Source organism: Bos mutus, chromosome 25 (genome assembly GCF_027580195.1).
Source record: "Bos mutus isolate GX-2022 chromosome 25, NWIPB_WYAK_1.1, whole genome shotgun sequence".
NCBI classification, from domain to species: domain Eukaryota; kingdom Metazoa; phylum Chordata; class Mammalia; order Artiodactyla; family Bovidae; genus Bos; species Bos mutus.
Window position 1 is genome coordinate 371,010 of NC_091641.1, and position 69,354 is coordinate 440,363.

The 69,354-nt window shown below is 46.5% G+C and overlaps 4 protein-coding genes and 1 non-coding gene across 5 annotated transcripts; 2 read left to right on the forward strand and 3 right to left on the reverse strand.

Annotated features, from left to right (window-relative positions):
• The first annotated feature begins 5,387 nt into the window (after positions 1-5,387).
• On the forward strand, positions 5,388-6,679 carry PPP1R35 (protein phosphatase 1 regulatory subunit 35). The gene is made up of 4 exons (XM_070362138.1): positions 5,388-5,758; positions 5,838-6,090; positions 6,171-6,307; positions 6,420-6,679. The coding sequence occupies exons 1-4, from the start codon at positions 5,522-5,524 to the stop codon at positions 6,591-6,593; spliced, it is 801 nt and encodes a 266-aa protein (XP_070218239.1). The 5' UTR covers positions 5,388-5,521; the 3' UTR covers positions 6,594-6,679.
• A 590-nt stretch (positions 6,680-7,269) lies between these two features.
• On the reverse strand, positions 7,270-12,507 carry MEPCE (methylphosphate capping enzyme). The gene is made up of 4 exons (XM_005893148.3): positions 9,697-12,507; positions 8,284-8,502; positions 7,984-8,110; positions 7,270-7,865 (listed from the first exon to the last, which is right to left on the reverse strand). Exons 1-4 carry the CDS (start codon positions 11,359-11,361, stop codon positions 7,813-7,815), a joined length of 2,064 nt encoding a protein of 687 aa, XP_005893210.1. The 5' UTR covers positions 11,362-12,507; the 3' UTR covers positions 7,270-7,812.
• Positions 12,508-13,216: 709 nt separating this feature from the next.
• On the forward strand, positions 13,217-36,974 carry ZCWPW1 (zinc finger CW-type and PWWP domain containing 1). Its single transcript, XM_070362463.1, has 17 exons — positions 13,217-13,359; positions 21,137-21,198; positions 21,950-22,203; positions 22,676-22,754; positions 23,594-23,684; positions 23,979-24,136; positions 24,335-24,457; positions 29,805-29,921; positions 30,629-30,749; positions 31,584-31,659; positions 32,066-32,170; positions 33,363-33,446; positions 34,039-34,105; positions 34,517-34,617; positions 35,430-35,490; positions 35,937-36,095; positions 36,663-36,974. Exons 2-17 carry the CDS (start codon positions 21,171-21,173, stop codon positions 36,965-36,967), a joined length of 1,929 nt encoding a protein of 642 aa, XP_070218564.1. The 5' UTR covers positions 13,217-13,359; positions 21,137-21,170; the 3' UTR covers positions 36,968-36,974.
• On the reverse strand, positions 29,296-29,402 carry LOC138985658 (U6 spliceosomal RNA). Its single transcript, XR_011462703.1, has one exon. It is a non-coding gene; the product is annotated as a U6 spliceosomal RNA (small nuclear RNA).
• Positions 36,918-52,372, reverse strand: PILRA (paired immunoglobin like type 2 receptor alpha). Its single transcript, XM_070362464.1, has 7 exons — positions 52,169-52,372; positions 51,470-51,859; positions 42,260-42,457; positions 39,495-39,525; positions 38,476-38,525; positions 38,217-38,248; positions 36,918-38,046 (listed from the first exon to the last, which is right to left on the reverse strand). Exons 1-7 carry the CDS (start codon positions 52,227-52,229, stop codon positions 37,903-37,905), a joined length of 906 nt encoding a protein of 301 aa, XP_070218565.1. The 5' UTR covers positions 52,230-52,372; the 3' UTR covers positions 36,918-37,902.
• Between the last annotated feature and the right edge of the window lie 16,982 nt (positions 52,373-69,354).

The window sequence follows — 69,354 nt, forward strand, 5'->3', positions numbered from 1 at the left end:
CTATCTATGTGACCTCGAGCAACTGAGTTAACTTGTCTGAGTCTCACTTTCCTTATCCTGAGAATATGGTAAATATTTATTTCACACAGCTGCATGAATGTGAGTGCCTTGCACAAGGGCTTGGTACCCAGTGAATCAACAACAGGTGGAAACTCTTCTCCAGAATGTATTATTAAAGAAGTGGTACTCGAGTGTGGTCCTAGACCAGCAACCTCAGCATCCCCAGGGAAAGGTAGAAATGCAAACTCTCAGACCCTACACTCCAGACCTCTGGAAATCAGAAACCCTGAGGGTGGAGCCCAGCAACCTGTTTTAACAAGCCTGCTGAAGTTTGAGAACTCCTGCCATTTGAATGGGAATGTCAACATTCAGATTCTGAAGCCTAGGAGACATCAGAACCACCTGGAAGCTTGTTAAAAGTTCACATTCCTGGCCTCAAAGCCAAGGGTTAAGGTGGGACCTGGGAATCTATATTTTAACCTGAGATGAGTTTGATGGGGGACCTTGCACCAGAGGCTGCCCTGAGGGAAGATCACGGAAAGCGGTTCGGGACATAGCCGGCTCCAGCCTGCGGAGCTGAGGGCTCCCCACGGGTAGAGAAGGGGGATTTCTAGCTGGAGAAGGGAGGAATCTGGACTTTACCCTGAAGTCACTGTGGAATGGGGAGGAGGAGTGTCCAATGAGGGAAGGTCGTGCCCTACGTGAACACCTGCCCAACTCTTACGTCACCCTAAGAGAGGGCGACGCTCCGTCCGAAAGGGGCGTGGCTCAGGAAGGCGGGGTCTCTCCCACCTCCGCCCGGGGTCTGGTCGGACAGGCGTTCTAGTTCGGTGGGTGTGGGTGGGAAGAGGCCTGGCCAGAGGGAACCAAGCGCTGGGTGGGGTCTTGCGGGGGTGAGGGGAGAAGGGGGCGACAGAGGGGCGGCGGTGGAGCCGGAGCGCACTGGACTGCCGGCCACCCCGCGGTCCTGAGCTCCAGGAGGCGCTGCGGTGCGCAGACGCCGTTATCCCCGCGGCGCCGCCGTCGCCCTCTGGCCGCGCCTTCCTGGGCCTCTGGATTGAGTTCCCTGCCTTCTGGCAGGGATGGCGGCGGGGGTGGGGTTTCATGGCGGTGTCCGCGAACAGGAAGGCCTACCTTCGTGAACCCCTGAGCCTGGACCGAGGGCCTGTCTGCCCCCCAACCCCAACCGCCAACCCCGACGGCCTTAGCCGATGGAGGATTATGGAGGAGCTTCTACCCCGTACCCTTAAATACTCAGGCTCAGCCATGGTGACACGGGCCACTGGCGACACAGGTTTTACAGGACAGTTAATTTCTACTTAAAACAGCTCCTCAACAAGCTAGTGAAACCATGTCCGTGGATCCAGGAACAGTCGGCCTCTCTCTACTTCTTGTCAGCTCTCCGTGTCCGGTTACTATTGCCAGGTTCACCACCATTGAGGCACTTGTCAAGCGAGCTTTGCGTCGCTTTATTTAATCCTAAGGGAACGTCAAGTCGCCCTAGAAGCATCCTCCCCATTTTCCAAATCAGTAAGTGGTGGCTTAGAGGGGTTCAGTACCTCCTGCATGTTTCCAGTTAGTGACACTGGAGGGAAAGCAGGTCTGCCAGGCAAGTGCCCTTATCACAGACCACTGCTTTCACCACCTCTCTGAGCTTCCTCCTCCATCCCTCACGGTCACCCCTTGCCACTGTGCAGGTTGTATGCTGCACAACTCCACAGTCCACCAATATGTAGAACCTTTAGAGCAGTAAAGAACTTTGAGGAAGGGACAGGGTTTTCTCATTTGCACAAAGCAGGCTTCGGGGCTGGCCTGCTGTCCCTGCAGCCATCTCCCCACGTTTCTTCCTCTCCCTGGCACAGAACTTGTTGCTGGCGGAGGATCTGACCTCTTCCACTTCTTAAGCTCTCATTGCACCCAATTTATGCTGCTAGGGCTTTCATTCCTGCCAAGGAGCAGCTGATCTTCAACATCCAGCATGCCCCAAGACCTGCCACTTCTGAGCTGTATCAGGACACCTGCTGCTTCCTGCTGTGTCTGGTAGACCTGGCTGGTGTGGGCATGCGCTCTCTACCCGGTTAGCCTGAGCTGCTGCTGCTGGGAGTGAGGTTGGAGGGGGCTGGATGGGGAGGCCACCTTGGGGGAAGAGGGTGGATGCTGGAGTCCTGGGGAGAGTAGGAATCCTGGGTAGGAGAGAGGAAGGGGCTGGCTGCAAGAGAGGCCAAGGAGAGGGGACTAGCCCCAGGGTGGTGGCAAAGGACTGAAATAAGGGGTGTGTGTATGATATTGGGGGATATTGTCTGAAACAGAAGCTGCTCAGAGATAAACTAGTATAGTCTTCACCATCCCCCCAACCCCCCATTTTACAGATGAGACTTAAGCCCAAAGAGGAGAAAGGGAGTGTTGCTGGGCTAGGGGGTGGTGGGATTCTCTGACCTCTGGCCCCTGGCCCAGTCCTTTATGGGATGTGAGTCCTTCCTACTCCTCTCCCTGTCCCCCAGGAGCAGACTTTGGACCTGGGACTGTGGAGGTGGTCTGAGTGCTGTAGTCACAGCACACTGGTCACTGGCGTCAAAGGCCTCTTTCTTCCCCAAGTTCACTTCCTGCTGGACTACCCAGTCCCTGCCTGCAGCCCCCTCTATGCCTTCAGCCAGGAACCAACCCAGCCTCAACCCTTTGTTGCCAAAGTAAACAGTGTTTCTTCAGTCTGGGGTGCCAGCAGGAAATGTACTGGGCGTTGAGGGGTTTTCTCAGGTTGCAGGACTGGCACTGTGTGTGTGTGGGGGGAATAACCTTTGGGGAGGGGGCTGGGTCCTGATTCCTAGGGCTCTCTAGCAGCTTAGGTTTTAGGAAACCTAAATGCTAAGGCCTCTGTTTCTTGAGTACCCTTCTGGGTTGCATGACAACGTGACACTTGTTGAGTATGATTGGTGACCAGCTAGGTGGTCATACTCAAAACGTTAAGATCTTGGGGGCCTCTGGATGGGCATGGCTAGACATAACCTTCCCTGTCAGCCTCTGCACACAGCACGCCTCCCCATGGCCACCTCTCCATCTGGACTGTCATGGCTCCTGCTTCCTTCTCCCCACAGAGGCACCCACAGTTATTCCTCTGTGATCCCAGTACCAGGCTTCCCTCCCCAGTGCCTCCAACACTCCTCTTGTCTCCCACCACCTAGGCTTTCTCCTCTTGCCTTGGGCCTGGTTTTCCTTGGCAGTGCTCTGGGGCCTGGAGAAGCCCTCAAAGGAAGGATGATCCTTCATGGCCAAATCTTTCCCACCATAGAGCCTCCAATCCTAGCCCCCTAGGAATGGAGATGCTCTAAGGTGTGGATGAGATCCTGGGGGATGGTGGTCTGAGCCTGAGGTGCAGCCCAGACCTTTTCTTCAGTTGTATTAGTTTTCCGGGGCTGCAGTAACAAATTGCCACCGACTTGGTGACCTGCAACAACAGAAATTCATCCTGTCAGTGTTCTGAGCACATTTAAGGTAGGCTAGGCTAAGCTATGATGGTCAGTAGCTTAGGTGTAATATATGCATTTTCGACATATTTATCTCAACATAACCCCCTCATAAGTGGAGGAAGATCTTCAGTAGAGGGAATGGGCATAATTTCTTATTCCTGACTTTAGCTGGAAATCCTTTTAGTTTCCCTATTGAGATCCTTGAAAACTTTTGTAAAATATGGGTAACTATCCATTCTATCTGATCTTCCACAGCATTTCTTGGGAAGACAATGAATGGGAAAACAAATTTAAAAATGGTACACAAACATTTCTGTTGACTGTTAACCCATTTTGGGAGAGCCTCAAAAGTCTTGAACGCAAACTACTTTTACCCAAGAAGAAATAGAGGCTCAGAGAACTGAAAGGGTCTGCCTCAAAGAACATGAGGGAAGGAGGTGAGAGCTCCCATCTTCTGCCCCGCAGTCCAGAGGTCCAGGGTAAATCCCCCAAGCCTTTTTTTAAAAAATGGTACTCAACATAGATCTTTATTTTTTATATAGATGAATATTTTTAAAAAATATTTATTTTAATTGGAGGCTAATTACTTTACAATATTGTAGTGGTTTTTGCCATACATTGACATGAATCATGAGTGTACATGTATTCCCCATCCTGAACCCTCCTCCCACCTCCCTCCCCATCCCATCCCTCAGGGTCATCTCAGTGCACCAGCCCTAAGCCCCTGTCTCATGCACCGAACCTGAACTGACAATCTATTTCATATATGGTAATATACATGTTTCAATGCTATTCTCTCAAATCATCCCACCCTCGCCTTCTCCCACAGAGTCCAAAAGTCCGTTCTTTATCTCTGTCTCTTTCGCTTTCTCGCATATAGGGTCATCGTTATCATCTGTCTAAATTCCATGCTGCTAAGTTGCTTCAGTCGTGTCCAACTCTGTGCGACCCCATCGACGGAAGCCCACTAGGCTCCCCCGCGCCTGGAATTCTCCAGGCAAGAACACTGGAGTGGGTTGCCATTTCCTTCTCCAATGCATGAAAGTGAAAAGTGAAAAGTCGCTCAGTCATGTCCAACTCTTAGCGACCCCATGGACTACAGCCTACCAGGCTCCTCCATCCATGGGATTTTCCAGGCAAGAGTACTGGAGTGGGGTGCCATTGCCTTCTCCGCTAAATTCCATATATATGTGTTAATATACTGTACTGGTGTTTTTCTTTCTGACTTACTTCGCTCTGTATGATAAGCTCGTTTCATCCACTTCATTAGAACTGATTCAAATGCATTCTTTTTAATAGCTGAGTAATATTCCATTGTGTTTATGTACCACAGCTTGCTTATCCATTCGTCTGCTGATGGACATCTAGGTTGCTTCCATGTCCTGGCTATTGTAAACAGTGCTGTGATGAACATTGGGGTATACGTGTCTCTTTCAATTTATAGATGAATATTTTAGCGGGCTTTCGAAAAGGAAAAAGTCACAAAGGGCCATTCACCCAGGCCACCACCTAGGAAGGACCCTGGCTGGAGTCAGCGAGCCACGCCCTCACTCACACTGGGTCTGGTCAGAGTAGGGAGGCGATGGAACACCCAGAGATGCCGTGGAGGCACGGAGTAGGGAGGTCCAGTGCAAGGGCGCTGGGCCGTTAATTAAAGATGTCCCAGTTAGTGCCCTGGCAGGGAGGACTGACACAGTCCGGATTCGAGCAGAAGCCCGGTGGTGACGACTGGACAGGGCGAGGAGGCTGTAGCTCGTTTCAAAATGGAAATGGTCCTAAAGTGGACCCGTAGGGCTTCCGCGGGTTTGCGCTCTAAAACCCTGGCCTGGGGGGCGGGGCGAGGTGGTGCAGGCGGAAGCCCTTCGAGAGGCGAGGGAGGAGACAACGGAAATGACGCTTAGGCGCACCAATAGGGCGGGCTAGGAGTTGGTCTTCCCGCCCCCTTGGGTAGGGGCTGACGGTTTCCGGTAGCGGCGTCTGAGAGGGCGGGGGAGAAGAGGTGGCGGTTCCGTGACCCTTAGCCCCCAGCAACCCCGCACCCCTACAGACGCCGGAAGATGATGGTCTATAACGGGTCACAGCTGGAATCGGTGGAAGAGGGAGAGGCCGTGGCGGTCCCAGGGCCACCCCCAGAACCCCGCGCTCCGGAGCCCGGAGCCCCGGTGCCGGAGCCCGGCCTGGACCTGAGCCTGAGCCCACGGTCCGAGAGTCCCGGACGCGGACGGCGCAACTGCAGCCCGGGACGGCGGAAGGGGCGGGCGGACCGGCGGGGCGGGGCCCGCAAGGGGCGGCAGGTGAGCTGGGGAAAGCTTGGCCGCCAGCTCGCTGACGACCCCCGGCTCACCCCTTCACCGCCCGGTTCTCTGCTCCCAGGTCCGCTTCCTCCTGGCGCCGCCTTCCCCGGTCCGGTCCGAGCCGCCGCCGGCCGCCGCCTCATCGAGCGAGAAGCCCGAGGCGCCTCAGGACTTGGGGGCGCCGGTGCAGCAGAGTAGCCTGGCCCTGAGCCTCGAGCTGCAGGCCGCGAGGGCCGCAGCCGGGGGCCAGTTCGATGCCGCGAAGGCCGTGGAAGAACAGCTGAGAAAGTCATTTCAGACCCGCTGCGGCCTGGAGGAGAGCGTGACCGAGGGTGAGGGGGGCAGGCGGCCGGCCGGGCGCGGGAGCGGGGGTGCGCGGCGCCGCTCACCTCCGCCCCTCATGCGGTCTCAGGGCTGAACGTGCCGCGCTCCAAGCGGCTCTTCCGAGATCTGGTGAGTCTGCAGGTGCCGGAGGAACAGGTTCTGAACGCCGCGCTGAGGGAGAAACTGGCGCTCCTGCCGCCGCAGGCCCGCGCCCCACCTCCAAAGGTGAGGCACCTGGGCTGTCTCCCCTACCACCCCCCCCCACTCCACTCCCCGCCCCCAAAGGCCAGGGATTCAGTTCCCCTTCCCGAGTACAACCTTGTTTGTGCTCCAACAGGAGCCACCTGGCCCAGGGCCAGACATGACCATATTGTGTGATCCGGAAACATTATTTTATGAATCTCCACACCTGACCCTGGAAGGTCTGCCCCCGCTCCGGCTTCAACTCCGGCCCCGTCCTTCAGAAGATACCTTCCTTATGCATCGGACACTGAGGCGATGGGAGGCGTAGACCGGGGGTCTCCCTGGATTGCTAGTTCGTATTTTTTGGTGTTGAAACTATTTATCAGAATAAAGTGGTTTTGCTAATAAATGGGACTCTTTTTGGGAGCCTTAACATGGGGTCAAGACTCAGGTTGGAAGCGGTCAGAAAGTCGTTTTGGCCCCCTTTTAAAGAAACTTGGTAGTGATGAGAAGCAGAGCAGGCAGGTTCTTGCTAAGTCGTGTCCAACTCTGGTCCTAAAAGTGCCTTCCCCTGGTGGTTCCACTTCAACTCCATGGTTAACTCTTCCAAAGTCAGCCTGTGCCCAAAGCTTCCACAAAACAAATTTTGTCAGTGGGTTTTTTGGGGGAAGGTAGATGGCTTCTTCAAAATTCACATTATATTCCCTTTTCCTGGCTTAGGGTTTTCTCTATACTCATGTGTAAATAGCAACCCACTCCAGTCGCCTTGCCTGAAAAATCTCAAGGACAGAGGAGCCTGGTGGGCTAGTCCGTAGGGTAGCAAAGAGTGGGACACAACTGAACACATGTAGAGAGGGCTCACTGGCATTCAACAATCTTCCCAACCACTGAAAAAAACACCTGTTCTCTTCTTTAAGACTGTAGTTTGGGCAGAGAGGAAGCACAGGTTCTGCCAGGAGCCACCATCTTTGCCCCCTCAAACTACAGTGTGCCAAACACAGGTGTGGGGGCCGCTGCCCTAAACATCAAGTTTATTGTGCTGTTCTCACATTCTGAACCCAACCACCTCTCCCAGTGGGGGACAGCAGAGGGAAGGATTTTCACAGTACCTGCACGCCTCCCCACCAACATCCCCCTCTTAATCCTCAGCCCATGTATTGGTGGTCTGTTGAAACGCAGCTCAGGACAAGGGCCGAGGAGAAATGAGTCTCTCTCCTTGGGAGAACAGGAGGAAGAGGCCAGAGAACTTGATACCCGCCACCTCCCATGCCCTAGGAGAACAGAGGGCAGCAAACAGTCCATGCCATCCAGCCCAGTGGGCTGAGGGAGAGGAAGATGATGGTTCCAGCACAGCTGGGCTTGCTGCTTAGGTGCCAGAGGTGTAGGGAAGAGGCTGGGGCTGCAACACAGGAAAAGCTTTCTCTGCAGATCCAGGAGAGGAAACTGTTTTTGGAGCCAGAAAGGAAAGACCTTGAGATACTTTCCTCTCCCCCTAGGTCCTTTGGAGCAGCAGGCAGCTTCTTCACACTTTCTGTTCAGGGGGCCACTTAGTGGCTGGGGGACTGGGCCTTGTGGAACAGGTACACAGGACGCTGGAAACCTGAGGGAAGAGTGTGCACTCAGTAGGGGCTGGCAGGGCCTCCAGACCCCAACACTGGTCTGCACCCTGCACCGGCACCGGCCTCCTTTCCTCCCTGGTCAAAAGAAGCCAGCCTTACCTCTGGAGGTGTTGTTGGGTGTGGCCACGAGCTCATAGCTGGAGAAGCCCACCTCTGGGGATGTCAGGTAGGAACTGAACTGCTCTGGCTTCAGCTGAATTCGAAAGTAGTTCTTGTAGATTCTTTCCTAGGGAGAAAGGTAAGGGATCACTTCAGCTTATTGCCTTCTTGGCTGGTGAAGGCAGGCCCACCCGGCGGGGCCTTTTCACCTTCTTCAAAAAGTCTCTCTGCTTCTTTGAGGTCTTCTTTGCCTCAACTAAAGGAAGGACTACCCCAGTTTCCACAGAAACCCCCACTCACTGTGAGAGTCTTTCTCCGGCCGTAGGAAGACCAAGGCTGGGGCTCTAGGACTAGGATGCCCCCAGGACGTAGGTGCCGATAAATCCGGCGAAACATGCGCTTCAGCCCCTCGTCTCCCCAGTTGAGATGCACCCACTTGGTGAGGCTGAGGCAGAGCACCACATCATACTCGGGTTTCTGGGCCTCCACCAGTTCGTCTCGATCCAGCACATAGTTACCCTGAGGGCGAGAATCGGGGGTGAGGACAACAGAGGTGAAAAAGAACCACCGCCCCTTCTCAACCCACTGCGCAGCCTCACTTGAGTCCTTGGCCAGGCTTCTCCGACACTCCTCAAAACAACTCCCAAATGGTGCCTGCCCTCTTTGAGTCTCATTTTCTTGCTCTGTATTGGTGTTAAGCCAATCAAACATAGAGCTTGAGTAATTTTAAATTGAGCAAATTATCCACAAGGCAATCAAAGCTAAGTTCAAATTGCAGAGAAAGAATGCTGGGGTTCTCCGAGGATCCTGTCCAGTACTTATTCCCCACAGGCATTTAAGGTGAGAGATTCAGTGTTCTGCAAAGGGGCCCAACTCATGTTGAAAGGGAGACCTGTGGGTTCCTTCCCTAGGTGGGACTATCAAAGTTTCAGGCCTATTCCTTTTTTCCAGAGAAATGAAGACCTCCATCTCTCAGGAGACCTAGATGATTAGCTCACTACCACCCCTCTGCAAAGTCCATTCTTCTGGGTGTAACTGAACATACTGCCAACTATTCCTGTAGGTGGACTAACTGAAGTATTGGGGACTGATGTGCAGTCAGGGCACAGATACTTAAGACTTGGTACTCTCCTGCACAGTTCCCCATCCCACCATCTAGGGTCAGTGTGGTGGTGATCTAAGACCAAGTCGCTTGGGTTCCTGGCCACTGACAATCAACTGTGTGTGTAACGCAAATGAGGTCCCTATCAAAGGGCAGGACATAATTAGCCAGCCACTAGCCTAATCCTCCTCCCCATCCCAAGACATTGAATGTCTGACACCCATCCCTTCAGGCACCTACAGAAGCCTGGAAGACAAGTTTTCATCTGGACCACATCCCCCAGTGAGTATGAGCAGCAGCCTCCAAAGGAAAGTGGATGGGTCTAGATTACAATACTGTCCAGGAGCAGAGCAAAAGGAAGCTGCCTCTATCCTGGGGCTTGTCATGAGCAAGGACTCCAGGTACAGCCCCTGCCTTTCCAGGTTATAGAAGGGCAGATACAACCAAAACGGAATCAATGGCAGATTCAGACCACTCTCTTGAGGACCTGGCTTCTCCAGGGAGGGGTGCATGCATAGGAACCCTCTGGGTCATAACCCTCCTGGCCATGTTCTCATTCTCTCTCATCTTCATGCCTGACCCCTATCCCAGGAGCCTGGGGACCCTCTTACCGTGACGAAGACAACGTTGTTGGGGAAGACCGCTGTGTCAGCTCCATCCAACGGCACTTGGGGTGCAGCAATGGGACCACGGCTAGCTGTCAGCGAGGCTGGGAAGTAGCTCCTTTTTCGGATGGCTGTGGTCCCCTCCTCACTCTCTGCTCCTGGGCTCCCCTCAGAAGTCTGGGGTGGCAGACGCAGCTCTTCAGATAGGTAGTGTCGGATGTTCTGGCGGGCTGAGTGGATGAGCTGGGCATCGATATCCAGGCCCACCATGCGGGATGGGCCCCACTTACAGGCAATGCTCAGGGTCAGGTGGCCCACATTGCAGCCCAGATCGAGGACGTCCCGACCCCGAAACCACTCAGGCTTCAATACCCGAAGGCGCCCATCCTCACAGGAAGGATTGCGGTACCCATAGTACTTGCAGTAATTCCCATACTGGAACTTGCACTGTTGCTTTTTGAAGGTTGCAGCAGGTAGTGGCTGGAGGTGGTGACGGCCCCCCCCACTCCCTCGGCCTTTTTCCTTGGAACCCTGGCCTCCACCCCGAGCCCCTGCCTCTGACTTGCTGGAAGTCCTGCGTCGTTTGCGATGTCGTGAGGAGGAAGACGGGGGTGCAGAGGTAACTGAGGCAGCTGGAGGGGCTGAAAGGGAGCCTGAGGGACCCTGGAGGGCAGATGGAAGGGGAGACACGACCTCATCCCTGCAGTTGATGGCTGTGTTGAGTTCATAGGGTTGGGGGGCGTCCCGGTTCTGGCCCCCATGCTGCTGCGTGGTGCCCTCCCCGTGGAGTGAGGAAGTGAGGGGGGTTGTGGGCAGCGCGGAGTGGCTATCATTCCCTCCCGCTGCCTGCTGCTGCTGGTGGTGGTGCTGTCCCCGGTGTCTATGCCGCTTCCGACCAGTCTTGAGTGGCGAAGCAAGGACAACTTGGGCCTCATCAGTGCACGTATTGAGACTGAGAGGGTCTGTAATATCTTTGGGGATGAGGATCTCCACTGGATCTCGCCCCTTGGCCGGAAGCGGGGATGACTTAGGGGTCTCCGCATTGAGTGCACGGCTCACTTCCTCATCCAGGAGACTATTCAGGTTCAGGGGATCAAAGATATTGCCCCCCAGGAGGAAGTTGGAGGGTAAGACAGAGTCACAGTCCGAATTAACCCGCCTGCGTCTCTTGAAGGCCGGATGTTTGAAGCCTCCACCACCTCCCCCTACATGACAGCTATTTCTCCTCTTGCCCCCACCTCCCCCTGGGGGCCGGTGGGGCTGATAGCCATTCCGGGGTCGAGGAGGAGCAGGGGGGCCCAGTTCTGTTCCGCCTCCTCCCCGTCGCTCCTCCCCCACGTCCGGGGGAGCGGCTCGCCCGTGCGGATCCGACAAGCAGGCCTCCCCGTGTGACTGCGCCTGGGGGCCGCCCCCTCGTTGCTGCTGCTGCGACTGACCGCCTCGAGGGGTGGATGCAGCCCCGGGGCTCTCCTTGCCGGCCCCAGAGGCCGGGGATCCCGCCGAGTGAGCGCGCGGGCCCGGCGCACGCTGCGTCCCGCCGCGGAGCTCCCCGGAGGCGGCCTCTCGGTGCGGTTGCACCGTGGGGCCGCCCCCTCCGCCCGACTCATCTTTGAGCGGCGGCGGTGGGGCCGGCACCAGAAACGGCTCTTTCTCCGCCGCCATCTCGATCATTTCCTCCCCTTATTCCGTTCCAGTCGAGGGCAACCAGGGGGGCACCGGGGGCTTAACCCCCCTTCCTAGACCACGCTCCCTTCCCCCCCTCCTTCCCCGAGTGCGCGCGCAGTGCTGCTCGTCTCCCCTGGTCTCGTGCCCAAGCGCCTCCCCGGAAAGCTCGCCCCACTCGCCCGCGAGACCAAAACAAGATGCCCGCGAGACCCGAACAACTCGAGGACTCAACCGCGCGTGCGCCGACCCCTTTCTCCTCCACCACTACCGCTCCGGCGCGAGCGCGCACGGCTGGGGCGCGTTCCTCTCTCCCGGGAATTACGCATGCGCACTCTGCCACCACCCTGATTGCGCGCGCATCGGAGTACGAACCAACTTAACGGCTCCGGGAGTTTAAATATAGCCCTTCTCAGCCCGCCCCCCACCCCCAGAAGCCCACCACCCCAAACTGACACCCTACTTCCCTTCGCAGCTATGTCCGTCCCTACTGATATCCTTTTGTCTCTGCCGCGCGATCCCACCCACCGTAGGCGGGGGACGGGGAGCTGGTGTGAAAAGGTCTCCTTGACACCCGACCCTTGTTCCTGAGGAATGAGTCTCAGCGGTCTCCGCCCGGCTCTAAACCCAGCAACCTCCCCACCCCGCCTCCTTCCTCCCCCCTAGCGAGCAGCGCCTGCGCACACCCTTTTGGGCTTGCGCGGGTAGATGCCGCACGTGCTGGAGATGACGCCCCGCCCTCCGTGCTAGGGGCGGGGACTGTTACGTTACTTCCTCGGGTTTGGAACACGCAACGTGCGTCAGCACGATTCGGAGGGGCGTGGCTAATGGGCGGGGCGGTCCTTATAAATTATTCATTACCCGGTTGTCCCCCCGGGGCCCACCCATTTAGAAAGGCTTCCGAGGGAGCGTAGGGGTGCACCTAAAAAGGAGCGGAGGGGAAGGAGCGGAGCATACTGACCGTCTTCCTACGAACTGTTCTCAGTATAACACGATAGATCATTTTAACTCATCCCCCCCTGGAAAATAGTCTCTGCTGAACTGGAAAAAGAAAAAAGAAGCACTGAAACAGGCGATGTTGTCTTAACTTCCTCTTCCCCCTAAACGGCCGCGTCGTTCTCTCGCTCCTCTGCCGTCCCCCCGATCGCGATCACCTGGGGACACCACGCCCTCCTCTCCGCCTCCACACCCACCTCCCTAACACCAACGCCTCCGCCCACCACCCGACGCCTGCGCACGAGCCCCCCCAGCCCGCGGACAGCTATCCGACGCCCACTACAGCTGCCAATAGCAGTACACCCAGCACCGCCGCCCCCACCCCCTCCCCCCACTCCGCACACAGGCTTTCCCGAGCACACGCTGAGGCTCCGGGCCTCCTTATATAAAAACGAATGTGGGCGGGGAAGAGATTTCGGTCCGCTTTGGGGGCTCCCTGCCTTAGCCTATGGGGAGGAAGCTACTGGACGGCCTTTCCACTGGGTGTTTGGTGGCTTGATCTCCTTGCCAACAGCGCTTGGGGTGTGGGTCCTGTGGCTGAGAAAAGGGTGGAAGAGGCGAGAATGGGGTTAAGGATAGATCTCAAATAAAATATCAAAATAAGGGGATGAAGGATACTAAGAAGAATGCGAATGAGAGCACGAAAAGATGGAAAAGGCAGTCTGGGGCAGAGAGAGAAGTCAGTAAAAGGAAGATGTGCATCTTGAAACATCAGGCGCTACGGCTGCCACCTAAAAAAAAAGCGGGGCCAACGGGGATTATGGGATTTGTAGTTTTACAGGGTACTCGGTTGGAAGATGGCGGCAATAACTGCTGCGCAAACGCAGAAACTACCTCCAACTGCGCATGCGCGTTAGCCCTGCGAGCACGCCGCCGGAGGAGGTGGGGCTTGTGAGTGGCCTCGCGCCTATCCTTGGTGGCGGGAAAACTGGTTGGAGGTTCGCGCGGCTGGTGGAATCGCTGCAATAACTCTGTCTGCTCCTCACCCTTAGATCCTCTACGCACCAGAAGGTAGTTGGTGTTTTTCCGCTTGCACCTGAAGGTTCTAGGCTTGGCCAGTCTTGGCACCTGTCGCCTGAGGAAAAGTTTTCTCCTCAGGGTGATGGCTAGCTCTTATCCTTCTCCTCCGAATCTCTAACCGCAGACTTGCTCCTAAGAGAAAACCAAAAGTAACTCAGTATTATGGTGCGCAGTGTCGAGCTGAGCGAGAATGAGGATCCTGGTGTCTCCGTGGGTTAGGGGTGGGAATGGGGAGGGCGAGCTGAGGGGAAATTGTCTCATGGTGGGTTTGTTGACGGTGAGGAGAGGTTAGAGAGCCACTGTTCTACCCTTAGAGGAGTCATGGACTTCTGGCTCTGTGGTACCTCCGGTCTGAATTGCTGTGCTTTTAAGAGAAAATTGGTGAGGAAAGAGGAAAAATGTGGGTGTCTCCAAGTTCTTCCCTCTGGTTTTAAAAGTGAGAAAAGTGAGATTAGGCCTTTTATTGTTCCAAACCTTGGCAGTCTGTGAGGGGAAATGGTGCAGTGGTCTGGGAGTTCATGGGCATGGCCCCTTGGAAAGAACACAAAATGGCTAGTTTGAGGTTGGCATTATTCCGGGCACCTGTGGAAGCTTTTCAGCGGTTAGATAGAAAGGGTCTGAACCAGGATCAGGGTACTAAAGAGTCTGTCTTGGTGATAATTGGCCATGTCTCTCTGCTTCCTTGCACTCCCTGAACTTTAAGCTTTAGTCACCATTAATTTGAAGATTCCGTAAAAGGTTTTACTTGAAGTAGTTATGACAGTAAATGTCTTGTTTCATTGATAAGTCGTGTCAGACTCTTTTGCAACCCCATGAACTGTAGGCTGCCAGGCTCCTCTGCCCATGGGATTTCCCCGGCAAGGATATTGGAGTGGGTTGCCATTGCCATTTCCAGGGGATCTTCCCGACCCAGGGATCAACTCACCTCACCTGCATTGGCAGGTGGGTTCTTTACCACTGAGCCACCGGGGAAGCCCCAAATGTCTTGTTAGGCAGCCTAGTATGGGTAATAAGGGTAGCTGGGATCAGTTATTTCCTTCTGTCTTGTTAAAAGTTTAGAATCATGCTTGCTGAGCGCACATGAGAGAAGGAAGGAAGAAAGAACAAATTTACTGATGGAGGCATGAAAATGAGCAGGAATGTACATACCATTAGACATTAAGACAAGAAGAAACCAAACTCTAGCTTAAAGGAGAGTTAAAATATAGTCTTTATCTTATTATCTAGTTTTTTGAGAGTTATATTTTATTTGGTGGACATACTGAGGAACTCAAGCCTGGGAGATAGCATCTCAAGTAACTCTGAGAAAAGTGCTTCCTCTGAAAATATAATCTTTATTTATTTTACAATATATATATTTACTTGTTTTGATCATTGTCTAACTACTCCCATTAGAATGTCAGCTCAGTGAGAATAGAAACTTGATCTTTCTTTTTCTCTGCTCAAAATATAGTTTTTTAAATACAATTTTTTGAGGCTCACAGAGTCTGTGTTAGAGGGCAATTCTAAAGTTTTTATTTTTGTTCTCTTAGACCAAGGATTCCAGGGACAATATAAAGAGGGAGTAATTGGATACTTGGGAGAAATTTGTGAACACATTCCGAGTGAGAGGAGGAGGATTAAGGCTTTTTGAAAAATATTGACAAGACTGAATTAAGTTATTTAGCTAAGTCAGTTCTAAAATATTTTGGTCTCAGAATCCCTTTATTTTTAAATTAAATTTACTTATTTATTTTTGTCTGTTCTGGATCTTCATTGCTGCACAGGCTTTTCCCTAGTAGTGGTGAGCAGGGTCTACTCTCTAGTTTCGGGGTGTGGGCTTCTCACCGCAATGGCTTCTCTTGTGGAGCACCGGCTCTAGAGCAGAGGCTCAATAGTTGTGGCACAAATGCTTAGTTGCTCTTCAGCATTTGGGAACTTCCAGGATCAAGGATTGAACCCAAGTCTCCTGCATTGGCAGGCAGATTCTTTACCACTGAGCCACCAGGAAAGCCCTGGAATCTTTTGTAAAATTTATTTTTAAGTTATTTTTTAAAAGGTTTTTTTGGTTGTTGTTTGCCTGCACGGGGTCTTTGTTTCTGCATGTGGGCTTTCTCTAGTTGGGGCAGCAGGAGCTACTCTCCAGTTGCGGTGCATGTGCTTCTCTTTGCTTCTTGTGTTGCAGAACGTGGGCTCTAGGGCACATGGGCTTCAGTAGTTGTGGCTTTTGGACTCTAGAGCATGTGCTCAGTAGCTGTGGATATACAACTAAGCTGTGGGCTTAGTTGTCCCACGGCATGTGGGATCTTCCCTGACCGGGGATCAATCCTGTGTTCACTACATTGGCAGGCAGATTCTTAACCACTGGACCTCTAGGGAAGTCCTCTGAGAATCCTTTTATACTCTTAAAAATTTTGAAGAACTCCAAAGATTGGTTTATATCTCTTTACCTGTGCATTGATACTTAAGTATTAGAAATTAAACTGAGAAAAATTAATCTATTTATTAATTTTAAAATGATGATAATAAACCATTTACATAATGTTAATGTAGATAACACTTAAATGAAAATATAGTTTCCTAAGTGAAAGAAAATTTAATATGAAGAATGGTGTTATTTTACATTTCTGCAAATCTCTCTCATGTCTGGCTTAATAGAAAACAGCTGGATTTTCATCTGTTTCTGAATTCAATGTGTTGTGATATCTTGTTTTGTTTGAAGAATATGAGAAAACTTAACACAGATAAGCAGTTAGAGATCTGCTGAGCTAGGTGATTTCATCTTCTAATCAGTATGATGATTTTTGGTGTTCCAAATGAAAGAAAACTATCTTTTGGAACACCTCATTCACCTTCCCTTGGGTCCCTTTATTACTTCTGAGTTATTTCCCTCTTCTTATTTGCCTTTCTTTCTTATGTCAGTTGAGGAGTTAGGATCTGGTTATGGAAGTTCTTTTACTTTGACATTTAAAGCTTTATTGGATTTTTTCCCCAATATTTTTCATCTAAGATAAAAGAGAAACTAAAATCTCAAATGTTATTCCTGGGTTTAGAGCCCCCAGTCATTTCGTAGCTGACCAGGTAAAAGTTGGTGGTATCTTGTATATTTATTAACTATCTTTAAAATTGTCTTTCTCTCTCTGAAGTGCATTTCAGTATTCGTTATTGTGGAAACAAATACTTAATCTGAAACAGAGGAGCAGAGATTTATCAGACAGTGACTTCCAAACTTTGCCTTCTCTATTTATCAGGATAGAGATTTTCTTTAAAAGTAATGTTCTTCATCACAACCTCACTCTGCATGCATGCTCAGTCGTGTCTGACTCTTTGGGACCCTATGGACTGTAGCCTGGCAGGCTTCTCAGTCTATGGAATTATCTGGGCAAGAACACTAGAGTGGGTTGCCATTTTCTTCTCCAGGGCATCTTCCTGATCCAGGGATCGAACCCACATCTCCTTTATCTCCTGCATTGCAGGCAGATTCTTTACTGTTTGAGCCATAAGGGAAGCTTATACATTTACTATATCTTATTAACTTAACAATGATCCACAATTTTATTTAGTTGGTTGGGGCTTCAGTAACACACTTTGGCCTAGAGAGGTCAGTATAGGCTTAGATAATGATTTAAACTTAACTTGGAAAAATTTTGCCTCTCTAGGTTGATCAAAATACTCTTTTTTAAATTTTATTTTAAAAATAGAATTTAAAAATCACTTTGAAATGGCAGTCTATGTATAAAATACTAGAGTTACACAAGAGGCTACAGTAGAGAGCTCATTTCCACTCTCAGCTACCTGTTTCCACTCAACTGAGACATTTTTGTCAATTTCTTGTGTATTCCTCCAGAGATGGTTAAAGGATACTCAAACATATTGTATAGATGAAAATTTAAAAAAATCAAATTTTGTCATCTCAAGTACACTAATTTCATTTTGCTTTCCTCGTTCAGTATAGTTTTGTAATTCTGATTATCTTCATAGGGACTTCTCATGGTCATTTTTGGAATTTTAGAGTCTGGGAGAAGATATGTTTGTCATTTATTATTATTATTCCCTTTGTGGCCTAATTTTATACAGTTTGTAGCTTCTATTTACGGTTATCGTAAAGAAGGAGACCAGTTTGCTGTAGTGATTCTCCCCCAATTTCCTACTTGCTTTTTCTTTGATTGTCAAATAAGTTTGGGAGTTGGTGAAACGTTAAGATGGAAACCATGATAAAATGTGCTCCTTAAATTGGGCTTTGCTGGTGGCTCAAATGGTAAAGAATCTGCCTGCAATGCGGAGACCCGGGTTCGATCCCTGTATTGGGAAGATTCCCCTGGAGAAGGGCATAGCAACCCACCCCAGGGTTCTTGCCTGGAGAATTTCATGGACAGAGGAGACTGATGGGCTATGGTCCATGGGGTCACAAAGAGTCAGACACAACTGAGCAACTAACACACACTAGACAAGTATAAACGAAGAGGAATTACTGCAAACCAGCACATAGCAATTATTTGCATTTATAGAATTAAGAAAAGGAACAGAAACATACCAAAAAAATTTAAAAAGACTTTATATTCAGCCATGCTGTGGCCACACTAGGTCAAGTCCCCAGTAACTTTTGAATTCATCTTGGAATCTGGAGAGTGGAATTCTACACCCTGAACAACTGAGTGTTTAAGTTGGCCATTTGAGGGTCATAAAATTTTCAGCCCCTTTAGAGAGAAAAATATACGAACCCAAAGATCCATTTTATGCAACTTTTGGATCTCTCTCTTTTTTATTATTACTTATTCATTTTCTTTGTTTCTTTGTCTTTGTTGTTGCTCGGACTTTTCTTTGGTTGCAATGAGCGGGAGCTACTCTCCAGTTGTGGTGCACAGGCTTCTCACTGTAGTGGCTTCTCTTGTTGCAGCACAGGCTCAAGGTGCGGGGGCTTCAGTCGTTGCAGCACGTGGGCTCAGCAGTGGCAGCTCCCGTGCTCTGGAGCACAGGCGCAGTAGTCCTGGCACTTGGGCTTAATCGCTGCATGGCATGTGGGATCTTCCCAGATAAGGGGTTAAACTGATTTCTCCTGCATTGGCAGGCAGATTCTTTACCACTGGCCACCTTGGAAACCTCTTGGATCTCTTTATAGTGGGAGATAGCAGAGTTAAAGGATTGAGTTTCAGGTCGAAGGCCGTCAAAGTACTCAAAACCAACAGCCAGAAATCATATCACTGAGAAGAATAGACATGTTATTAGAATTTAGAAGTCAAAGACCTGGATTCATCTTACTCTACCATGTGTTAACACTGAGGTTTTGGTAGACCACAGCTGTGTAGAAATAATATCAGTAGTGGAAAGTGAAGACTGGAAAATGTATAAGTTCTTGGAACATCATAAGATGAGTCTTGGCACCGTGCCGGGTCACAAATGACATACAGCTAGAGATAGTAACCTCTTCAGCCTTTGGTGTGGCTGGAGGCCTCCTTCTCCCATCCCTCAGTTGTCTATGGCTGTGAGCAGCCTGGTCCTTTTACCCTAAAGTACCTAGAAATATTTTCTGTCTGTTTCAGTGTTTACTTTTAGTGTATGCTTTACATGTGTGCTGTGATGTTAAAACGGGTGTGAAGCACTGAACTACTGAACTAGACTACTGGGATGTAGTGTAGCACAGTTCATGACGCAAACCAGACAGATTCTAATCCTGATTTTACCATTTATCAGCTACTTAATATCTCTGACTCCCTTTCAGTGTCAATTTCCCCAAGTGTAAAATGGCATCAATCTCATAGATTTATTGGGAGAATTAAATGAGATGACATATTCAAAGATTATAGTCAGTGCCCAATAAGTGTATTTATTATTAGTCACAGTTTTGGTAGCAGTAATGAAACATACTGATGTTGTATAGAACATATCTGAGTAGATAGCTACAGATAAACTATGGATATGGAATGAATATGCTAGATTCTTATTACTAGCTTCTCTGGAGACCTCTGTGTTCAGTCACTAAGTTGTGTTTGACTTTTTGTGACCCCATGGACTGCAGCATGCCAGGCCTCCCTGTCCTTCACTATCTCCCGGAGTTTGGTCAAATTCATGTCCGTTGAGTTGGTGATGCTATCCAAATATCTCATCCTCTGCCACCTCTTCTCCTTTTGCCTTCAACTTTCCCAGCATCAGTCTTTTCCAGTGAGTTGGCTCTTCACATCAAGTGGCCAAAGTATTGGAGCTTCAGCATCAGTCCTTCCAATGAATATTCAGGGTGGATTTCCTTTGGGATTGACTGGTTTGATCTCCTTGCTGTCCAAGGGACTCTCAAGAGTCTTCTCCAACACCACGGTTCAAAAACATCTGCTGGTTACTAAATATTTCTGAGCCATGAATAAAAATTATTAATATAAGAATCTAGCACATTGGGAAATTTATTGGACTAGAAGATCTATGTAAAAGGAAGATAATACATTATAGTGATGTTAAAAGGGGGTTCTCTATAAATAGGGATGTCTGAAATAGATAAGTGAATCTACAGTGTATTTGTTTTGAGTATTTAGAAGAACCTTGTGAAAGGTTATTGCTCTGAAGAAAAATCTCACTGTTTAACTCCAGGAAGGTCTATACCCTAATGCCGCTACTCTACTACTACTTTTACTTTTGGCTGTTAAAAACACATCTTGTTTCAATAAGGGTCACCAAATGGGGTTGCTTATGCTAAGCCCCCTATCACTAAACCAAGACAATTTAATTACAGTTTTGGTTCTCTCAGAAATGGAATCTTAAACTAGTCAGGAATTGCCTGATCAGCACTAGTTGGGTAAATCTGCCTGATAGACCCTTAAAGGAAAGTAACCTTGTATAACCAGTTTGCCTTTTTCTTTTTCTTTCTTTCTTTTTTTGCCTAGTATTACACCTGTGTTCCTTATGTCTTCTCCCTGTAAAAGTGTTTAATTTTGTATAGTTCCTTGGAGCTCCTATCCATCTGATAGATTCGATGCTGCCCAATTCATGAGTTGTTGAATAAAGCCAAAAAGATCCTTAAAATTTACTCAGTTGAATTTTGTGTGTGTGTGTTTTTTAACAAATCACTACCACTATCATTTCCACCTACTTATAAGTGCCTACCTCATGTTGGACATAGTTCTAAACACTTAAAACACTAAAGATTGTTGCTAATCTTTAAAACAACCTTCATTATCCTCCAGCATTTAATTGGCACTGCCCAAGAGTAGGATTGTAGTCAATAAGGCAGAAAATGTAGGTTAGGCATCCCAGGCAAAGGATGGGATTGCTTATGCTAAGCCTCCTATCACTAAACCAAGACAATTTAATTACAGTTTTGGCTCTCTCAGAAATGGAATCTTAAACCAGTCAGGAATTGCGTGATCAATACTAGTTGGGTAAATCTGCCTGCTGCTTCTGCTGCTAAGTCACTTCAGTCGTGTCCAACTCTGTGCGACCCCATAGACGGCAGCCCACCAGGCTCCCCACGTCCCTGGGATTCTCCAGGCAAGAACACTGGAGTGGGTTGCCATTTCCTTCTCCAGTGCAGGAAAGTGAAAAGTGAAAGTGAAGTCGCTCAGCCCTGTCTGACTCTAAATCTGCCTGATAGACCCTTAAAGAGTTTATCACCCTGAACCCAAGAAGGCAAGAGGAGAAAGTTTAAAATCATGTTCAATCAGTACTGTATACATATATATATATATATATATATATATATAACTGAATCACTTTGCTGTGTAGCAGAAATTAACATTATAAATCAACTATGCTTCAATAAAATAAATTTTGTTCATCAGAGCATAACTGTTCATTTCTTTTTCAGCAGAGGCATAAAGAAAGTGTAGCTTCTGAGCTGAATGATGCCAACCTTGGAGAGTAAAGAAAGTGAGTCAAGAGTTATTTTCCTCTTCTTTCTCAGTCTTAGGTCATCTGGACACCTTTCCTACCAAAGGGAAGCTCAGTTCATATGTATTTCATGTTCACTTTGTTAAAGTTACTGCTTTTCTAGGCACTTTGAGTAAATATATTTGACTTAGAACAGTCTTACTCAAGAAATGTATGAACTTGTAGGGAGAGAAGAGCCATTTAAATACTTATAAATAACTTTGAATATGGTAAATGCCACAGGATAGATACAAAATATTATGGAAGCTCCAAATAAAGGTACATTTCTTATGCCTGGGAGGATCAGTACAGTTTTCATTGCATCCTTTGTAGATTTTTACTAGTTTTTAAAAATTTTCCTCTAATTTCCCATAACACTTTGTGCAAAATTTTTAAAAAGCAAATTTTAAAAATTTCATATTTGAATATTTCTGTTTTCCTCATACTTGTATTTATCACTTTTGAATTACTCAATGGCTCCTAAACCTGGAAGTGCATCTGAGTTAGCTGGATAGCCTTATAAAATTACAGATTCTTGGGTCTCACTTCAGACTACTTCGTCACAATCTTAGGGCAGGGGTGAGAAGGTGGGGGCCTGGGGAAGTTTGGTAAGGAGAGGCCTAGGAATCTGAATTTGTTAAAAGGTCTCTCCAGATAATTCTGATACTGTCAGTCAGTGGGCAGTGTTTGGCAATTTCTGTGTTAGATTCCATGTTTCACAAATTACATTTGATGACAAAATTTCTTTCAGAATGTGGGAAGGGACCAAAAAATACCTTTGCCCCGCCTGCACAAAAATTGCATAGCCTGATGTCCTATAACCTTAACTCATCAAAGGAGGAGATCCTGGAGATCAGTTCCCCACAGGCAGAGGTCAGGCCAAGCCTGCTAAAGGCTGGGTTAGAGAAGAAGAAGAAGAAGAAAACAACCACAGAGAATGGTCCAGGCAATGGCCAGGAGATACAAGGAAAGGCTCAAGACAGCAAGAACGCAAAGAAAGAAAAGGTAAAAATCAAAAGGATGGCTGTAGTGGGATAGCTTCTTGTCATCCAGCCTGGGCAAACAGGATCTTTCCATTTCAGAAGACATTTAAATATTTATAACATAAATTTGAATATAGGAAATATCACAGGGGAGATTCATCCTGTAGTTTCAGTTTTTTTTTTCTTGTGTGGGGGTGTCTATTCTCAAAGAGGTAAAAAATGTTTTAATGAAAGCATTTAGCAGGGAATACTGGGCAGGTAGGGGCTGAGATGGGATGTAGGTGAGAGTAGAAGTAGAGACTTTATCAGTGTTTTCCTTTTCTTTGACTTCTTACTCCCAGGCGATCTGTGATAGAATTTATGGCATCTTTAGGTTGACTTCATGCTCTTAGTTTTGTGAACTTGCTGCCTCATCCAAAGGAGGTTTCCTCCTTCCTACAGAGGAGGAATGGGGAAAGATGAGCAGTTTTTCTCCCCTACCTGTCTCTCTGCAGGAAAAATCAACTCTTACCAATGCAGAATTTGAGGAGATTGTCCAGATTGTGCTACAGAAGTCCTTCCAGGAGTGCTTGGGTATGGCTTTTAGTGAAAGATAGAGTTTCAGTTAGGCAAAGAAATTATCTGAAGGGTGGAGTAAGTTAATATCATCTCTCCTTCTCTCCATCTTTCTACATAAGGAAATATTAGATGAGACTTCGAAATAGTTTTAAATACTCATCTTGTATCAACAGGACTATAGCTAAACCATCTTAGAAGGTATAGATTTTTAGAAAATTAGATTACCTTGACTTCAGAATATAAATATAGCTTCATCTAGATTTTTAAATGTAATTTAAATTTATTTTTATATGTTTACAATTTTCATAGAAAAGATAAATTATTTTTCCCAGATTTGAAGACCTTAGTTTCCATTTCTTATATATTTCTATTTGCAATACTGTTTTAACATTTGCTCAGGAATTTGATTTTTAGAATAAGAAACTCTGTAGTATAGGCCCTGAAGCCTTACTCCATAAGGTCTTGAGGCTAAGGACAGTGGTTTGATACTTTAAGCTTTTCTTAGGTATACTTCCACTTCTAGAGAAAGCTTGAGGGACAAATGATATAAAAGATATACCTAAAATTTCTGTTATGTACACAAAATTAACATTACCTGACTATCCTAGAATAGGCGAATCCATCTGGAAAAGCTTTCAGAAAGATACAGATTTGTGGTTTTTCCTGAGAATTAAAAAACTTGAAAGTTCTATGGTATGGCAAAAGTCTAAAGGTAAGTTCATTCAGGCAACTGATGGGAGATATGTTAATGAAAGGTTACAGTTTGCAAATAATGGAGTAGTTATTTTCTTTGGTTGCTTCTCTACTTATAGTATTTTCTTTTGGGAGGATGGAATCTAGCCTTGATTTTTCAGAGACTTCCTGTACCCAGCCTACAAGATGTACCCAATTAGACAAGGAACCAGGAATTGCTTCTTCTAATACTTCTGATAATAATGCTGATAGGTAAGTTTATCCCAGTGTAGTGAGTTGATCACAGGGTAGACTTAATACTGATAAATGATTATCCATCTATCTGTCTTTCTATCTAGATGTTTTTCATATCTTGGTAGATTTCTCTCATCTCAGGAAAGATACTTGAACTGGGAAAATAGGCCAGTAAATGGATAAAATGACCCCAGGAGGCCATGGAGAACTTGCAAGTCTTCTGTCCTCCTAACTTTTACCCTTGGGTTTTTTCAAAAGAGGGGTACTACAAATTGCCCTTTTCTGTCTTTTAATTAAAAATCTTATTTGCAGAGACAGAGTAGTGGTACCTCCTATTCTAGAGATTTCAGCCTCTCAGGAAGATGGAATAATCCCTGAGATAAAGATATCTAAGCCAGGCCAGCCAGATTCTGCATCCTCTGAGAAGAAATTCAATAAACTCTCCTTAAGCAAAAGAAAGAAGGAAGCTCGTAAGTATAATCCGATATACTTTGACATCTGGCTCAAGTACTTATTCCATGAAATTAGGGAATGGGACAGTGGGCATACTGAGAATTTTCAGCCCAAGACTTAAAACTAATGAACTGTGATTCTTCTTCCTTCTTTTACTATCTACAAATATTCTCTTCATCCCTTAACCCTATGATGTTTTTCTTTTATCTTCTCAGAAGATGAGAAAATGGAGAAAGACCAAAGTGGACATGAGCACAGACAGGATGACCAACATAAGAAAACTATTCAGGATCATTCCCAGAACAGGGACCAACAAAAAGGAGAAGGAAGTGGTTTTGGTAAGTTCAACCATGGTTTGACAAACCTACTTGGAACTTGAAAATTGGAGGTGGAGGAGAAGGGTAACGACCAGTTAGGATGTTAGAGCAAATTCTCCAAAGACTATAGTTTATCTCACACAGCTACTTGTTAAGAGGATATAGTGCTGAGGAAGAGAGAGAGCTATTTCATTCATTCAGTTATTCAGTCATATAATCCATAGTTGTTGGAGGAAGTTTATTTTTTCGCAGTGCTTGTGGGTTGAATTGTGATTATAGTGAAATGTGTAGGCTTCTTACTATCAGTGAACCACTCTTCCTGTTTTTTTTACAGTTGCCAAGGAGAGATGGGTACTCCTGGAGTAGGTAGTAGAAAGGGAGTATCCAGTAAATAAAATTTGCTTAAAGTTCTGTGAAGGGAAGGAAGACAATGTCCTGAGAGGAAATGGTGGAGATCTAATTAAGATAGGATCAGTCAGAGAATGCATTTGGAAGGAAATAACATTTACGCTGAAAACTGTAGCAAGAGTAGGAGAAGTTAGCCAACTAAAGTGTGTGGGAGAAAGTTTTAGATAAGGTGAAGTTTGGCTTACTCTGGATACCAAAAGAAACCTGGTATAACTGGGATTCAGAGAGCAAGGGAAGCAAGGCTGCAGAGTGGCTGTAGATAAATGGAACTGTTACAGCCACACATTCCGGAAAACAGACTCAGAAGGACAGGGCAGATAATGGAGTGAAATTTATTACACGGGCGGGTGCAAGACAGAGTCTCCTCTTAGCCAAGGACCCCGACCAGCTTTTGTGAAAACCTTATATACCCTAAGTATACCTGCCCAAACCCACCTCCCTAAATTCCCTGGAACTGGTCTGAACAAAGGAAAAGAGAATACAAAGTTAACCCTGATTCATATGCCTTAGGCCTAGGTAGTTAACACTGGACAATTATCAATAGGCCTGTGGTCATACCCCAGTACACATAGTAGAATGTATGATTCTATTCAGTTCCACAGTTAATTAGGGTATTCTTTCAGGCGAGGGAGAGTCTAGGTATGAGCCCTGGGGCTCTTCCTTCCAGGGGCCTGGTTTTCCAATTGGTATGTTGTTTCCATAGATACTGGGCATAGAGCTCAAAAGTCCACAGTCCGGCCCAAGATGGAGTCCCGTTTCGAGATGGAGCCTGTTCTGTCTGTTTCCTCCTTCATAAAGAGGTAGCAGTGGCTAGCTCAAAGACCATGTTACAAAGTGAGAATTTCATCTTAAGTATAGTGGGAAGCCCCTGGTGGGTTTTAACCAGGGAAGTGGCATCCTCAAATTGATGTTTTAAACAGATCCTTTTGGTGATTAATTGGAGAATGGAGTATGAGAAGCCAAGAGTAGACCAGTTAAGAAGTTAGTGCTAGGATTAAATATTTTGGTGGCTTGGATTAGGATGATGAAGGAGACGAAAAGCAAATGGTTTTACGATATGTTTTGGAGATAGGGTTGTCAGAACTTGGTGATGAATTGAATATTGGAAAGTGAGAGAGAAGAGGGTTTGAGCAGTTGTGTGAAAGGAGCAGGTGAACAGCAGTTCTGTAGGATGAGATCAAGAATCTGGGTTTGGACTCATTGGGTTTGAGATTGTTGTGAGACCTCCAAATAGAAATGTCAAAGAGCAAGGTGGCTATAGGAACTGGGAGCTCAGAACAGAGGCCACTGGCATACATCTCTGTGTTGTCAGGTATGAAAATGGGTTTCAAATAGAGGATATGGGTAAGCTGACCTCAGGAGAAAGTGCAGATGGGAGTGAAGACCCATGATTAGGCTTTGGGACTCCAATTTAGAGATTAGACAGAGAATGAGGTGAACCCAATTAAGTTACCAGAAAAATGGAAGGGGAGAGGGGAAAAGGGAGAATGAGGGATCACAGAACCCAAGGAAGCTGGTGTTTCACAAATTAGCATTAACTGAAATGCTCTTTACCTGTGTGTCTATGACATTAGCCTTCATTAACACAGAGCCACATCTGAACTTCAGTTTTCTAACACATCTTTGCTTTCTAAGTTGTTGGAAAGGAAACTCTAAGGAACTGTATGTCTTTAAAACTGTCATAGAAATATGATCCTAAACCATGAATATCTAGTTTTATAGCATTAGGATGATTTTTTACCCATTCATTTCCTCATGAATATTTATATTTTTACAACTACCATTTATTTTCTTGATCTCTGTTCTCTTTTATGGTCCCTGGCCCTTTCTCCCACTCTCTTTTCTAGCCTTGCCAGGTTACCTCTGTAAACATCTACAACTGTCAGTGGCAACTGTCATTTCAAACTAATACATCATTCCCAACCAGTACTTAATTATTCAAAATAACTGAGAAAGTGATCCATAATATGAGATATTTTGGAAGGACCCAAATGTAAGTCATCTACTTTGCTGAGGGATGATTTTGGTGGGATGGAGGGCATCCCTTACGTTTCAGCATTTAAGGTAAACTGACAAGTGAGAGAGTGAACTTACTAGAGAAACATATTGGTTGGTGTTGTTAACTGAATATATGGTGTACCTGGTCAGTGATTTTCTCTAGCAAAGCTCAGTTGAATGAGTGTAGGCACAGAAAAAGAGTGGGTTCATTCAGAATTGTGTTTGCCAGCTGAGTCGGGGGAAGGACAGAGGGAAAGGGAGTTGATGATGTCTGCAAGAGAATCTAAGGAAATCAAATGTGCGTAACTACAGAGTGAAGAAAAGAGGTTGCTACTAGTTGAGAGGAAGGTGGGGCCAGTGGATTGGAGATCTAGATAAAGGGAAAGTTGCCATGAGTTCTTGGAGCAAGGTGGAAGGATGGGGCATTTTTATCAGAGAAGAGTTTAGATAAGTGATTCAGGGGAGTGTACAGTCCCTGCAGATGACTCGGGGGGCCATGCAGGATGGGAGTGGGTTCCTGAGGTGAAGGGGTTACTGAGGTGGCATGGAGGAGAAGGTATGTGGTGCTTGTACATTACCCTTGTGGATATATGGTAATCTATGAGGGCAGGAGGCAGAGAGAAGGAAAAGACTGAACCAGATAGCAGCATTGTCATTGCAAGGGAGATAAGAAGGCAGTGTATCTCATGGCCTGGACCTTAAGGGAGGGAGTGTTTTTATAGAATGGAGGATAGTAATGGTCTGCAAGTGTCAATGGGCGGAAAGGGTGATACTGGCCCCACTTTCTGGCCTGGGGGATGTGAGAAGAACAGCTTCTGCTTAGAGGGCTGCATGGGTCAGGTGGGGTTGGGTTGGGGCAGCATCACCAGATTTCTGCATCACCAGATTTCAAAAAGGAGGCAGAGGTTCAGAGAACAGGTTGAAGATATGTGGATTTTAGTTACTCTTGCCTGGAATTCCAAAGAATATTAATTTCATTTTCATTTCCAAATAATACAGTGGAAGAGTTTGGGAGGGAGAAAGGGGTGTGTGGAGCTTTGGGTCAACCTAGAAGATGTGGGGTAGAGAAAGGTGGGGATGAGAGTTTGGAATGTAATGGATAAAAGAATGTTTGGCCTTTGAGCAGGGCCTGAAGTAAATAGTTGACTGAGAAACGATAGGCTTAAACCTGTCTTTTGGTGAGGGGTGAACTCAGAGCTCTTGGTCCCAAAGGCTGCAACTTGGTGATTTGGTGACAGGTTAATTCAAATAGGACAGGTTAGTTCAAAGAGGAACTCTGGATGCTGTGCACAAAAGAAATGCTGGTTAGTCCTTCAGAAGAACTTTTTTTGTTCTTTAATTATTTTTTTATTGAAAGATAATTGTTTTACAGAATTTTGCTGTTTCCTGTCAAACCTCAACATCAATCATCCATCAGATCAGATCAGATCAGTTGCTCAGTTGTGTCCGACTCTTTGCGACCCCATGAATAGCAGCACGTCAGGCCTCCCTGTCCATCACCAACTCCCGGAGTTCACTCAGACTCACGTCCATTGAGTCAATGGTGCCATCCAGCCATCTCATCCTCTGTCATCCCCTTCTCCTCCTGCCCCCAATCCCTCCCAGCATCAGAGTCTTTTCCAGTGAGTCAACTCTTTGCATGAGGTGGTCAAAGTACTGGAGTTTCAGCTTTAGCATCATTCCTTCCAAAGAAATCCCAGGGCTGATCTCCTTCAGAATGATCTGGTTGGTTCTCCTTGCAGTCCAAGGGACTCTCAAGAGTCTTCTCCAACACTGCGGTTCAAAAGCATCAATTCTTCGGCACTCAGCCTTCTTCACGGTCCAACTCTCACATCCATACATGACCACAGGAAAAACCATAGCCTTGACTAGACGAACCTTTGTTGGCAAAGTAATGTCTCTGCTTTTGAATATGCTATCTAGGTTGGTCATAACTTTCCTTCCAAGGAGTGAGCGTCTTTTAATTTCATGGCTGCAGTCACCATCTGCAGTGATTTTGGAGCCCAGAAAAATAAAGTCTGACACTGTTTCCACTGTTTCCCCATCTATTTCCCATGAAGTGGTGGGACCGGATGCCATGATCTTCATTTTCTGAATGTTGAGCTTTAAGCCAACTTTTTCACTCTCCTCTTTCACTTTCATCAAGAGGCTTTTGAGTTCCTCTTCACTTTCTGCCATAAGGTATACATATATCCCCACCCTTTTAAAACTCCCTCCAATCTCCCTCTCCATCCCTCCCATCTAGGTTGATACAGAGCCCCTGTTTGAGTTTCCTGAGCCATACAGCAAATTCCCATTGACTATCTATTTTATATATGGTAATGTAAGTTTCCATGTTACTCTTTCCATACATCTCACCCTCTCCTCCCCTCACCCCATGTCCATAAATCTATTCTCTATGTCTGTTTCTCCATTGTTGCCCTGTAAATAAATTCTTCAGTACCATTTTTCTAAAAAATATGGAACGCTTCACGAATTTGCGTGTCATCCTTGCACAGGGGCCATGCTAATCTTCTCTGTATTGCTCCAATTTTAGTCTATATGCTGCCAAAGCGAGCACAGTCCTTCAGGAGAACTTTTTAGTAGTGACATGCAGCCAGGAAATGAGGCAGTAGCCAAAAAGATGCCAGGCAGCCTTTTAAAGAAAATGGAAATACAGGAAACACTGCTTTCTGCCCCAGGGGAGAAGAGGTGATAGATGGTTCAGCAGAGAGACTGAGGTGTGAGACCTGGGTTCCAAGTTCAGCTTTGCCCCCAATTTAGACTGACCTTTAGCAGTCAGTTATCTCTTCCGAGCTTTTGGTTTTACTGTTTATAAGTCAGGGCTTGAACAAGTTGATCTCTAGGGCTGTGTGATTCTTGCAGAGGTGGTGGTGGCAGGGAGTATATTAATTTTAATTAAATTGAAGAAGGAAGAACGTATTTTTGAGTCTTCTTATTTCAGGTTTCTTTGCTGTGACAGGTCAATGTCTAGTCTGGGTCCAGTGTTCCTCCCCAAACTGTGAGAAATGGAGGCGGCTACGTGGGAACATTGACCCCTCAGTCCTCCCAGATAATTGGTCCTGTGACCAGAACACAGGTAAAATGGAAATTTCTTTTCAGTTTTTATGTTCCTTTCTTTGTTTCCCTGCTTTCATCCTTTAGATTAAATATGACAAAAATATAGTTATAACTCCAGGGGTCCCTGTAGTTAGCATTTGGGGAGAGGCGGGGATCTTGATGTCTTTTCAAAATGAATTTGGCATAAAGGGATAGAGGAAGACACTCTGAAGAGTAGGGGGGTCCTGGAATCTAAACGATTGTTCTGAGTAAATTCCATCTTCTTCTGCATTGGTTTGACCCTGTTAGTCTGACTAGACTTTTGGTATTGGGTTGGTATGGGATATATGAGGAAAAGCCAGTGAGAAAGATTCAGTGGCTTAGAATTCTAGAATGTTTGACTACTTAAAAAAGATTATGAAGATCTAGTCCTGCCCAGCTATTTTACAGATGAGAAAACAGAATATTGGAGAAATTATCTTCATGATGTTACACAGGTGGAAGCAGGGTCAGACATGTGTAGGTGGAAGTTTGGGATCTCTTTCTACAGAACATAACTCCTGCTTCTCCTAGCTCTAGCTGCATTTCCTTCATGAGCCTTTATTCATCCTTCAGGCCTGTCTTCCAAGTGTCCTTTTGGTCTTACCTGCTGCATATAACAATTTCTTCTTGACCTTTCCTCTGCCCTCATCCAGATTTTCACCTCATGAGGCCCTTTCTTTCCCTGCACTCCTCCTCTCTTGGCAGACTTGCAGTATAATCGCTGTGATATCCCTGAGGAGACCTGGACTGGTCATGAAAGTGATGTGGCCTATGCCTCCTACATCCCAGGATCCATCATCTGGGCCAAGCAATACGGCTACCCCTGGTAGGGTGCCATGGTAGAGTCAGAGCATCCTTCATAAACTTGAGAGTGGTAGCTTCAGGCAGAGAGGGAAGAAAATGAAAGGGATTTATAATGGAAATGTTACCTGCCTTATAAAGAGCATGGGTGAGGGAGAATATAAAGGAATAATCTTGGAGGCTTTGAAAGAGTGATTTCTAGAGATTTCATGGTGGATGTGGTATGTCCCTGGTGAAAAGGGTCAGCCAGTTCTACCCTGAATGGGTAGAAAGAGATGAGTGGCTCTAAGACTTTTTTTTAGACATTAGGAAAGGAGAGATATACAAAGTAAAGAGGAAAGGGAAGGGTGGAAGAGTTTCTTCTTTGGAGATGTCCCAAGTCAGAAGATTTTTGTTCTCAGGGTTGCCAGGAGGCCTAGAAGATAAGATATTTTGTAGTAGGAAGATTCTGAGCTTCTTTGTACATTGATGGAAGTTACCTCAGTCATTTGGTAGTGACCACTGTGGAGGGATGACAGAGGGGTCTATTTGGGGAATCCTTTATTTGCAAAACGTACTGCCCTTTTGTGTGCTAAGTCACTTCAGTTGTGTCCCGACTCTTTGCAACCCTATGGACTGTAGCCCTCTGTCCATGGGATTCTCCAAGCAAAAATACTGGAGTAGGTTGCCATGCCCTCCTCCAGGGGATCTTCCCAACCCAGGGATCGAACCCAGGTCTCCTGCACTGCTGGTGGATTCTTCACCATCTAAGACACAAGGGAAGCCCAGTGCCCTTTCATGTACATGTATATTGATGAGTTTGTGTTCTGCTCATATAACCCCTTCTCTTCCATCCCCTACACCCATCTGTCTTCTCCAGGTGGCCAGGCATGGTAGAACCTGATCCTGACCTGGGGGAATATTTTCTTTTTGCTTCTCATCTTGATTCCCTGCCGGTGAGTTTTCCTGGTTCAGGGTGGGTAGGTGCTCAGGGCAAAGTAATGAACAAATCCATCCTAATAGATGCACAGAGATAGAAATATAGACATAGCCAGCAGACACAAACAGAAACAAATTCTTAGCTAGAGTGACAAATGGATATAGAAACAAATATCTAATTAAATATTTATTAATTACTAGGACATTTGTGATTTTGACAAATAGGCTTTGGTTGGGATATCTGAGGTCAGGATGGAAGAACAATGGAATGAGGTGGGATAGGTGGGTCAGGCTTAAAGGAACAGACAAGGCCCAGCACTTCCTTTCTTGTGAATTCTCAGCTCTTCTCCTGCCTTTTCCTGGTTAGCAGGTCAGAGCAAGAAGAAGGACAAGAGGCTATAACAAAGCTATCTTTTATTACAGTCCAAGTACCATGTGACATTTTTTGGAGAAACAGTCTCTCGTGCTTGGATCCCAGTCAACATGCTAAAGAACTTCCAGGAGCTGACCCTGGAGCTAAGTGGAGTGGTGAGTAACCTTCAGGGGTCAGTTGTGATATAGGGAACTTGAGAAACAAAATCTTCCCTTTATTAAATGTGACTTTTCCTGGAGGAAGCTGTGCCAGGAGGAAATTGCATGTCTGACCAAGTATGCCAGGGTGAGGCTATTCATGAGGAAGACCTTCTACCACGATTGCAGCAGGAAAATGATTTTTCTTAGTTTCATTCCCTGTCTGCAGATAGAGGGCCTTCATGAAGACCATGGTTTTCTGCAGGTTAGCCAAAGCAAGTGTGATAGAAATGAAGGCACAGATTAACTCAGGGTTTCTCAGTCTCAACACTATTGACATTTTGGGTCAGATAATTTTCTATTATGAGGGGCTGTCCTAGGCATTATAGGATATTTAGCAGCATCCATGGGCTCTAATGGCATCTAGCCAGTAGTAGCCCTCACCCTAGTTGTGACAACCAAAAAATTGTCTCTAGACATTGTCAAATATCTTCTGGGAGAAAAATAAAGTCTCCCCTGGTTGAGAACCACTGAAATAACTAAGTGATATTTCCTCCTGGAATTCTCCAGGCAAGAATACTGGAGTGGGTACCCATTCCCTTCTCCAGGGGATCTTCCCAGCCCAGGAATATAATCCAGGCCTCCTGCATTGCAGGCAGATTCTTTACAATCTGAGCCACCAGGGAAGCCCAAGAATACTGGAGTGAGTGTGTTGCCTATCCCTTCTCCAAGGGGTCTTTCTGACTCAGGAATTGAACCAGTGTCTCCTGCTTTGAGGCAGATTCTTTACCAGCTGAGCTACCGGGGAAGCCCATAATCATTTTGGGCCTTACCAGTGAGGCCTAGGAGCTCAGGGACCTTGGATAATCAGGCCGTGAGTATTAAATCAAGTAGCTGGATATAAAGAAACTTGTGAGAAGCTTAAAAGTGCAGTCATCTGAACTCCTTTAATTTTGCCTCTACAAATTTCCATGGGCTTTACTTTGGAGAGGATGCCAAAATGTTGGTTGAAAATATTGCTAGAAATTGATGAAAGGTTTGTTTGGGTACAAGGGAGGACTGTGTTTCTGAGCTCAAAAGATTAAGAATAGGAGTATCATATCAATACCAGGAAGTAGAGATAAATGTAAAGATAATGTCTGGTGAGTAACAGTATGTTGGAGTCACTTCCCTAATGTTTATCACTGACTCTAATCTTCTTTCATTTCAGAGAAAGTGCAAAAATAAGGACTGCAGCCAGAAACTGTTGGTAGCCCTGATGATGGCTCAAAAGGCAGAGCAGATCAGTATTCAGGTGGGAAAGTTTAGATCACACACCTCCTTCTCTTTGGGACTTGGGACGCAAAACAAGTCATACAGTCCCTCCTGTAGAAAATTGGCTCTCCTTCCCTCTTACACAGTCTTAGTTCTAGAACTAGTCTTTTCTTCCCAGGCCAAGTTCCTTTGACTCTTTAAACTATCCATTCTTTTCCCTACCCTTGGACAAATGGAATTTTTTCTCTGTCCAAACAGAGACAGTTTGTGGTAGAGGGAATCCCACCACCCTGTTTAACTTCAAGTCTCAGGTGTATGTACCTTATTCTGTGGAGTTAGTTTTACCCTCAAATCCTGCCTTTGGGTAGGGGGTGGAGAATAACAAACAGTTAATTTCCTCTTCCCAGTTATTAACTGAATTATAAACAAACTGGAAAAAGAAGTTACAATAATATTGTATAATGTTATAGTAGTTAAGTTCTCCAAAAATTTAGATAAACCTAATGTGAAGTTTCAAGTGAAAACGATGTGGAATATGAATACAAACTCTATAACTAGAAACCTTGAAGACAGGGGCAAAACTAGCCCCTGGGAGACCAGTGGATGATGCTTTTGTTTCTTGGCTCCCTCAGGAGCGGGTTAACTTGTTTGGTTTCTGGAGCCGATACAGTGGACCTGACAATGATGGGGAAGAAAAAGGTAGGATAAGTAGGAGGCTAAGGACCAGAGAGGGAGGGAAGGGATTCTTTCATGAGGGCAGCTGCTGAAGCTTTTATTTTATATCCAGTGCCGTCAACCTAGTTCTGGATTCTATAATATGAGGCTTTACATAAATGCCGTTGAGCAAATGTCTGGGATGGATGGATGGACACATGGGTAGAGAGAGGAATGGAGAAAAAAGGGAGTAGGGAGGGAGGGTGCATGTTGACTAGTGATAGGACTTGGAAGAGGGTAGAACCATGATAATCTGACAGCAGATTTTACGGAGAAAATACGACTTGGATATGAAAGACAGAGTTGGAAGATTGATTTTCTGGGATCAGCTCCACTAACTCATCACCTGTTTTGTTGGATAAATTATTTAGCCTTTCCTTCCTATTCCTGTTTTAGACTTAGCGCTCTCTGGGACTAGCAGCTTAGATTCCTGCTTGGAGAAAGAAGAGAAAGAGCCAGAGTTGGAGGAGGATGGAGAGGAGGAACGAGATAAAGCAGTAAGATTGATCTTGGGGATTCCTTTGAGGAGATAGCTGTAGGGCATCTGGTTAGCATGGATTTGTATTTTCTAAGGCACTGTCCTGTCCCTACATCAGGGTAGCCCTGACGGGCTAGTTTTCTCTCTTAGGACTCTTCAGGGAAGAAGAGCCTCCTCTGTCCTCAGTTATTCTAATACCTCATATCTCTAGGAACTTATTTTTTGATGATAATCTCATTTCCTACTGTAGTTCTTTGGTTCTTACTGGAGCAATTTTACAGAATAGCAGGTTGCCTCTCTTTACTTTCTTCCCTGTGTGGACACTTAGGATATTCATTATTTTATTTCCTTAGTCTCTTTTCAGGCATATGAAATGTGGATATTTTTCATCTTTAAAGACTTTTTAAGAGCAGTCTTCGGTTTACAGGAGAATTGAGAGGAATGTACAGAGAGTTTCTATGTGCCTCCTTCCCCCACACATGTATAGCCTCCCCTGTTAGCAACAGCGTCCACCAGAGCAGTGCATTTGTTTGCAGTTGATGAACCTATTCAGTACATTGACACATCATAATCACGCAAGTCCATCGTTTACATTAGGATTTCCTCCTGGTAGTGTATATTCTATGGACTTGGACACGTATCCATCATGATGGTATCATATACTGGTACACAATAACTTGCTGGGATTTTGACTGAAGTTAGATCGATTCTGTAGATCAAACTGGGAAGAATTAGCATCTGGAACTTCCTTAAGTACACCCATCATTTCTGTAGCATCCTACTCTATTAAATCACAATTATATGACTTCATTTATATTTTATTTTTCTCAGGATCCAACTTTGCTTAATCCCAAGCCAGCCAAAATTCAAACAAAAAAACCCAAGACAAGAGGTAAGCAGGATAATTGGAAATGAGACATGTGTTCCTGTTAAGGCAGGGCAGAAGCAGAAAGTGCAAGGAGTCTGCAGGTAGCTGGGCCTTACTGACCTCTCGGCTCCAGAACCTGAGAAAATGGGTAAGACTCATGCTAATGTGGTCAGGGAATCTGTAGCTTCTCACTTCTGTGAGTTGAATTACAAAATCTTAGGTTAAAGGTGGAATGAATATTTTAAATTTTTAGCCAAGAAGGATGACTTCATGGGGAAGGCAGGTTTTGAGGTGAACTATAAAGAGAAGACGACCCAGGGAGAAAGAAAAGAAATATTTGGGGGAAAAGAAAGGAACCAGAAGGACTCACTAGATTGAAAATGAGCAGAAGACCCAGGGCAGAGACTAAATGTTTGGAGTTTGTGGACCCTAACCACACTGTCACTCAGAAATAAACCAATGTCCTTCAGGATTGGGGGTTGGGAGTGATGCCGGTGGAGCAGATGAACGAGATGGGACCCTGAAAAGGAGAACAACAAAGAGATCTCTGTTAAACGAACCTGCACCTCCACCTGTGCCTATAATGGGAAGGACAAAAGGGCATGGAAATTCAGGATCTGAGCAGCCGGGTAAGACCCAGACTTGGGGACTGTGGGGAGTGAGGCTCACGTCTGCAGGTTTCCTGCTCTGATCGTTCCGTAAAACTTCCACAGCTTTTCATTACTTTGGAAAAAAACAAAAACAAAAAAACACACAAAAGTTTGGCCAAAAGGGCATCATCTAAATTGCAGAACACAACACACACTGTAGAAACATTTTATGGTTATTATTTGATTTTATTCAGGGACATACAGGGATACAACAATGGTAAGGAGGTGAGAAGTAACATTTATTGATATTTTTGTGGGCTGGCTGGATAGATACTTCTATACTTGTTCCCTTTAGTTCTTTCAGTGTCTCTATCACTGGATATCCGCCATTTTAAAGATACGGAGACTGAGGTTCAAAGGGTTTAAAGTTTTCTCGAGGTCCATAAATCCAAGTCTTTCTGATCCCAAACCCCATTTTCTTTCTATAAAGAAAAGTCATCTTTTCCCAGAGATTGTTGTGGAAATAAAAGGTTTAGGAGTTGGACTTATACAAGGTGAGGACAGATTACCCGATAAGACTCTCAGTTTTGTCACTTTTTCATTTAGATCCTAAGAAAAAATTTAAAGCTCCCCAAAGCAAGGCCCCAGTAAGCAGCCTATCTGAAGAAAAAGAAGCTAGACTAGTGCCAGAAGTCCTGATCGCACCAGCTCCTTGTGGGGCCTGTCATGTTGTGGGGGAAGAAGGGCCTGAACCCCAGCATGCTGGGAGTGTGCCTTCTGATGATGGAGCCTCCAGTGACCTGGATCTGGACCAACTCATGGAAGATGTTGGAGAAGAGCTGGAGCAGAGGGAGGAGCCGCAGCACAGAGTTGACAGGGGGGAGCTCGCTGTGGCCTTCTGTGAGGAATAGCTGTGGACTTGTGCCTCCTTCCTGCTCTCTCACTCCTTCCTGTGTGAAGAGCCTCTCAGAGGATCCCCAAGAAGCTGATAAGTGTTGGGGTTGTTCACTGGCTGTGAGGTTACTTTGCTAAAGTCAGAGTTGTGCAGTTCTTGTTAATAAACCAGGTTACTGGTTTACTTGGTTTGGTTTGTCTCTAACTACTTGGTCTTTTTTGGCTTCTTCCTTTTCTCCTCCATGTCACTGGGCACATGGTCCTTCTGGTGGGAGACCTGTCAGTATAGGGATCTGGGAAGGCGATGACACCTGAGTCCTGGGAGAAGGACATTGAGAAAGCAGGTCTGGGTTCACAACCTGCCTCAGCCACTTACTAGCAACATGGCCTTGGGAAAAGCACTGTGACCATCCTGGTTCTTATCCTGTCTCAGATGGTGTATCCAGTGCCATATAGAGTGATTGATGATGCTGAAATGAGGCCATGTGTGTAAAGTGTGAACACATGACGCATGCTAGTTATTATCCTAAGGAAAGTAGAAGGGTTAGATTAGGGGGACAGACCTTGGGTTCCAGATTGATTACCAGTGTTTGGGGATTTACTTGTCTCTGGCCTGAGGTAGTCACTGAACACAGTACTAGGGGAGGGATCTAGGCGTGAGCTAGCATTCATGGTTCATTTTTTTTAACTTCTGGAAAGACAGAAGTTGAAGGTGACATCAGCTTTCTCCTTAGATGTGTTCAGGGAGATTGTACAGGTAGGTTTATTTTTGTGGTGAAAGGCTGGGAAGTTGAAGAGGGAATTGGAGCGGTGGCTGTGTGACTCTCAGGTCCTTGGTGGCCGTCAGCACCTGCCGGCTTCTGAGTGATCTGTGTGTGGCCGGGGTGATTGTGGGGAACTGAGATTGCTGTGCGCAGCTGACTTGAAGGAGGTCCTCACTCAGTCCCACTGCTTAGGTCTTTAAGACAGAGTATAGGGTCTCTTCCTGGGGGCCCCCATGGAGAGAGGGCAAGGGAGGCACTGCTGTTGCTGGTGAGTTTAACCTAGAGAGGGCAAGGGAGGCGTAGAGGACTCCTCCGCTGCCACCACCATCATCCTTGGGGAGAAGGGAAAGGGCAGTGGGTGAGACAGTTGAAGGGCAAGAGTCCCATCTCAGAGCCACGATCCCACAGCTGATGCCCTGACTACATTGCAGTCCCTCTGTTCTTCCACCCCCTGCTTCTCCAGACTTCCCTCTCCTTTCAGGCCCTAATCAACGCTGCTTACCTTGGCATCCGGCTTGGGGTCTACATATTCTCCTAGAAAAAATAAACATGTGCCAGGATCAGGTGACCAGGCAGCTAGGGTAGAGAAACGGGCAGGGGCTCCAGCAGTGAGGTCATCTCTAGGTCAGGACCAGAGTCTCAGGGGAGGGTGGGTGAGGCAGGGGAGAGAGGAGGATGCTGAGGGCACCTGTGTGGGGAGGGGTTGTGGGGAGGAGGAGGAAGACCCAGGTGAGAGCGGGGATGATGGCGGCAGGGCTTACCTTTATTCCCGATGTTCTCGTAATTCTCTTCCGTGTTTTTGAAGGACTCCCTGAGTGGGAACAGGAGGGCAGTGATGTGTCAGAGTCTGGGCAGAAAAGAGCTACCACCTGCCTCGGGCTGCTCCTCTCACTGGGGGCTCTGTGACCTGCCTGGTCACACTCGGAGATGAAGGCAGAGGTTTGAGGCTCAGATGGAGGCTGTCTGGACAGGGATGAGGGGCCGTTTTCAGTGTAGCCCCATCCCTGAGAGCTGACTGGGGTGGACTCTTGCAGAGAAGTGGGTTTATTGAGGGGAGCAGGGAGGAGAAGCAGGACAGGGTGCCTGTCATTTCTGTGGCAGCGCCTGGGTTCAAACTGGAGCGTGAGAACCAGGGAGCTTCTCTCTGGTCCCCTGGGAGACTCCCAAGGAGACTGTCAAGAGTCAGGAAGGCGAGAAAGGAGGGAGGGGCTGTGAGAAGGAAAAGCCTGGACGTGGCAGAGAGGATGAGAAAGGAAAGCGGTGGGTGGTGAGGAGGGTGAGAGGAAAGGAAGAGGAGCCGGGGCCAGAAGAGAGGGAGCCAGGCTGGGGGCCATAAGGGAAGCCGCTCTGAGGAGAGACAGGGCAGAGCAGCTGGAGGCCCTGAGTCACAGGGCAAAGGACAGACTGGACAAGGAGCAAGAAAGGGGACAGAGCGTGGAGGAGGTGGGTGTCTTCTGGAGGGACGGCGTTCAAGGGGGAGACAAACCAGGAGGAACAGAGGGAAAGGCTGAGACCTGGGGATGGAAGGAGGAAAGGCGGGTGCCAGAGACAGACAAAGGATGTTCTGGGAGTCAGAGAAAATGCTGGGCCATGGCTCTGACTGTTAAGGATCGGGAGCCTCAGGAAGTGAAGAGCCTGGCCTGTGGGGACTTGGGAGGATGTGGATGAAGGCCCAGGGGGGAAGGCCCGTGAAAGGCCCCCTGGTGCTGCGCTCGGGAGGAAACTTCTTGCTCATAAAATAGCACTGCCCACCCCCCCATACTGGAGGACAAGCGCTCACCTGGCTGGGGTCCTGGCTTCAGTCTGCACACCTGTAGGAGGACCAACAGCGAGTCACTGTGCCATCCACGGAGGCCTGTCTCCCCGCCTCTCTGCCCCATCCCAGCTGAAACCTCCCTGGGAAGGGCTCGGGACTTAGAGCCGCCACCCTGTAGGCACCCTGAGGCTGCCCACACCTGTGCTGCCTTGTCTTCACCATCAGTCAGGAGAGCAGCTCTTCCCGCACCCAGAGCCCCGTCACCCTCTGAACAGGTTGGACTTATCACCTCCCCCAACTCTAGTGACCTCAGGTCCACTCAGTCACATCCTGGACTTTTTTTTTCCATTGGGACTAAGAATTCTGACATAGTAAACACTAGTATCATTTTTATATTTTAAAATTCCTCCCAGCTCTCTTCGGTCATCATCCCTCCATACCTGTGCGTGACCTCACTGCACTCTTGTCCTGATGATTCACTCAGGTTACCCAAGCTGCCGCTGAGCCCTCTCCTCTCCACCTGTGCCCTCTCATGGGCTCCCTGATCCCCTGGGTCCCCCTGTGCTTCTGCCACATCTCCAATCCTGGCTGTGCCCTGGGGCAGAGGATGCTATTTGTTTGCCCCATATCCATTCCCTTCTTCTTATTCAGTTACAGAACCTTGATTTTATTTGGAGTGTCAGGGTACCCCTCCCCCCTACAGGCAGATGTGGGATCTATGGTGAAACCTAGCTGATGTATTAATATAAGGGGAAGTTGTGGGTAGTATTTTTCAGTTCAGTTCAGTTGCTCAGTCGTGTCCAACTCTTTGCCACCCCATGGACTGAAGCACACCAGGCTTCTCTGTCCATCACCAACTCTCGGACCCTACTTAAATTCATGTCCATCGCGTCAGTGATGCCATCCAACCATCTCATCCTCTGTCCTCCCCTTCTCCTCCCACCTTCAATCTTTCCCAGCATCAGGGCATTTTCCAGTGAGTCAGTTCTTTGCATCAGGTGGCCAAAGTATTGGAGTTTCAGCTTCAGCATCAGCCCTTCCAGTGAATATTCAGGACTGATTTCCTCTAGGATGGCTCTCCTTGCAGTCCAAGGGACTCTGAAGAGTCTTCTCCAACACCACGGTTCAAAAGCATCAATTCTTCGGTGCTCAGTTTTCTTTATAGTCCAACTCTCACATCCATACATGACCACTGGAAAAACCATAGCTTTGACTAGATGGACCTTTGTTGGTAAAACAACGTCTCTGCTTTTTAATACGCTATCTAAGTTGGTCATAGCTAGTCTTCCAAGGAGCAAGCGTCTTAATTTCATGGCTGCAGGAATTTTAGGAAGACTCTTTAAAAGGACAGACAGCTGGAGCAGAGTCTTTTTGTCTTTTCCTCCTACGTCCTGCTTCCTGTTTAGATTCACAAATCTGGCATCCTAGCAGCTGTCTTGCACATAAAGCAACCTTCAGGATAGAAGCCAGTATCCACGACAGTGAGTAGACAGGAGACTCAGTGTCTTAGTATCCTCTGCTTTCTGCCTCCAGATCCTTTTAGATGGGAGGAAAAAATCCACTCTTGTGTTACTTGCCCACTGTTATTTCTATTCTCTGATGCTAGCAGCTGAACACAACTATTTTTTTTGGGCCATGGCACAACTTCCAGGATCTTACTCCCCTGACCAGGGATTGAACCCAGGCCCTAGGCAGTGAAAGCGTAGAGTCCTAACCACTGGACCACCAGGGAAGATGGATTTTAATCAGTAATTTCTAAAGGTTGTAGTTGAATACTGCTGGAAAAAACCATAGTCAAATACAATGATGCTCATACAGATTTATGGCTTCTCATCTGAATTGATCATCAAATACCATATTGCATTTTCTCAGTGACTACATCAAGTTTTTTTCTTCATCTCAAACCCTCATTCTTAGTCTCAGGACACAACCACTGTGGTTTTTGCTCTGCAGAATAAAATAATGATTTCAGAGTGACCCCAGCCTGGCCCCTCCACCAGACTGTGTATCTGCCAGGCCAAGCTGAGGAGGCCACTTCTGCTTCACATTGTTTCTGGGGTCAGAGGCTCTGGGATGTGTTTTCCAAGGTTGTCTTTTTTCATCTCCTGGCTCTTCCACAGCCCTGAGCTACCTACAGTCCCTAGAATGCCTTCCTTCCCCTGGAAAGACAGTGACCTCTATACCACCCTCACCACCTGGCTAATTCTTCTTCATTCTTTGATAGTTTTGCGCTTCCTCTTTGACGTCTTCCTTGATTACCCTTCCTTCCTCCCAAACTACCACAGCTCTTTCCACACGAGGCTGTTAGCCCTTGAGGCAACTGCTCCCCTCATCCTCCCAGCCCCCAGATCCTTGAGAGCAGGCCTGCGCTTTATTTACTTTTGCATTTCCAGTTATAAGCCAGGCTCTGGAAAATCGGTGTCCAACCAGTACTTGCTGAGTGGAGCCACCTTCCTATCCCTTCTTTCTCTCTCTTCTGTGTTTCACAGGGCAGGCCCTCCCTCCCCAGGAACCAAAAGGGAGACTGATGAGAAATGATTAAGTCAGGAGACAAGAACTGGAAAATCATCAGGTTTGTAGAGAGGGATTGGTCTTGAGCGGTGGGTCCCAAACTTGATGACACACAAATACCACCTGAGGAGGTAAAATGAGATTCCCAAGCCCAGACCTCAGGCCCAGAAGGAATTTGCATTTTTACTGAGCAGCTCTGGTCATTCTGATGCAGGAAGGTTCTGAGAAACACTTAGTTGGGAATCTTGGGGAGAGGTTGAGGGTCCTGGATCACTTACTTTTGCTTCTCTTGCATCTAAAGTACACAATCAGCGCCACAATTGTGGCTACAAGCGCAGCGCTGGCCAGTGCCAACCCAACTATAGCTTCCGTACTCTGGAGCCAAGACCATGGACTCTTTCCGCCCTCTGAGTTCTTAAGGACAGCTGTAGCAGTGGTGGCAGCCGTGGTGGGGTTCTGGATGGTTGTCTTGCTGGCTGGGAAGACAGGAGAAATATGCAAATTATTCGCTGAAGGGCTGGAAGCATCTGGGTGAAAACTGTCTCATCTTGTTCCCTAGTTTGGGGAATGTGGAGAGTGGGGAACAGCTCTCTGAAGCTCTCCCACAGAGAGGGGAGTAACAAAGGGAGATTCTGGAAGCTCCAAATCTTCACTCTGTTTGAATCCTGACTCAACCACTGATCAGTGCTGTGATCTCAGAACCTCATTTCATTACTTACATATAGGGAGAAGTAAATCACAGAATCAAAAACAAATTTTTTTATTGTGGTAAAATACATGCAACACAAATTTACCATCTTAACCATATTTAAGTGACATCAAGCCAATTCACATTAGCATGCAACCATCATCACCAGCCATCTTTCGAACTTCATCTGTCCAAACTGAAACTCTGTCCCCATTAAATACTGACCCCCATCCCCCCTCCCCCCAGGCCCTGGCATTCACTGTTCTGCTTTCTGACCCTAAGTATTTGATTGCTCTTGGTACTTCAGAGAAGTGGATTCAAACAGTGTTTGTCATTTTACATGATTATTTTAATAAGTGAGAAAACATCTGTAAAGCAACTAGTATTATTGGAAATATATTATTGTTACATGAATATATATTGAACTTTACTTACTACAGACATGCTACCTTTGTAGATGTTTAAGGCACCATTAAAAAACTGGCATAATAGTAAGCCACATACAAAAAACCCAACTCCAGTAAAATCTTGTGTGGACTGAATTCTCTGTCCACTTAGTAGAAATTAGTAAAGTGTGAATCCTATTTCTCAATTGAGACAAAAAATTTAAATTCTTAGTCAAATAAATATATATAATGACATGCTATTTAGAAAATAAAAACAACAGCAATATATATGTATATTTTTAAAACTCCTGGAATATGACTAAAGCCAAATTCTAAGTTAAATTCATAGTATTAGATGCTATAATTATTTAAAATGGAATGAAAGTTTTAAAATGAAGGAAATAGTCAATTTCCAAAGAAAAAAGTTACCAAACAGAAAGGAACTAGCTCTAAGGAAACTAAAAGTAATGAAAACCTACGTAGGAATAAATGTTTTTAGGAAACAGGACAGCAGAAAGAATCATAAATGCAGAAAGTGGTTAGAGGAAAAAAAAAACACAAGAAAACAGACAAGACTCTTGTAAATCGAACAACAACAAAGAGTATTGAAATCATGAGTGAGTGTGTGCTCAATTTATGGGTTGATAATTCTAAAAACCTCTGAAATGGATTATTTTCTGAGACAAATAATAATTTTTAAAAATGCATTTAAGAAATAGTAACCTTTAATGGATTAGACAAAGAAGAAATTTAGAACACTATTAAAGAACTATTTTTCATAAAGATTTCAAGTTCAGAAGGTTTAATGGAAAAATTCTTGTGAAAATTTAAGGAACAGATAACTCTCAGAAGATTCTAGAACAGAAAAATATGGAAAACAGTACAATTCTAATTCATTTCATAAAGTGATAACATAATCTTGATGCTAATATTCCTAACTTTTAGAAATGTAGACTAAAAGAATAAAAGGCTATTTTGTTTTAAACTGACCTGAGTCGGGGAAAATACCTAGTATTGACACAGCAGGAGTATGGGTTGGCACAACCTTAGGAGAGGTTTGGGTATATCTATCAGAATGTAAAATATCCAAGCGTGCCTTTAGATTCAGTGATTTCTGTGCTAGGAAATTATCCTATGGACGTGCTGGTACAAGTATTCAAAGGCCTGTGTTTGAGGGTGTTCTCTGCAGCTTTATTTGTGATTTGGTAGCAACCTAAATGTCTTTAAATATGAGACTGATTAAGTGAACTACAATCCATTGCTACAGTGGGAGACCATGCAGTCATTTAAAAAGAAAGGTGTGGATGTATATGTGCTGAAGTGGAAAGATACTTGAGGTCCATGAAGTAAACACAGCAAGCTGAAGATCGGGAGAGTGTGCAGCTTGAGTCTCTTATGTTCCATCTCTGTATATCTGCATCTGTGTCTCTTATCTGTGGAGAGAGCATTTCTGCAGAAAGGGGTAGTAGCCGAGAGATAAAGCGGAGAGGAATGGGATTTTCATTTGATTCCCTTCTGTGCTGTTTGACTGTTTTTAAAACTATGTGCAAGTATGTATTACCAGTAATTTTATTTTTAAAATGTAACATCTATTTTTATATAAGTTGTATCGGCACATAATTTAAAGAATCAACAAATTCCCCACAGGTTATAAAAACAGCACCCCCTCCTCACTCCCCAGATGGAACTGTTTTTAGCACCTCTTGCTGTTTTTTGGCATTAACCTCACGTTTCTAAATCACAGGCTTATCTGGGAAGCGAGTGTAGAGAGAGGAGGTCCTGGGACTGAGCCCTGGGACCTCCTCTCTCCACACTGGGATAATCTCTCTACACTTTCACAGAGACACTCAGAAATAACGTCTCAGCAACTGTCTGGCCATCCCTCAGCCAGTCAAATAGACACAAAACTCTCTCTCTCCCCAGAGGTCACAGCTCCTTTCTAGGTCCCAGAACCTACTTCCTCCCCTGCTTCTTAGGCCTGTGGCTGGTCCCAGGCGTCTCACTATCCCTGACTGGTTTCCCCACCCTGTGCCCCCCATCAAAACTCTCAGATACCCTGTTGAGCAGCTGCCTCCTACTGGGACCCTCACTTACGTCCCAGCGGCCTTCCTGTTCCATCTGAATAAAGCAGCACCCTAGCACCTCTAGCCACTGATTGTGCTTCATTTTCCTGCTTTTCTCTTTTCACCACCACCTGACACACAGAATTAATTTGTTTTTTGTGTGTGATATTCTTTCGAGTGTAAGTTGTTACACTCAACTGTAAGTGTAAGTTGTACACTCAAGTGTAAGTTCCATTGTTAAGGACATTTATGTTTTGTTCTGTATTAACTGCTCTTTCCTCAGTGCCCAGCTTAGGACCTGACACATAGCAGGCACTCAGTCAGTATTTGCTATTTGATTTGTTAAAGGATTAAACAAAATAATTTTCCCTTGGAAATTCATGACACTCAACCATTGCCTTTCAGTATCCTCTATTGCTATTGAGACAGCCAAGCCACTCTAATTCCTGACTCTCTTTATGTGGCCAGTTTCTTCCCTCCTTGGAAATGTATTGGATCTCCCTTTATCAGATATGCGGATGACACCACCTTATGGCAGATAGCGAACGAGAACTAAAGAGCCTCTTGATGAAAGTGAAAAAGGAGAGTGAAGAAGTTGGCTTAAAGCTCAACATTCAGAAAACTAAGATCATGGCATCAGGTCCCATCACTTCATGGCAAATAGATGGGGAAAGAGTGGAAACTGTCAGACTTTATTTTAGGGGGCTCTAAAATCACTACAGATGGTGAGTGCAGCCATGAAATTAAAAGACGCTTACTCCTTGGAAGAAAAGTTATGACCAGCCTAGACTGCATATTAAAAAGCAGAGACATTACCACAAAAACCATTGCCAACAAAGGTCCATCTAGTTAAGACTATGGTTTTTCTAGTAGTCATGTATGGATGTGAGAGTTGGACTATAAAGAAGCTGAGCACCAAAAAATTGATGCTTTTGAACTGTGGTGTTGGAGAAGACTCTTGAGAGTCCCTTGGACTGCAAGGAGATCCAACCAGTCCATCCTAAAGGAAATCAGTCCTGAATAGTCATTGGAAGGACTGATGCTGAAGCTGAAACTCCAATACTTTGCCCACCTGATGTGAAGAACTGACTCATTTGAAAAGACCCTGATGCTGGAAAAGATTGAAGGTGGGAGGAGAAGGGGAGGACAAAGAATGAGATGGATGGCATCACTGACTCAGTGGACATGAGTTTGAGTAAACTCTGGGAGTTGGTGATGGACAGGGAGGCCTGGTGGGCTGCAGTCCATGGGGTCACAAAGAGTCGGACACGACTAAGAGACTGAACTGAGCTTATCCTTGGTGTTTTGAAATTTGTATGTTGCAGTACCCCCAGGGTTCGTCTTTTTATTTTTACTCAGGTTGCTGGGTTCTTTCATTCTGGAGAATTTCTATAGTAGCTTTTTTGATATTTTCTTCCCCATGGCCGCCTTTTTTCTCTGTTTTTAAAACTTGTTCAGAGATTGGAACTCTTGGACCAATTCTCAATTTGTCTTATCCTTCCTTATAATTCCTACATTATATTTCTAAGGCTGCTATGACAAATTGCTGCAAACTGAGTGACTCTAAACAATAGAAGTTTACTTGCTCACAGTTCTGGAAGCCAGAAAGCAGAAATCAAGGTGTCAGCCAGGCCGCATCACTCAGGAGGCTCTGTGGTGGGGCAGTCTGTTCCTTGCTTCTCCGGCTCCTAATGGCTGCTTCAGCCCCGCCTCTGTGTCTGCGCTCACATTGCCTGCTCTTCCATCTGTGTCCAGTCTCCCACTGCCCCTCTTGTAAGGACATGTTTATTAGCATCTGGAGTCCACCCAGATAATCCCAGATAACCTCCTCATCTCAAATTCCTCAACTGAGTCACATCTGCAGCCATATAAGATATTATTCACTTGTTTGGGGGCCACTGTTGAAACCACTACGACAATATCCAAATCTTTGAATTTTCTTGAACTACAATATCCAAATCTTTCAGTTTTCTCCCACCTTTTAAGATATTTCCATGAACTTCATCTTTGAATCATGTATTGAGTTTTCCATATTTGCTAGTATACTTCTAATTTCTAAGATCTCTTTTTTCGTTTTGAAAGCTCCTTTGCGAAGCATTCTATTGTGTCATATACATGAAATTCTTTAACTTTATGAGGATGATGGTTCTTTGAAAATTTCAGTCTCCTTTCATTGTTTTGGATTCTTCCACGTTCCCTTCCCCCTTGATTGTTCTGCTCTCTGCATCTCATGGGACAAACATTCCTTAAATGTTTAGTTCAAAGCTTTTAAAAACAGGCATCCTGGGCACAGCTGAGGTGAGGGTATAGTCCTCACTGCAGGGCATTTGGTGCAAGGCCAAGACCCCAGCCACCCTGTCCCCTTGGCTCCCAACATGCATGAAGATGTGAGTGTGTTATAGCAGAAAGTGCATGTCAGATCACTTTACAGTGAGTAGGACAGTATGACTCACTCTACAGTGAGTAGGGTGATCTGTTAGATTTCTAGATCTTTTCAGGCCCATCAGATAGCTATTCCGGAGAAGAGTCTCCTGATTGTCTGCCCTTAGTGGGTGTGTGGTGTGGGAGTACCAGCCTGGCTGCCTGCGTCCTGTGAGGCCTCTACAAGGGTCACGGTATTTCAGGTCTCATCAGTTCACCAAATCTCCGAATTTAAGAACTGAACCCTTGTCTCCGGGTATGCCCCAGGGTACCCCCCTAAGACTCCCTGTGGATTATTGTTTCTAGAATGCATATATCCAGTCTTTTGCTGGGGTGAAGTGTGAGAGTGCGGAGGTGTCTCTGCTTCCTAAATACACTTCAGTTAGTGCTCTAGTTTCCAGGTCCCCTTCCACGCCAGTTTCATGGGTACTAGGAGTTGCTATTCCTGACCCTTTAAGGGGTTTTGCAGTATAAATTGCCTTCCTTCTGGATGTCCCCACTGTTGACTTAGGGTTTAATTCCTCTGGTCTATTTCCCACTTCCAAAATTTTGTTTTTGTCACCTAACTTGCAAATGTTTTTGTCCCTTTGGGTTTTTGTCTTAGAAAAATTCCCTTTGCTGTCATTTTAGTAGATTTTTGGAGGGAGTGGAGGTAAACATATGCATATAACCTAGCATCTTGGCCAGAATTTATGCATTACTTTTAGAGTGAAAATTATACCAAGTACACATTTTTTTACATATTGCACATTAATAATAAAAATAAAGAATATGAAAAGTCTTATGAGACACATGATCTTTGGAAGAACACTACAAAGGTTTACTTAGGGATATAAAATAGGACCTGTTCCTCAGCAAAAAGATTGTGCATTATACTGATTTCAATTTCTGTCAGTAAATTGCATTAAATTTATAGATTTAATGCAATTCTGATTTAAAAAAACCAACAGGAATGTTTTTCTAGAAACTTGGCAAACTTATTTTAACATTTGTGTGGAAGAATAGGCAGGCAACACCAATGAAGTTTTTGAGGAAGAAGTAATGTGATTGTGATGGAAAAAGTCTTAACAGCCATTGAAACATGATAAAGTTATAATAACTAAAACAGTGTGCTTCTAATGTAACAAAATATAGGGACTTCCTTGGTGGTCCAATGGCTAGGACTCTGCGCTCCCAGTGCAGGGGGCCCAGGTTCCAGCCCTGGTCGGGGAACTAGAGTCTGCATGCCACAGCTGCATCCCACACACAACGAGGATCCTGCATGCCACAGCTAAGACCCGGCGCAGCCAAACAAATGAATATTAAAGAAAAGAAAACACAGACTAGTGAAACAGAATAGATAGACCGGAAATGGATGCTATTTTACAAAAGAACTTAAAAGCTAAGTCCTATTAATCAATGGAAAAAGGGGGAAATATTCAATAATAAGAAATAAAGATAAGAAAACTGAGCACCTAAGAATTGATGCTTTTGAACTGTGGTGTTGGAGAAGACTCTTGAGAGTTCCTTGGACAGCAAGGAGATCAAACCAGTCAATCCTAAAGGAAATCAGTCCTGAATATTCATTGGAAGGACTGATGCTGAAGTTGAAACTCCAATACTTTGGCCACCTGATGTGAAGAACTGACTGCTTAGAAAAGACCCTGATGCTGGGAAAGATTGAAGGCAGGAGGAGAAGGGGACGACAGGGGGTGAGATGGTTGGATGGCATCACTGCCTCGATGGACATGAGTTTGAGCAAGCTCCGGGAGTTGGTGATGGACAGGGAGGCCTGGCGTGCTGCAGTCCATGGGGTCAGACACAACTGAGCAACTGGATTGAACTGAACTGATTCAATAACAAAGTGAGGACAATTGATTTGTTTCTTGGTATAAGGATCAACTTAGTTCTTTTTCTCACACCATTTACCAAGATAAATTCTCACTGTATTGAAGAGCTTTATTATGAAAAGGGATTCCCTGATAGCTCAGTTGGGAAAGAATCCACCTGCAGTATAGGAGACACCGGTTCAATTTCTGAGTTGAGAAGATCCCCTGAAGAAGGGATAGGCTACCCACTCCAGTTTTCTTGGGCTTCCCTTGTGGCTCAGCTAGTAAAGAATCTGCCTGCAATGTGGGACACCTGGGTTTGATCCCTGGTTTGGGTAAACCCCCTGGAGAAGGTAAAGTCAACCCACTCCAGTTCTGGCCTGGAGAATTCCATGGACTCTATAGTCTATGGGGTCGCAAAGAGTCAGAGATGACTGAGCAAATTTCTCTTTCACTTATTATGAAAAGTAATCAAATCTTACAAAAATTAGGAAAACTATTTTTTACCTCTAGTGAGATGTGGGGTTTGGGATTTAGAAATAAAAGAAAAACTATAAGTGAGAATATAATTAGATTTGGTTACATAAATAAAACTATTTGTAAAAAAAAATTAATAAGCCAATCTCAAACTTATGAGTTATGTTTGCTATAGATATTCCTCTGGTGTGATGTTTTTGCATGGTGGTACTTCACTTGGATTAAAAACATCTCTTTTTATTACTGCCCTGTAAAAATAAGCATGACCATCCAGTTGATTGAATTAACTGAAAAAATTAATTTACCGATGAAAAAACTCGTAGGAAATGTGGCTGAAATAGAGAAAGGAGAAAAAGAAGGAAGAATTAAGAAAGGAAGAAGAGGGATTTAAGGAGACCATAGTCCCTCCAAAAAGGCCATTTAAGGGAATTTGGAGGAGGTGCAGGAAATATTAATCCAAAGCTGTCCTGCTTAATTCAGGTTGAGTCACATACTGCTTAGAATCACCAGCACAAGTGATTGCAAAAAGCAAACAAGCTTAATCAATTTTCAGTTTTCAAAAAATTATCTACTGGTGACACACTTCCTTATTGCCTGTGCCTAGAAGAGAACCCCTCCTCTCTACCCTGAAGTCAGATACACTGTTGAAGTTCCAACGCCCCACTGAGTGACAGATGCTACACATCCATTATTAGGTTAAAAATAGTCAAAACAAGATGACAAGTCAGTAGGTGAGTCCAAGCAGCTCATGGTTAAGAAGGGAGGCTCTGGGGTTAAACTGGGGTCAAACCCCACCCACACCAGGAGTGACCTGGGGCAGGTGTTTGCTGTGCAAGCCTCGGTTCCCTTCCTGTGACTGGAGGACAGGAGCAGGACCGCTGTACTGGGGGTCGTGGGGAAGGTCAGCCAGGGCGATGCTGCCAAGGTGTCCCCCCGGGATGCAGGGCATAGTCAGGGGGGCTGCTGGGACTGCTGCCTCGTCATGGCCAGGATAGAGGGGCACGGTCGGGGTGGACCTGGGGACTGGGTGACTGGAACCACATGGGGTTCCAGAGAGGGAAGGAGGTAAAAGGGATGGAAGGAGGGAGAAGGAGAAGGAAAGCGAGGAGAGATGAACCGAGGGAAAGATGGTTGAACTGATGTTCTGGGGTTCAGAGCAGAGAAGGAAGGGGAGATGGGAAAACATGTGATGGGGGCACGGGGCCCCTCGGCACCTGCTGTGTGTGTGGGCTGAGTTCATGGCTGGTGGGGGACAGACATGGGGCAGCTGGGGCTCCACACAGGACTCAGGACAAAGGGGAGGAGCCATACCCGGAGGATGTCAAGTCACCTGGAGGACCTGGGGCGAGGGCAGGGGGCTGGGTGGAGCCCAGCTTGGAGCAGGAAGGGAGGACAGCTGGGAGCACAGAGGATGTGGGGGCCTCGGGTGGGGGAGGGGCTGGATCTGGAGGGCAGAGAGGGGGATGGGCAAGGGAGGTGGTCCCGGGTTGGGGAAGATTAAGGTGAAAAGGGTAAAGTTGGCAGAGCCCTGGGGAGGAGAGGGGAGAGGAGTTTGAGAGAAGAGTCAGAAGGAGGGGCTTAAGCCACATCTAGGGCTGAGGCACCAGTGGCCTCCAAGAGCCTCAGGCAGGACAGCTGGACTCACTGTGGGTGATGGTGAGTTTGGTCCCCTCGATGGACTGCCACTCCTCCTTGCCATCTCTCAGTGTGACCAACTCCACCCGGCAGAAGTACACAGACTCGTCCTCCCTCCGCAGGTTTGAGATCCGGAGGGAGCCGTTCTTCTCAGGCTCTGCCCAGTTCAGGATGAGCCGGTCCTTGAAATTCTTGTGGGTGAACAGAGGGGTCGTGTTGTAGATGAACTCCCCATGGAAGTGTTTCCATCTCCAGAATATTCTCATGTTGGGAACCTTGGCTAATTCCCAGGGGTGAGAGAAGGAGAAGGGGATGAGGATGGAGCCACCCTCAGGGGCTGAGAGATCACTTGGTTGCTTCATCTCATAGTGTTGCTGTGAATTTCTTTGTGCCCGGGGACCTAGAGGAGGGAGGGAGAGACTCTGAAGCCACCAGGAGAGACACAGAAGGTGACCCCACCATCGGGCACCCTCACCTGCAGGGGGACGTGCGACGGGGTAGGACTGGCCCTCTGACCTGCGTGATCCCCTCTCCAGGCTTGGGGCAGGCAGGAGGGTGAGGGGTTGGGGGACCCAGCACTGTGGGACCCGCCTTTTGTTTGTTGGGGGTGGGAGGCCTGGCCAGCTACCCCAGGGGACCCTTCTACGCACACCCAGCCACAGCCCCTCCCCGGGGTCCCTGGCAGAGCAGGACAGTTCCGGCCACTCACCAGCCTGCAGAGACGCTGGCAGCAGTAGCAGGGGCAGGGGCAGCAGCAGGGGCAGCCCCATGGCCTTGCCCTCCTCCCGGGTGAAAAGACAGGCAGAGCCAAGGCCAGACAGGAGGCCTTGGGGGGCCCCTGGGGGAGTCTCAGCACCAGGAGTGAGGACCAGGCTCCTTCAGAGGACGGAGGAGGGTGGCGGCCGTCCCCAAACCCGCCCACCCCGACAGTGACGGGCACTTCCTTTATCAACCTGGCTTCTTCTTTTCCTTTATTGCAAAAGGGCCTCCCTGTGGTCAGTGCAAAGGCAGCCATGATCTGGGGCTCCCCGCCCCCGTCTTCACGCTGAGGGGCTGGTCCTGACCTGCACCCGCTGGGCCTCCTCCCCGCTCAGCTCCTGCCTCCCCGCCCTCACATCTCCCTGGCAGTCAGTCTCTGTGTCTCTCCTCCCAGGGGAAGGGGCGGCAGCAGGACCAGCTGAGGTTCCTTCAGGGAGAGGTGGGGCCTGAGTCCTGCCCAGCTGCAGCCCCGCAGGGAGGAGCAGGCGGGAGCCGCTGGTGGTCTAGCTCAGCCCCCCTCAGACACCGGGGCGCCAGCCCGCTCTGGGCCCCTCTCTCTCCAGGCAGGGGCTCCCCTGCAGTGTCTCCCCACCTCAGTCTTCAGGCAGAACCAAGGCCCACCAGGCCCCTCCCACCCTGGTGCTCCCTGTGTGCCGTCTCACACCCCACTGAGGGGAGGAGGTGAGGGGGCTCAGCTTCCCACCTGCCCAGAGGGTGGGCCTTCTGGAGGCCACGCCTCCACCCGCAGATGGAGGGCTGGATTTGCAGGGCCCTCTGTGCTCACTCTACAGGGAGGACCCTGGGGCTCAGACCCGCCTGGCCCCACGGCCAGGACTCTGAGAGTGGGACCAGCACTTGAGCTCCAGTCCTGCTGAGCCCACAGAGCCGTCTGCTCCCTCTGGACGCTTCCTCCTGGTCGCACCTCAGAATCTCTGGGTCTCACCCTCTGAGTGCAGAGCTCTGGGAGGTGACTCCTAGGAGGCTGTCGTTAATAACACTCCTAGGGAATCTATCTGCAGCTGTGAGTCCCTGGCTCATCCAGGGCCTTCCCTGGACAAAGGGGAGTAAGGTCAGAGCAGTCATGGGTCATCCTGGTGACAGTCCCTGGGATCATCTCTGAGGAAGACACTGCCAGCCTGTGATTGGTGGTGGGTGGGGTGAGAGACTGGGGGCTGGGACCTTTGGTGACTCCCAGGCCTGGCTGAGAATGAGGCTCTCTGAGCCTCCCCAGGCTGAGTCAGCATTGGCTTACTGAATGGACCATGGGGGTGGAAGGACATTTCACCACAGGAAGGGGCCTCAGTTCTAGAGGTGGGAGTGAGCAGAACAACTTCTTTCCTCCTATTTAGTTTTTTGTCCAGTCCTAATAGTTTTCTTCCATGCTTCTCCCATGGCCAGCCAAGCAGCCCCTGCCCTCCCTCTATATCTGCTTTTCTTACCCCTCCTCCCAGGCCTGAGAAGAAAGGTTCTACGTTTTCATGGAATCCTCTTATCCGAGTCAGGCCCTATATCTGTTTTCTCTTTTTCAGCCTTACAGCATTCTGTGATGGATGTATCCTTGTCTCCATCTCCCCCAGGGGAAACTGAGGCACAAAATCATATCATAGAGTTCTTTGGGCTGTGAAAGGTGCTTGGGCTGAACTGTAACAGTTGGAAATGTGTGCAGAGGAGGATGGCCCTGCTGGCTTCTTGGCAGTACCTTCAGAGAGTACCTATGTGGGGTGATCCCTGGGTCCCATTTTGGCCTCACCCCACTAGCTTGGGACTTGGAATGTCTCTTGCTTGCCTGGCTTTCAGAGGAGGCAGCTGCATCCTACCAGGGGGCTCTACTGCCTACTGTGTTCAACAGCACAGAACTTTTACAAAAGAGGCTCAGGGTAGCTTTGCAGGGCACTGACTGTCAGGTGCCCTTAGGCCCTGTTGCTTCCACATAAAGTCTCCCTAGATGCAAGTTGAACATCTTACATCATGTTCGGGCTCTTAGACCCCAGTTGGGCCCCCATGAGTTGAGGATTTGGGATGTGTGGTTTCTGCTTAGTGATGGCGTGTGGTCATCCTCCTTTCCCCTCACAGGAGATCCAGGGCCTGGGATTCTGCCTGGCACTATGGCTCTACTCCCAGAGGAGGAGGAGGAGAAGGGCCTTGTGGGAGGAGAAGGGCCTGGAGCTGTGTGATTTAAACATGAGCAGGACCTAAATGCAGCCCTTTTAGCCCAGCGGGTGGCCCTGAGGGAGAGGCCAGAAGCTGTGTGATCTGCAGCAGGGACAGGGGAGGGTTATGAGCCGTGGACCACAGCGTGAGACCCACTGCCTCAGGTCTTCCTCACTTTCTCCCAAGCTTCCGTCCTCCTTTCCCCATTGACCACATCCATCACTGCCCCACCCCTTCCCCCTCCATGGCACCTCCTGTTTCCCCCCAAGTTAGTGAGTTGGCAAAGCCATCTGTTCTCACTACCTCCATTCATTGTGCTGGAAGGTTCTAGTTCATGCAATAAAGTAAGGAACAAATAAAGTTGTTCTAACCATATTTTTTTAGATTCTCTATTTTTCTGTTTGGCATACATTCATCACAAGGTCAGTTTTGCTAACTGTATTTTATTTTTTGTGTTTTTGATGCTCTTACAGCTGGGGCCTCATGGACCAGGGAATTACTGCTAATTCTTAGAGATTCCTGGGAGCTTTTCATTATACAAACTAACCACTCCAAGCTCATACTCTAAACCACCTCCCTTCTCTAACTCTCATACACCAAGCTAGTATTTCCCCTGCCTTAAATCAATTCATGACCAGGTACCAGGCACCTATAACCCAAAGCCAACCAGAATAATTCCAACTACCTGATCCCAAACTGTTTATCTCTCCTGCATTGCTTTTCCCATAGAAAGCATAATAAAGACTGTGTTTTCTTTATCTTCGTTCTTGTTTCTGCCTCTTGAATGACTATGGTACTTCCCCACCTATAATGGGTGGTATACCTTATAGCATTAACCTCTGTGAATCATCACTCAGTCCTCTCTGTAAATTAAAATCCTGCAGGTACAGTAATTGAGACAACATAGATTGGAAGGGAAGAAGTAAAAACTGTCTTTATTCACAGATGACTTAGTTGTTTATGTAGAAGATTCAGTGGGATCCACAAAAAAGCTACCAGAGCCATTTGTGAATTAAGCAAGGTTGCAGAATACAAGATCAATACAGAAGAATCAAATGCATTTGTATATATTAACAACAAAGAATTAGAAACTGAAATAAGAACAGTGCCATCTATAATATCAGTGGTATAAAATATGTAGGAATAAATATGACAGAAAATGTGCAAGATCTGAACATAAACTATAAAATATTGCTGAAAAAGATGAATAGGTGGATACTTCTTACATGTGAAGACTCAGTACTATTAAGATGTCAGTTCTCCTCCCAATAATAAGTAGATTTAACACAATTTCAATCAAAATCCCAGTAGGTATTTTTTTTTTGTAGAAATTGACAAGTCATTTCTAAAATTCCTATCAACATTCAAACTACCTAAAAAAGCTATAAAATACCCTTCAATTGAAAAATGTTGGCGGATTTACCCTGACTTTCAGACTTCTTATAAAGCTATTATAATCAAGTCATTTTCACATCAAGGAAGACAAATAAATCCACAGAACAGAACAGAGAGGAAAGAAAGAGACTAGCAATTTATAGTCAATTAACTTTCAACAAAGATGAAACGGCAATTCAGTGAAGAAAAGGTAGTCTTTTAAACAAATGGTACTGGAACAATTTGACTTTTATTAATATATTTTAAAAACCCTTTAATCCATACCTTGCACTATATAAAAAAATGAACTCAATGAATCATAGGCCTAAATGAGTCCTAAAATTATATAACTCAAGGAAAAACATAGAAAAGCTTTGCGATCTTGGATTAGGCAAAGATTTCTTAGATTCAACACCAAAAGCATGAAACATAAAAGAAGATATTTAAAAATCGGAGTTCATAAAAATTAACAACTTCTCTTCTTCAAAAGATACTATCAAGGAAATGAAGGACAAGATACAGATAAATACTGCAGGTCATGTAAATGACAATGGACTTGTATACAGAATGTACAATGAACTCTCAAAATTTAACAGGAAAACAAAATTCCAATTAAAAATATGAGCTAAGGATGTGGTTAGATACTTCATTAAAGAATATATGTAGGTAACAAATAAGCAAATGAGAGGATGTATAACATCATTTGTCACTAGGGAAGTGCAAGTGGAAACCACAGTGAGATATCAAGATACATCTATTAAATGGCTAACAGTAATAAACCGACCATAGTAACTGCTGGCAAGGACATGGAGCAACCAGCACATTCATATACAGCTGGTGGGAATGTGAAATGGTATGACTACTTTGGCCATGCCTTAAAGTTGAAGAAACATCTACCGTATGACCTAGACATACCCCTCACAGGTACCACAGTGTTGACCGGCAGTGTCAACCCGGTGGGAAATGCCAATTTTCAGGCCGCAGCCTGACCTGCTGAAGTTTGAGAACCACTGCCCCGGGGCAAGGACGCTGGGAACTTGCCTTGTGCGTTACCTCCACTTTTCACAGCAATCCTGTGAGATAAAGGAATCTGATTGCCATCTGACAGGGGAACAGACTGAGGCTCAGAGGGGTCACCTCTGAGTGACCAGTCCCTCCAGGACTGGACTTGGACCACACTCAGGTCTGTCTGCCTTGTGAACTTGGCTCTTACCCAGATTGCCCCTCCCCCACCAAGCACCCCAGTTAACCTCCCTTACTTCCCTTCCTCCCACAGCCCAGACTAGAGGGGGTCATCATTGTACTCCATTCAGCTGGCCACTTCTCAGGGTCTGGGGAAACAAAGGCAGGAGGGATGTGAGCATGGCCCCTGAGGCGAGGCAGGGCACACGAGGCACAAAAAGATGACGAGGGGTTCTCGTACTCTCTCCCATGGACTGTCCGCAGGCCTCTGCTGACATCAGCACCCTTTATTTCCTCTTGTTTACCCTGGGGAAGGGGCCCAGAGAAGGCTTGTCCTGCCCTGGTTGGGTGCAGGCGTGCAGTGAGCCCTCCAGGACCCAGAGTCCAGCTGGGAAGGGAAGACCCACAGCATGAAACAAGCAGAGGGAGACCCAGGCCCCACAAAGTTAACGTTGAAACAGGCAGGAATGGCATCTCCCACTTATGCTGGGAGCCTTGTACTCACATTGACTGTGTTTTCTCATTCACTGTGTTCCTGATGCTCTGACATCTGGGGCCTCAGTGACCTTGGAGAGACTGTCCCTGCCAGGGCTGCCAGTTCTTAGAAGAGCAATGGATGTGCCCAGGAGCTCACCTGTCAAATACAAACCAACCAGTCCAGAGCCCGTGCTCCCCACCACCTCCTCCATTTGGCTCTTATGCTCCACGAGGCCCATATTCTTCTGCCTTATTCACTCCAGGGCCAGGTACCAGGTTACCAGTGACAGCCCCTAATCCCCAGAGCCTGCAGACGTTGTTCAAACCAGCCAATCCTAAATCCCCCTGCTCTCCCTTGCTTGTCTTTCTCAAAGAATCTACAGCAAAGGCTCCTGCCCATGATTCCCCCTTCCTCTCTCTGCTTCCTGACTGATCCTGGTGCTTCCATGCATCGAGTGATGGGCATTTCATTTTTAAGGAGTTGTGAATGTAAACTGCTTCCTTCATAACAGTTATTTGTGTGCTTGTCTTACCATACCTGATTAAAACAGATCCAGGTTTTATTTTAAAATATAAAAATATTTTATATTAGTATTTTAATAATATCAATGTAAATTCTAAAATTATACAACTGAAGGAAAAAAAACCAGGAGAAAATCTTTGTGACCTTGGGTTAGCCAAAGATTTCTTATATTCAGTGCCAAAAGTATGATCCATAAAAGAAAATATTTAAAAGTTAGAGTTCATCAAAATGAACAACTTCTCTCAGCTCTCCCACCTACCCCAGGAGGTAGGCAGGGTCTATTTTGATCCTCATTTTGTGCGGGAAGAAACTTGGGCCCCAAGTGAGACTATGAGATTCAACCGAAGTCACATTGCATGTGAATGTCGGTGGTGGCATTGGGTCTGAACCCAGAGCCCATGCTCCCGACCACTTCCCCATGCAGTGACAAAGATCAGCAGCCCTCTGGCAGCATTAACAACCAATGCTTCCCTTTTCTGTATTGTCTTCCTGCTACATACACAGATGCTTGAGGATCTAATGGGACAGCGGCTCAGGGGGCTTTGGGTCCTTGTCACCCAGCACAGGGTGTGGGGTAGTTGGTGCTGACCTAAAGTTTATGGAAAGAAGGAGAGATCTTGAAGGGATGGGTATCGGTGTGATGATCCATGTAGCTATCCAGGCCATGTGCAGAGCCCTCTGTGTCATCCTGTCCTCACTGGGCCCCTCCAAGGGAGGCACTGTTACCACCCCCACTTTGCAGATGAGAAACCAGAAGCTTGGAGGAGGGAAGTCCTCTGCCCCACAGTTGGCTCCAGAGCCTGCATCTGCAGTTCCTGCCTCTGCCACATTCACAGGGTTCATCTTTGTGTGACTAGGTTTCCTCACGTCACTAGGATGCGTTTCAGCTCCTGATCCACCTGACAAATGCTGATTGGGCTTCCAGGAGATGAGAACAGAGGGCGAAGAACTGGGGAGTAAAGGCTGACGCCTGACCTGCTGAGCTTCCGGGCTGGGAGAAGTGAAGGACAATCACAAGAGTGGGACCAGGGGATTGTTGTCTGCACTTCCCCTCAGAGCAGTGTGCTGGTGAGTATTCACCAAACAATTTTCAGAGAAGGTGTCCTGATTGGTAGGCTTTTACAGTTTCCATGTGTAAATACTCTCACAAAGTCAAGTTAACTATTGTGAGCACTGACTGTGTCCCCCCCCCACCCCAAATTCATATGTTGAACCCCTAACCCCTCAGTGTGTATTTGGAGATGAAGGCTCTAACAAAATACTGAAGGTTGAATGAGGTCTTGAGGAGGGGGCCCCAGCCCCATAGGATCAGTGTCCTCATCAGAAGTGAGCCCAGAGCAGCCCCTACACTCAGAGGCCATGTGAACACAAGGCAAGAAGGCGGCTGCCTGCACACCAAGGGGAAGAGGCCTCAGAGTGAGACCTGCCTTGTGAGCATTGGAATCTTGGGGTCTCACCCTCCAGAACTGTAGAAATCAATGTCTCGTTTTTAGCCACCCTGTCTGTGGTATTTTGCCCTGGCAGCCTAAGCAGGTAATACAGCCACCAACGGGAAGTCACTGAAGGTGAGTCGGGAAGCAATGTGGGGTGTGTGCCATGTGCAGCCTTCCCACCATGCAGCTACAGTAAGTAGCACAGCAACCTCGAAAGCACAGAGAGTAGCGGAATATGATGAAGTAAGTAGGCAGGGATGAGCGTCCCTCATTTCTAATATGATTTATTTAATTGTAGGGCTTCCCAGTTGGCGCTAGTGGTAAAGAACCCGCCTGCCAATGCAGGAGACTTAAGAGACACGGGTTTGATCCCTGGGTCGGGAAGATCTCCTAGAGGAGGGCATGGCAACCCACTCCAGTATTCTTGCCTGGAGAATCTCATGGACAGAGGAGCCCAGTGGGCTACAGTCCATGGGGTCACACAGAGTAGGACACGACTGAAGTGACTTAGCTCATGCTCACATTTAAGTTCATATTTTTTTCTTGATTAAGATTTTTAATATGTAAAATATACCTAACATAAAATGTACCATTTTCACCAAGTGGCATTAAGCTATTGTTGTACAGGTACTATTTAATTTTTAATAAGGCTGTATTTAACAACTGGCTTGCAACATTCCCCCAAATTTAACAGTCAGCTCCAGCACATCCCTGTCTAGATTGGTGCTGTCTCCCCACCAATCTTCAGGTTGGTTGGCAAATTTAGGATAAAAAGCCATGAAATGTCCTTATTTATGTGCATTTCAAAGAATTCAAATTTATGATGAATTATGATTGACATAAAAATCCTCCTTTTTCTTCCTCTTCCCCCTTTCTTCCTCTGTCTCTCCCACTCTCTCCTTCTTTCTTTATAATATCTTTTTAGTAAACACTCATTCTGAACAGCTGAGTGAGAGTTGCTTAAAAGGACTGAATTGGCAAATGGATCTCAGTCAAGGTCCTGAACCCCAGATACAGTTCATCTCAACCCACAAAATGTCATGTTATAAGAAGTACGTCAAGGCTGTGTATTGTCACCCTGCTTATTTAACTTATATGCAGAGTACATCATGAGAAACACTGGGCTGGAAGAAGCACAAGCTGGAATCAAGATTGCTGGGAGAAATATCAATAACCTCAGATATGCAGATGATACCACCCTTATGGCAAAAAGTGAAGAGGAACTCAAAAGCCTCTTGATGAAAGTGAAAGAGGAGAGTGAAAAAGTTGGCTTAAAGCTCAACATTCAGAAAACGAAGATCATGGCATCTGGTCCCATCACTTCATGGCAAATAGATGGGGAAACAATGGAAACAGTGTCAGACTTTATTTTTCTGGGCTCCAAAATCACTGCAGATGGTGATTGCAGCCATGAAATTAAAAGACGCTTACTCCTTGGAAGGAAAGTTATGACCAACCTAGATAGCATATTCCAAAGCAGAGACATTACTTTGCCAACAAAAGTCCATCTAGTCAAGGCTATGGTTTTTCCAGTAGTCATGTATGGATGTGAGAGTTGGACTGTGAAGAAAGCTGAGTGCCAAAGAATTGATGCTTTTGAACTGTGGTGTTGAAGACTCTTGAGAGTCCCTTGGACTGCAAGGAGATCCAACCAGTCCATTGTAAAGGAGATCGGTCCTGGGTGCTCTTTGGAAGCAATGATGCTAAAGCTGAAACTCCAGTACTTTGGCCACCTCATTCGAAGAGTTGACTCATTGGAAAAGACTCTGATGCTGGGAGGGATTGGGGGCAGGAGGAGAAGGGGTTGACAGAAGATGAGATGGCTGGATGGCATCACTGACTCGATGGATGTGAGTTTGAGTGAACTCTGGGAGTTAGTGATGGACAGGGAGGCCTGGCGTGCTGCGATTCATGGGGTTGCAAAGAGTCGGACATGAACTGAGCAACTGAACTGAACTAAACTGATTGCATGTCACTGGCCCCTCATATTTATCTGTTTTTTGGTTTAAGACAACAGAAATTTGTTCTGTCACAATTCTGGAGGCCAGAATCCACAGTCACAAGGCTAGCAGTGCCATACGCCTCCCAACAGCATATGGGAGGAAGATGCTTCCCAGCCTCTTCCAGCTGCTGGTTCTTCCAGCGTCCTCAGCATTCCTTGGCTTGTAGATGCATCGCTTCAATCTCTACCTCCCACGTCTCTTTTTCAAAGTATTATTATTATTATTTGACTCCTCTGTGTCTCTGTTGGGGTGCACAGGCTCTTCCTTGCTGCATGAGGGCTTTTTCTGGTTGCAGCGAGCAGGGGCTGCTCTCTAATTGCAGTGCACAGGCTTCTCATGGCACTGGCTTCTCTGGACTCGAAGGTGCTCGGGTTTCAGTAGTTACTGCCCTTGGGCTCTAGAGCGCAGGCTAAGTATTTGTGGCACTCAGGCTTAGTTCTCTCACGCCTGGTGGGCTCTTCCCAGACCAGGGATAGAACGTGTGTCCCCTGCATTGGCAGGAGGATTCTTAACCAATGGACCACCAGGGAAGTCCCCATGTCTACTCCCGAGTGTCACGACTGGGCTTCATTGCATTCCTGGTTCACAAAACTGGATCAATGGCTCTAGCGTGATCCTCTGAAGGGCAAATCGAAATTGTGAGGAAAATAGTTAACACTGAACTGCAGACAACACAGGCATGTGACAGCTGAGGAGACCGGGGGAGCAGGGAGGGAGTTTGCTTCTGCAGAGACGAGTGAGTGAGGGCAGCAACACCAAGGACCAAGGGAGAGAAAGGCCTCTCCGAAGCCCAGGGATGATGTCTGAACGTTGGGAGAGACGCGTGAAGTAGCGCCCCGCCCCACACACAGCTCTCCCTCCTCCCCCTCAGGACTGCAGGTCCTGAGCAGACTTGCTGGACTGGCCGTGGGCCACCACCCTGTCTCTCAGCGTTCGCTGGTGGCTCAGTGGTAAAGAAGCCGCCTGCCTATGCAGGAGATGCAAGTTTGATCCCTGAGTCAGGAAGATCCCCAGGAGAAGGAAATAGCAGCCCACTCCAGTATTCTTGTCTGGGAAATCCCATGGACAGAGGAGCCTGGCAGGCTACCATCCATGGGGTCGCAGAAGAGTCGGACACAACTTAACAACTAAACAATAACACCCTGCCCACCCCTTCTTCTCTAAGCATCCCTTTCTTCAGCTCTCTTTCAACTGCCTTCATCTGAGAGAGCCACCTGGTTCCAGCCAGGACACCCCCAACTTCATGACAGAGTCTGAATTCACCGTTGGCCAGTGTGTGGTAGATAGAGGTGCTCATGATTTTTGTCTTATTTATTGCTGAAAACCCCCGCTGCAGGAGACCACAATGTAGACAGGAAAATGCAGGCAGGAAGGAAAGGGCTCTGGAGTCTACTAAAGAATTGGCGGCTGTATTTCTTCATTCTTGGACCTGGAGTGCACGGGGTAAGGTAAACCCACCCTGCTGTGTGACAGACAGCCCAAGATGCCGGTGGCGGAGCACAGCGGGAGCTCTGTCCTGGGTCCTGTAATGTTCCAGTGTGGGTGCTCCTGGTCACAGGCTTGCAGGTGTCTCTGCTCCCATCGGTGATTCAGGGAGCCAGGCTCCTTCGGTCTCACCTTCTCTGGTTCCTTCGTGTCCTCTCTGTTCACCTGGCAAATGGGAGACAGAGCTTGGAGGGCTGCTCGAGGGGGTCTGACACCACTTCCTGTGGAGGTTACATACGTCACTTCCTTCCACACTGCATCAGCCAGGGGTTAGTTGCCTGAACTTAATCTGTGTGTAGAGAGGCTGGGAAATGTGTTTAGATGTGGAAACAGGATTAGGGTGAGGCAGGCGGAGCACTCACCCCAGACTGAGGGTTTCAGGGGATGCCAAAGAACTCAGTAGGTTTTGAGTGTCTTACTGATGCTTGCTTCCATTAAAGCCAGGGCGTCAAATTATAATAAATTCTGGTTTTGGTATAAATAGAATTTTTAAACTTAAAATAGTGTTGTGAGTTTTAATAGACCTTTTCAATTTTTCAATATCTTTGGAACTCTTCAGTATTCTGTTAAAAGTTACCATTAAATATAGATGATGGTCTTCCCTGACTGCTCTGTGGTTAAGACTCCCCGCTTGCACTGCAGGGGGTGCAAGTGTGATCCCTGGTTGGGGAACCAAGATGCCACCTGCCATGTGGTGTGTCCAAGACAATATTTTTTTAAAGCACGTGAAAGCGTGTACCTCGAGGCCCATACTCCTGTGTGTCTGGTAGGAAAGGGAGCTAGACCTTAAGGAACATGTAAGAGTCTCTGCCAAACCCCATACTGTGTTCTCATCCTTTACCTATTTCATCTTTCTCCTTTTTAATTTTTTGGCCTTGACAAACAGCATGTGGGATCTTAGTTCCCTGTTCAGGGATCAAACCCTATGCATTGGAAGCACAAAGTCTTAACCACTGGACTGTCAGGGAAATTCCTCATCTTTCTTGTTTGATCACAAATGCCTTTAACTCAGGACACTTTCCTCTGCATACACACTCATTGTGTGCAAGGTTTTGGTGACATGTTGTCCTTCTTATTGCTTCCTAAGAGGTACGTTATTTCCCTTTTTTTCTTTTTAATCCAAGAGTTATTTAAGAGTGTATCACTTCATTTCCCAGCTTCCCTGGTGGCTCAGCAGTAGAGAATGCTGAGAAGAGAATGAAAGAAGCTCAGTGAACTCCAGACAGGAACAACCCAAAGAAAACCATGTCCAGACACATCATAATCAAACCAGAGAAGACTAAAGATAGAGGGGGAAATCCTGCCAGAGAATCACAAAGCACCACACACAGGGGACAGTGTGTGGCAGGTGAGAAATGCTCACCTGCCAAGGCGGGAGATACAAGAGACATGGGTTTGATCCCTGAGTCGGGAGGATCTCCTGGAGGAGGGCATGGCAACCCACTCCAGTATTCTTGCCTGGAAAATCCCATGGACAGAGGAGCCTGGCAGGCTACAGTCCATGGAGTAGCAAAAGAGTCAGATGTAACTTGGTGACTCAACAACAACTCTTCATTTCCAGTATATGTAGTTAAGAATTTTTGGTCCCATTAAAAAATCAGCCTCGTGTACAGTGTATGGTTCTATGGTGTTGGTGTACTACATTATTAAGTTTTAATACTTGTGGTAAAATATACACAACATAAAATTTTACATTTTAACCCTTTTTTAGTGTACAACTCACTGGCATTCTTACACTCACAACGCTGTACAACCATCACCACTACCTCCTTACAAGTTTTCCATTACGCCCGACAGAAACTTCCTTCTTTTGCATGTAGATATCCAGCTCTCCCAGCACCATTTATCAAAGAAAACTTGTGTAGTACTTTTAGTGGTTGCTCCAGGATGATAATATGTGTACTTAATTTTTGTGTGTGATAATATGTGTACTTAAGAGAAAACCACCTCTTCTATTCACCTGGATAATTACCATTTCTGTCGCCCGACCTGCAACCCTGAAGCAGTAAGTTTCCTTGGGGTTTCATTTCTCTTCCCTGTGAAGAACTTCCTTTAGCATCTCTTTTCGAGCAGGTTTGCTGGCCATGAGTCCTCTCAGTTTTTCTCTATTTGAGAACACCTATTTCATCTTCATTACTGAAGGATGTTTTTGCTGGAGGTAGAATCTAGGTTGACAGCGCTTGTCATTCAGCACTTTGAACATGCAGTTCTGCTGTCTTCTGTCCTCCGTGGTTTCTGATGAGAAATCTGCGGGCATTTGAATCACTGTCCCCCGTGTGTGGTGCTTTGTGATTCTCTGGCAAGACTTCCCTCTCTATCTTTAGTCTTCTCTGGTTTGATTATGATGTGTCTGGACATGGTTTTCTTTGGGTTGTTCCTATCTGGAGTTCACTGATCTTCTTACATCTTTAAAATGATCTCTTTCAAACATTTGAGAAGTTTGCAGCCATTGGTTGTTCAAATGTTTTCTTCTGCATTGATCCCTTTCTTCTCTGCTTCCAGAATTCCACATTCCCTCAGACCTTACTTCTTCCTGTTACTTTTATTTTGCCTGGAAATGGCTTTATTTTGCTAGTGTCCTTGAAAACAATTTATCCGGGTACATGATTCTAGGTGGACATGGTTTTTTTCTTAACACCTCAGAGATGACATTGCACTGTCTTTTGGGTTTCACAGGCAGCTGGTTCATTCTGTACATACTGATTTTTCATTTTGCCTGCTATTAACATCTCCTTTGTCTTTAGTATTTTACAGTTAGACTAGAATGTTTCTGGTTGTGGAATTCCTTTTATTTATTTATTATACTTGGAAGTTACTGGCCTTCCTGAAAATTCATTGTCTCATCAAATACTATTTGTTTCCTACTTTCTCTATACTCTTTTCTGCAGGCGTATTATTAGACACATCAGACTTAAAATTTTTTTACTGGAGTATAGTTGATTTACAATATTGTGTTAGTTTCTCGTATACAGCAAAGTGAATCAGTTATACATAAACATATATCCACTCTTTTTTAGATTCTTTTCCCATATGTAGGCCATTGCAGACTATTGAGTAGAGTTCCCTGCCCTGTCCAGTAGGTAGACACATCACACCTTTTTACTATTTGATGTTTGACTCTTTTCCTTCATGTTCTCCCTCTCTGTGCATCCAGGCTGCATTCTGACAATGTCTTTGGACCTATCTTAAACCAACCCACTAATTTTTATCTCTGGCTGTAATTAATTTGCTGTTTAACTTTTCCATTTACTCTTTTATTTCAATTTTCATATTTTACATTTGTAGAGTTTCTATTTGTGTTTGTCCCCATACCCCCCAAATCTGCCTGGTCAGTTTTACATTATCTTCTTTCATCATATTTCTAATACTTTTTTATTTCTTTACACCTATTTGATTTACAAACAGTGTCAGATAATACTAATATCAGCAGTCTTTGAAGGCCTAGCTTTACAGTTGTTTTTGCAGGGTTTTTTTTTCTGCTCATGATCACTTGTTTTGTTGTTTTTGATGGTTTTTACCTTGATATTACATCTTACTTGGAACTTGCTGCTGCTGCTAAGTCGCTTCAGTCGTGACCGACTCTGTGCGACCCCATAGACGGCAGCCCACCAGGCTCTGCTGTCTCTGGGGTTCTCCAGGCAAGAACACTGGAGTGGGTTGCCATTCCTTCTCTAATGCATGAAAATGAAAAGTGAAAGTGAAGTCGCTCAGTCGTATCCGACTCTTAGCGACCCCAGGGACTGTCGCCCACCAGGCTCCTCCATCCATGGGATTTTCCAGGCAAGAGCAGTGGAGTGGGGTGCCACTGCCTTCTCCAACTAGACACGTCCAAAACTGGGCATCATTTCCGCTTTGGCCCAGCCACTCCATTCTTTCTGGAGCTGTTATTGGTACTTGCCCTCCGCCCTTCCCTAGTAGCACCATGGACACTTTCTGACCAGGGGGGCTCATCTTCCAGTGTCACATCTTTTCGCCTTTTCACACTGTCCATGGGGTTCTTGAGGCAAGAATAATGGAGTGGAACTTAGTTCATGGGAATTCTCTGAGGCCTTGGGGTAAGTGCCTTCGTCCAGAGGCGATCTGTGTTTACATCTGTTGGTATAGGTGTGCACCCATTTAGGGTCACTCTATTTATTTGTATTAATTTATTTAATGTGTTTATTGTCTTGGTTGTGCTGGGTCTCCACTGCTGCACGTGGGCTTTCTTTCGATGCAGTGCGAGGGCTTCTCATTGCAGTGGCCTTCACTTGCTCCGGAGCACAGGCTCTGGGCTACACAGGCTCAGTTGCTGTGGTGCATGGGCTTCGTTGCTCCACAACATACGGAATCTCCCCAGACCCGGGATCAAACACATGTCCCCTCTATTGGCAGGTGGATTCTTAACCACTGGACCACCAGGGAAGTCCTCCAGAGTCACTTTAAGTGAAAAATTTGGCTTTGTATTTTTCAAGTCTCATAGGTATTGTGGATTCTGGCCTAAACCTTCTAGAGTGTGGGTGAGGATTAGAGATACTCTGGAAGATTTTTTCATTCTTTTCTCTAAAGCTGTTGCTGAAGAATCCATCCCCACTTCCTCCCCTTTCAGGCAGTTCTTTTTTTGCCGCCTCACTGTCTGAGGGTCAGTGATGTAGGGGTCTCAGCTTTATGCAGAGGTCCCGTCTGATCTCCACCCTGCTCTGGCCCGGGCTTTGTCTGTCACCAGGGATTGGGAAATTGGTTGAAGCCCAGGCTTTAAAGATCTTTAGGCCCCTGGGGATTGGATGATTGACGGTATCTTCCAGAATACATGCATTTGCAGCTTGCCTTTTGCTCTTGCAACATTGTGATTGATAAGAAATATATATTTAGTCATTCAGACAACCAGAACGCATTTCTCATATTTATTTGGTTTTCATTTACAGTTCCCCAAACTCTTTGTTTACAGAGCTCCCCAAACCCTTGGAATTTCCTGAGCCATAAGAGCAATAGGAGAATTTTTTGTTATAAAATTTGGTCTCTTATCCTCAGTTCTTATTGTTTCAGAGCCATAAAGGTGAAATGGGCATCTTGTTATTCACAACAAGCCCCTTTTCACCATAACTGGGTTTGTGTTGATGAGGTGCCTTTTAGAAAGCACATGAGGATGGGGGCTGGTTGCCAAGGGAACCAATCATGACCACATCCCTTGATTTCTGTGGTGGGCATAGAGGCTGAAGTTTGAATTAATCACCAATAACCAATAACTTATTCAATCATACGTATGTAATGAGGGCCTCCCTGGTGGCTCAGTGGCAGAGACTCCGCCTGCCAATGTACGGGACTCGGGTTCGATCCCTCATCTGGGAAGATCCCACATGCTTCGGAGCAACTAAGCCCGTGAGTCATAACTACGGAAGAACACAAACCTAGACACCACGCTCCCCACAGAAGCCACTGCAAGGAGAAGCCCACACACCGCAACGGAGAGTAGCCGCTGCTCGCCCCAATTAGAGGACGCCTGCTCGCAGGCTGAAGCCAGCACAGCCATAAAAAATACACATATTTCAGTGTGAATATTTATGGTAATCTACTTATTCATTCTTCATTCTCCTGTTGATGGACACTTAGGTGATTTTCAGTCTTTGGTAAATAATGCTGCAGTAAACATTGTTTACACGTTTCTTTCAGTATATGCAAGCATTCCTCCAGTGTATATACCTAAAAGTGGAATTTCTGGTTCACAGAGTTTGTGCACTTGAACTTTTTGAGATTATATGTCATTGCTCTCCAAACAGTAGCAAGACAGTCTTCCACCACTGTTCACATTGCCTCCAACAGTCCATTAGTCACATTTAAATTTTTAACCAATCTGATGTGTGTGAAAATGGCCATCGACATGTCTTTGATTGCTAGAAAGAAGACCATGTCTCATGTTTTCACCATTTTGGTCTTCTCTTCTGTGAACTGCCTGTTTGTATTGTGTATGTTGGAAACCCAGGGTTATCATTAGTTAGATCCGTTACACCTGCCCTCACTGAGCACGCTCATTTTGTTGCTACAGAAGGTTTGCATGTCCTCCAAGCTTCACGTAGCCTATAGAATAAAGATATTTGCCCAAGTTGGCTTTTTAGTAGCTTGGAGTCAGCTGTGTCCAGTTTGAGCTTGAACCCATTATGATTGTTAAGACCACTGACCCTCTAACTGGGCATGTTCAGTGAGTGACCACTCAGGGAATTTTAGATGACAGAGGCCCAAACCGCACCACCTCCCCCTACCCCAGCATGGTAGCACCATCATTTTCTGCACGTGTGCCCCGCGAAGCAGCCTTGGCTTAGCTATGCCTGCGCAGAAGGACGACTGCCTCACCCCTTTCTCTCCAATCACGTTCCCCATGTTCCCCAGTGCTCAGCTTTATCCCATCAGTCTCCTGAGCCCCTCGCGTTCCCGGAGGCAGATTTGGGGTGTTCTCCGCTCTGCTGGCATGGCTGCCTCGTGAAGATGCTTTTTCTCAGCTCTAAACCTCGGAGTCTCAGTGTTTGGTTTGCTGCCT

What these genes read in the sequence shown, in the direction of transcription:
- ZCWPW1 (XM_070362463.1), top strand. Translation starts at nt 21,171, where the DNA reads ATGATGCCAACCTTGGAGAGTAAAGAAA. An exon ending in AGAACGCAAAGAAAGAAAAG is followed by an intron (nt 22,204 to 22,675) that starts GTAAAAATCAAA and finishes GTCTCTCTGCAG; the next exon opens with GAAAAATCAACTCTTACCAA. An exon ending in AGGAGGAACGAGATAAAGCA is followed by an intron (nt 34,618 to 35,429) that starts GTAAGATTGATC and finishes TATTTTTCTCAG; the next exon opens with GATCCAACTTTGCTTAATCC.
- MEPCE (XM_005893148.3), bottom strand. Translation starts at nt 11,361, where the DNA reads ATGATCGAGATGGCGGCGGAGAAAGAGCCGTTTCTGGTGCCGGCCCCA. An exon ending in ACAACGTTGTCTTCGTCACG is followed by an intron (nt 8,503 to 9,696) that starts GTAAGAGGGTCC and finishes TCTCGCCCTCAG; the next exon opens with GGTAACTATGTGCTGGATCG. An exon ending in ACCCAACAACACCTCCAGAG is followed by an intron (nt 7,866 to 7,983) that starts GTAAGGCTGGCT and finishes CTCTTCCCTCAG; the next exon opens with GTTTCCAGCGTCCTGTGTAC.
- PILRA (XM_070362464.1), bottom strand. Translation starts at nt 52,229, where the DNA reads ATGGGGCTGCCCCTGCTGCTGCCCCTGCCCCTGCTACTGCTGCCAGCG. An exon ending in GCCAGCGTCTCTGCAGGCTG is followed by an intron (nt 51,860 to 52,168) that starts GTGAGTGGCCGG and finishes TCCCTCCTCTAG; the next exon opens with GTCCCCGGGCACAAAGAAAT. An exon ending in CAAACTCACCATCACCCACA is followed by an intron (nt 42,458 to 51,469) that starts GTGAGTCCAGCT and finishes CTGTCTTCCCAG; the next exon opens with CCAGCAAGACAACCATCCAG.
- PPP1R35 (XM_070362138.1), top strand. Translation starts at nt 5,522, where the DNA reads ATGATGGTCTATAACGGGTCACAGCTGGAATCGGTGGAAGAGGGAGAG. An exon ending in GGGCCCGCAAGGGGCGGCAG is followed by an intron (nt 5,759 to 5,837) that starts GTGAGCTGGGGA and finishes CTCTGCTCCCAG; the next exon opens with GTCCGCTTCCTCCTGGCGCC. An exon ending in GGAGGAGAGCGTGACCGAGG is followed by an intron (nt 6,091 to 6,170) that starts GTGAGGGGGGCA and finishes ATGCGGTCTCAG; the next exon opens with GGCTGAACGTGCCGCGCTCC.